Below are 72,089 nucleotides of genomic sequence, written 5' to 3'. Positions count from 1 at the left end.
CTTAGCAAACATGCATGTGTGCTCATTGAGGCTTGCCTAAATCCTGCATTTAGAGTATCTGTAATATTAGAACAATTGCCATTTTATAAACATGTACAACAAATGATTTGTACAACAGATAATGTACCAATTGGTAAGCATTTATTTACCGTTTATATGTTTACATGTGGTGCTAGGCTACAGTATTTAAATGTACTTTATATAGACAATTTGTTAAGTCCTTTAAGCAAGTGGTTTATTGTTTTTTTCAAAGAAAAAAGCCTTTTTGTAAGAACTAATTTTTACATACAGTAATTATTTTGTAACAAGTAATATAGTAAATAGTTACAAACAGTACAGTATATCCTAGATCAGGCATTCGCAACGTTGGTCCTCAAGGCACACCAACAGTCCAGATTTTGTTGGCAGTTTTAGTTTGGCAAACACCTTTTGTGCTCTCCCATCAGAGTTAGTGTGTACTGTATACAGCTCCCATACCTAACGCTTTGATACTTTTATATAGATGTCTTCAGAAAAGATGGATTTCTTTTTTCCATAAACTCTTTCAAAAATAATTTTTTTAAGACATTTGTCTCTTTCTGCCACATGGCTTTAAATGTTATGAATTAGGGAAAATTGTTATGGATTTAATATAATGATGATTGGTGGCATTGTCTCACCTGTGTTAGTTGTTGTAGTTGTGCCTTTTTCTAACTGACCATATGTTGCATATAACTAATTAAGAATTCAATGGTATTCTTCATTCACTGTCCTAAAATATAGAGGGATAGTGTTTAATAAGTACAGAACTGGTCCAAAATAGATATGCAATTTTTGTTTAAAGAACATTTTGACTAAGGGCCTATAGAAATACATTTTTCTATACTTGTGCAGTCTAGAAAAATCCTGTATTGGTGTTCAAGACATCCAACATAACTGAACCAACTGAAGCTACAGATCAAAATAGCAGATAAAAGGGCCCTTGTTCAGTAAAAGGCTTGGAGAAGCACTACTCATTGAAAAGCCCCATTGTCTCTCCCATAGATAAGAGGAGGAGTGGTGCCGGTGTCTGGAGATGGAGGGCAGCAGCGGTCGGGAATAAGGAGCTGGGATGGGGAGTATTAATTTATTTTTATTTTTGTAAGTGGCACAAAACTACTGGGGGCACAAATGGGGGCACAACTCTACTGGGGTCATAACTGACCACATTCCTTTATGAAGCCACGCCCCTATTTTCGCCCGGGGCACCACAAGGGCTAAAACCAGCCTTGAGTATAGCCCCCAGTGAAACTATTAGCAATGGGAAAGTACCACTGCTAATAGGAACTGCCCATTTATTTCTAGTACTGTGACATTAATATTTTTTTATATTTGAAACTATTATTATTACTATTATTATTCATGCTTGGTCCTCCCTATTAAGATTTTTTAATTCTTGAAGGACAAGCTTTTTAATATTTAGATAAAAGTGTTTTAACATAAAACTAGAGATAAGCGGGTTCTGTTTTCAGAGAACCGAACCCTACCGGACTTCATCATTCGAGCCTGGATCCGAGTCAGGCTTAGGTTTTCCCGCCTGACTCGGAAACCAGAACGAGACAAAACGTCATTATCCCACTGTCGGATTCTTGCGGGGTTTGGATTCCATATAAGGAGTCACGCATCGCCACCATTTTCACTCCGGCATTGGAGAGTGTAGAGAGAGGATGTGTCTCTGTTCTCTCAGTGTCCGTGTCTTGTGCTGCATCTGTCCAGTCACAGTGGTTGTGTCCTCTTGCTGCCATATGTCCAGTGCAGCTGTATAAGTCCGGTGGTGCTGTGTTGTGCTGCATCAGTACAGTGGTGGAGTAGTGTGCTGCATCATTCCAGTGGTAGTGTCCTGTGCATCAGCCATCAGTCATTCCAGTGACCAGGCAGTCACAGTGGTATACTCTGCTGCCATATGTCCAGTGCTGCTGTATAATAATTAATAACAAGTCCCTTACAATGTTGCCGTGTTGTGCTGCATCAGACCAGTCATAGTGTCCTGTGCATCAGCCATTCTAGTAACCAGGCAATCACAGTGGTATACTCTGCTGCTATATGTCCAGTGCTGCTGTATAGTAATTAATTACAAGTCCCTTACAGTGTTGCTGTGTTGTCCTGCATCAGACCAGTGGTAGTGTCCTGTGCATCAGCCATTCCAATGACCAGTCACAGTGGTATACTGTGATGCTATATGTCCAGTGCTGTTGTATAATAATTAATAACAAGTCCCTTACAGTGTTGCTGTGTTGTCCTGCATCAGACCAGTGGTAGTGTCCTGTGCATCAGCCATCAGTCATTCCAGTGACCAGGCTGTCACAGTGGTATACTCTGCTGCCATATGTCCATTGCTGCTGTGTTGTGCTGCATCAGTTCAGTGGTGGTGTATTGTGCTTCCTCAGTCCAGTGGTAGTGTCCTGTGCATCAGTCATCAGTCATTCCAGTGACCAGGCAGTCACAGTGGTATACTCTGCTGCCATATGTCCAGTGCTGCCGTATAATAATAATAATAACAATAACAACAACAACAACAAGTCCCTTACAGTGTTTCTGTGTTGTCCTGCATTAGACCAGTGGTAGTGTACTGTGCATCAGCCATCAGTCATTCCAGTGACCAGACAGTCACAGTGGTATACTCTGCTGCCATATGTCCAGTGCTGCCGTATAACAACAACAAGTCCCTTACAGTGTTGCTGTGTTGTCCTGCCTCAGACCAGTGGTAGTGTCCTGTGCATCAGCCATCAATCATTCCTGTGCCGCATATTGTGTTATATAACTCCAGAAAAATAATGGAGAACAAAAATTTGGAGGATAAAATAGGGAAAGATCAAGAACCACTTCCTACTAGTGCTGAAGCTGCTGCCACTAGCCATGACATAGACGATGAAAGGCCGATGCCCAATGTGATAGTAGAAGGCATGTAAAATCCAAAAAGACAAAGTTCAGCAAAAAGACCCCCAACATTTTTTAAATGGTCTGAGGAGAAACGTAAAACTTGCCAATATGCCATTTACGACATGGAGTGGCAAGGAACGGCTAAGGCCCTGGCCTATGTTCGTGACTAGTGGTTCAGCTTCACATGACGATGGAAGCCCTCAACCTAATTGGCTGTCTAGCTGAACTACAGGAGTGGATGAGCGCCAGTTGGCTGCGACTGAACCCGGATAAAACAGAGGTCCTTATGATACGACCGCAACATCAAAGGACAAGACTGCAGCATAGCCAACCAACTGGACTTACACTCGGGGATTCAGAATTACAGACCAGTGATCGTGTGCGGAATCTTGGCGTTGTCCTGGATGGTGGCTTGACACTTAAATATCAGATATCAGCCACAATCAAATCCTCATTCTTTCACCTGAGGAACATAGCCAGAATCAAGCACTTAATTCCCTCAGATGATATGCCAAAAGTCATACATGCATTTGTATCATCTCGTTTAGACTACTGTAATGCCCTCTACCTTGGTCTACCAGCAAAAGAATTGCAACGCTTACAGCTGGTGCAAAACACAGCTGCCAGGCTATTAACCAACCAGCCCCGTTCTAGCCTCATAACACCCATCCTCTACTCCCTTCACTGGCTGCCTGTAAGATGGCGAATCATCTTCAAGATCGGCTTACTGAGTTTCAAAGCATAACATGACCAAGGCCCAAGGTACCTGAAACAGCTTCTGACCCCATACTGCCCCACTCGATTACTGCGATCTGTAGATGAAGGACTTTTAGCAGTACCTAGAATCTACCGTAATTCATCTGGGGGTCGAGCTTTTAGTCATGCGGCTCTGACTCTATGGAACTCACTTCCCCGCACAGTGCGAGTTGCCCCAACTATAGAATTCTTCAAAAGTAGACTCAAGACTTTTCTGTTTACTCAAGCATTTCCATAATGTCCCTTTTAGTATCTTCATGCTTCTGTATTTTATGAAAATGTACTTCATTATTTTCTGTACTATATTATGCTATGTATCTGTTAAGCGCCTTGAGTCCTATTGGAGAAAGAGCGCTATATAAATAAAATTATTATTATTATTATTATTAACCTCCATTTTACCATTTAATTCCAGTGATTTGGACGTATAATTCCAGTGAGTTGGACGTATAATTCCAGTGAGTTGGACGTATAATTCCAGTGAGTTGGACGTATAATTCCAGTGAGTTGGACGTATAATTCCAGTGATTTTGTAGTATAATTCCAGTGATTTTGCAGTATAATTCCAGTGATTTGGATGTATAATTCCAGTGATTTTGACGTATTAGTCCAGTGATTTTGACGTATTAGTCCAGTGATTTTGCAGTATAATTCCAGTGATTTGGATGTATAATTCCAGTGATTTTGCAGTATAATTCCAGTGATTTTGCAGTATAATTCCAGTAATTTGGACGTATAATTCCAGTGATTTTGCAGTATAATTCCAGTGATTTGGGCGTATAATTCCAGTGATTTGGACGTATAATTCCATTGATTTGGACGTATAATTCCAGTGGGAATTGTTTGTGTCGCTTGGCTTAGTGATACAGCTACCTCATTGCACCTCTTCAACATCTTTGCATCAGGTGCTGTTTGGGGCCTAGTTTTTGAAAAGTTCCATCCTGTCTGACACTGCAGTACCTCTCCTAGATGGGTCAGGTGTTTGTGCCGCAAACTTGTGTCGCTTGGCTTAGTCATACAGCAGCCTTGGTGCACCTCTTTTTCTTCTTTGCATCATGTGCTATTTGGGGCCATTTTTTTATATCTGCCCTCCTGGATGACACTGCATGGCCACTCCTAGATGGGCCAGGCGTTTGTGCTGAACACTTGTGTCATTTAGCTTAGTCAAACAGCCACCTCGGTGCAACCTTTTGACCTAAAAACAATTTTGTGAGGAGTTCAGAAATGAGTGGAAATGAATGTTATTGAGGTTAATAATGCTGTAGGATCAAAATTACCCCAAAATTCTGTGATTTTAGCCATTTTTATGTTTTTTTCCCCAAAAATAATCCAGATCGAAAACTAAAAAAACGAAAGAGTGTTTTTTGCAAAACCAAGCCAAAACCAAAACACAAGAGTGGAATTAGGAACCAAAACACAAAAAGTGCCAGCCGCACATCTCTACATAACTTTAATCTGCTGGCTGTAACAGAAACATGGTTCACACAATCAGAGACGGCCTCCCCTGCAGCACTATCACACGGTGGTTTCCACTTCACACACACGTCTAGGCCTAATAATAGTAAAGGTGGTGGGGTTGGAATCTTACTGTCACAGTTTTTCACATACACTCTTCTACCTCAGGTTCCATCACTCGCATTCACATCATTTGAAGTTCACTCTATCAGGATTTTCACCCTTTTCTCTCTGCGTGTTGCAGCTATCTATTGCCCTCCTGGGCAACCTAAACAACAATTTCTAGAAGATTTTTCTGCCTGGCTCCCACACTTCGTATCCTCTGACATCTCCACCATCATTATGGGCAATTTCAATATAGCTCTTGACAGTCCACAATCTGTTCATGCATCCAAACTCCTCTCTCTAACATCCTCTCTTGGCCTAACCCAATGGTCCAACTCCTCTACTCACCAGGAGGGCCACTGCTTTGATCTTGTGTTCACCAGGCTCTGCTCAGTTTCCCAATTCATTAACACTCCTTTCCCTCTCTCTGATCACAACCTGATCACCTTCACAATCTCTTCTATTACTTTAAATTCTAGGACACTAAAACCAAACAAGCCTCCTCTAACACGCAGAGATACTAACAATATAAATTTTCAACAACTTTCCACTTCTCTGCAACAACTTCTCTCACCAATCTATACATTCACCACATCTGACACTGCTGTATCCCACCTGCACCAGACCCTAGAGAGTGCCCTTGATAAAGTTACTCCAGCTACCCATCACACTCCACGTAGGCTTAGATGCCAACCATGGCACTCTAAATCAGCAAGACACCTACAAAAATTGTCACGTAAAGTAGAACGTCAGTGGCGGAAATCTCAGAATCCAAGTGACTTTCTCACATATAAGACTACCTACCACTCCTATCGTCAGGCCATGGACACTGCCAAACAAACATATTTCCAATCTCTCATCTCTTATCATGCCACCAACCCCAAGCGACTTTTTAATACATTTAAATCACTTATTTACCCTCCCTCACCTTCCCCACTAGCTACTATCAGTGCACAAGAACTTGCTTCCTACTTCAAGGATAAGATTGATAAAATCCGAGATGAAATGGTATGCTCTAACTCAGCCAGTGACCAGCTCAATTCCCTATCTGTACCCTCTGACACTTTCTCTTCTTTTGATCCCACAAGTGAAGATGAAGTATTAACACTCTTTTCATACTCATACTCCACTACTTCTCCTCTTGATCCTATACCCTCACAGGTCAGTAAAAGTTTGTCTCCTGTGCTTATCCCAACCTTAACTAAAATCTGTAATCTCTCTCTCTCTACTGGCATCTTTCCATCTCTGTTTAAACATGCAGTGATTACTACTATTCTAAAAAAACACAACTCTGACCCAAACACACTCTCTAACTACCGTCCCGTTTCTCAGCTACCCAGTCCCTCCAGGCTACTTGAGAGACTTGCCTACACACTTTCTTAACTCCCACAACTTACTGGACCCACTTCAGTCAGGCTTTTGTGCCCAACACTCCACAGAGACGGCACTGACCAAAGTAGTGAATGATCTAGTCATTACTAGATCAAAAGGCCATTACACACTACTTATTCTTCTAGATCTCTCTGCTGTTTTTGACACTGTTGACCACTGTCTTCTCATACAAACACTAGAGTACCTAGGTCTTCAGGACACAGCCCTTACTTGGTTCTCATCCTACCTATCTAATCGATCTTTCAGTGTTCACTTCTCTGATTCTACCTCCTCTTATCTACCTCTATCAGTTGGAGTACCGCAAGGCTCAGTCTTAGGTCCTCTACTTTTCTCAATCTATACCTCCTCTCTTGGTAAACTAATCAGCTCCTTCGGATTTCAGTATCATTTGTACGCTGATGATACTCAAATCTACCTATCCTCCCCAGATTTATCACCATCTGTATTGGCTCGTGTCACTGGATGCCTGTCTGCCATTTCATCTTGGATGTCATCTCGCCACCTCAAACTCAACATTTCCAAAACAGAATTAATTATTTTCCCACCAGTTAAGAGTAGTTACCAACCTGATATCGCCATAACTGTTGACAATGCAACTATCCACCCTACCCCACAAGCTCGCTGCCTAGGTGTCATCCTTGACTCTGAACTGTCGTTTGTTCCATACATTCAATCTGTCTCTAAATCATGTAACATGCACCTTAAAAACATATCCAAAATACGCCCTTATCTTACACAAGACACTGCAAAAACTCTAATCCATGCACTCATCATCTCCCGCATTGATTATTGTAATAGTCTCCTTACTGGTCTTCCCAAACATAGGCTCTCAACACTTCAATCCATTTTAAATGCAGCTGCGAGGCTAATCTTCCTCGCCAGACGTTCTTCATCTGCTGATCCACTCTGTCAGTCCCTCCATTGGTTACTGGTATTCTACCGTGTCAAATATAAAATACTTTTACTTACATACAAGGTTTTTAACCAAACTGCACCATCATACATCTCCTCACTCATCTCAAAATATCTCCCTACCAGAACCCTCCGCTCTGCACAAGATCTGCGTCTCTCATCCACATGTATTACCTGTTCCCACTCAAAATTACAGGACTTTGCCCGGGCTTCACCCACTCTGTGGAATGCCCTCCCACGCACAATAAGATTTTCCTCTAGTCTCCAAACCTTTAAACGTTCCCTGAAAACTCATCTCTTCAGACAAGCCTACCAAATTCCTGACCCACACACATAACCTTCAATGTGTCCCTATCCAGTTACATCCCCTCTGTAGAGTCCACATAACCTCACATTTTGTCTTCCAACATTGCTGGGTGATCATATCATACAACCCGCTAAGAACCTAGAAATCTGGGGAACCATTATGTAACAGGTAGCATCTATCCTCATGTATCAATGCCTATTTCCCTATAGATTGTAAGCTTGTGAGCAGGGCCTTCCTACCTCTACATCTGTCTATCTTTGCCCAGTTTTGTTCTATAATTGTTGTTCTAATTGTAAAGCGCAACGGAATATGCTGCGCTATATAAGAAACTGCTAATAAAGAAATAATAAATAAATAAAACAGTAAATGTAGTTCTAAAGCATAATGTTTTAAAATTGAAGAAATACAATGTTGCTAATATAACGCGGTTTATAAACTTTGAAAAATGAATGTTTTGTGTCTTGTCCTTGTTAATTTTGTGCCAGTTGGTCTTTTTGCTGTATTTTCCATCTCCATATTGCTAAAGAACATTATGGTGCCATATAAATAAATTGAAAAAATGTGTGAGAACTGATTGTTCCATTTATGTTGATTGGTTTGAATATTAAACCTATTGAAAGGATGCTAAGTAACTAGTGGTATCTAGCCCAGTGGTCCAGGTTTTAAGTATATCCATGCTTGGCCACAGGTGACTTAATTAGCACTACAGTCAATTTGATTTAACCACCTGTGGTGAGCCTTGTATATAATTAAAACCTGGACAGTTGGAGTGCCTTGAGGACCGCAATTGAGAACCTCTGGCCTATAGTCTAGCTAGTCAGTAAAGTTTAAGTCTCTAGCAACAACGACATGTACTCTAACATATGTATTGTTTACTTATATATCACCATTATGTGGTACTGTGCGGAACAGAACATATATAATCACTCTCATCAATCACTGCCTTATTGGAGCTCATAATCAAAATGAAGTTAAAGAAATAGGGGTAAATTTACAAAGCATTGGGTTTGGAGTCTATTTCAGTCCAAAGGGCAACAAATAAAAGGCAAAAAATAATTTTAACTAATATTTTTTTTATTATTACAGGTGTTTGAAAGGGGCTTCCATAGATTAAGGCAGTTTCTAGCTAATTTGGCCCAGGGCGAACATCAAAAAAATGTAACCCCCCTCCTACACACACACAAACACAGTCACGGTGGAAGGGCATGGCCTAGAAGCAAATGGGTGTGGTCTTGCTGAAATGGGCATGATCATGCAGGAAAATACTACCTTACATCAGATTATGCCACAAACAGTAATGCCAATAGAACCATATTATGCCCCACACAGTAGTGCCCCTTAAAATTTACAATGTACCTGGTTCTGCTCATTGTCAGGGGTTGCTTCATGCTGCTGCTGCTAGCCTGCTCCCTCCGCTGATGCTACATTCCTGGCACTGCTGTGCCATTGTTAGGGACGAAACTAGGAGTTTTGTCACCCGGGGCGAGCCATTAACTTAGCGGCCCCCCTCCTTCGCTGCATTATACGGATGAAGAAGAAATAAAATGATAACCCATACATTGATACAGTATATACATAAAATCACACACCTATACAAATACATACTGTCACGCACACATACATTCACTCACATACATACATATAATCACACACCTGTATAAATAAGAGATGAGCGGGTTCAGTTCGTCAAGATCCGAACCCCCCCCCCCCCCCAAACTTCACGTGTTTTACACTGGTCCGAGGCAGCCTCGGATCTTCCCGCCTTGCTCGGTTAACCCAAACAAGGCCGAACGTCATCATCCCGCTGTCGGATTCTCGCGAGATTCGTATTCCATATAAAGAACTGCGCATCGCCGCCATTTTCACTCGTGCATTGTAGATTGAGCGGAGAGGACGTGGCTATGTTCTTTGCCTAAAATGCTCAATATCTGTGCTCAGTGTGCTGCATTGTGGTGACCACCAGTATATTATAGTAGTACAGTACAGTAGGCCATTGCTGTATCTTACAGCTCCGTGTCAGACTCAGTTCTAGTATCCTGATTAGTGCTCAATATCTGCTGCATTGTTGTGTGACCAGTATATAGTAGTACAGTGCAGCATTGTGGTGACCACCAGTATATAGTAGTACAGTACGCCATTGCTGTATCTTCCAGCTCTGTGTCACTTCTAGTATCCATATCTGTGCTGCATTGTTGTGAGCAGTATATAGTAGTAAAGTGCAGCATTGTGGTGACCACCAGTATATAGTAGTACAGTATAGTAAGCCATTGCTGTATCTTGCAGCTCTGTGTCACTTCTCTAGAATTGATATCTGTGCTGCATTGTTGTGAGCAGTATATTGTAGTACAGTGCAGCATTTTGGTGACCACCAGTATATAGTAGTACAGTACAGTACAGTAGGCCATTGCTATTGATATATTACTGACATATAATTCCACACATTAAAAAATGGAGAACAAAAATGTGGAGGGTAAAATAGGGAAAGATCAAGATCCACTTCCATCTAGTGCTGAAGCTGCTGCCACTAGTCATGGCAGAGATGATTCAATGCCATCAACGTCGTCTGCCAAGGCCGATGCCCAATGTCATAGTAGAGAGCATGTAAAATAAAAAAAACAAAAGTTCAGTAAAATGACCCAAAAATTTAAATTAAAAGCGTCTGAGGAGAAGCGTAAACTTGCCAATATGCCATTTACAACACAGAGTGGCAAGGAACGGCTGAATCCCTGGCCTATGTTCATGGCTAGTGGTTCAGCTTCACATGAGGATGGAAGCACTCATCCTCCCGCTAGAAAAATGAAAAGACTTAAGCTGGCAAAAGCACAGCAAAGAACTGTGCGTTCTTCTAAATCACAAATTCCCAAGGAGAGTCCAATTGTGTTGGTTGCAATGCCTGACCTTCACAACACTGGACGGGAAGAGGTGGCTCCATCCACCATTTGCACACCCCCTGCAAGTGCTGGAAGGAGCACCCACAGTCCAGTTCCTGATAGTCAAATTGAAGATGTCACTGTTGAAGTACACCAGGATGAGGATATGGGTGTTGCTGGCGCTGAGGAGGAAATTTACAAGGATGAATCTGATGGAGAGGTAATAATAATAATAATAATAATTTTATTTATATAGCGCTCTTTCTCCCATAGGACTCAAGGCGCTTAACAGATACATAGCATAATATAGTACAGAAAATAATGAAGTACATTTTCATAAAATACAGAAGCAAGAAGATACTAAAAGGGACAATTATGGGAATGCTTGAGTAAACAGAAAAGTCTTGAGTCTACTTTTGAAGGATTCTATAGTTGGGGCCTCTCGCACTGTGCGGGGAAGTGAGTTCCATAGAGTCGGAGCCGCATGACTAAAAGCTCGACCCCCAGATGAATTACGGGAGATTCTAGGTACTGCTAAAAGTCCTTCATCTACAGATCGCAGTAATCGAGTGGGGCAGTATGGGGTCAGAAGCTGTTTGAGGTACCTTGGGCCTTGGTCATGTAATGCTTTGAAACTCAGTAAGCCAATCTTGAAGATGATTCGCCATCGTACAGGCAGCCAGTGAAGGGAGTAGAGGATGGGTGTTATGTGGCTAGAACGGGGCTGGTTGGTTAATAGCCTGGCAGCTGTGTTTTGCACCAGCTGTAAGCGTTGCAATTCTTTTGCTGGTAGACCAAGGTAGAGGGCATTACAGTAGTCTAAACGAGATGATACAAATGCATGTATGACTTTTGGCATATCATCTGAGGGAATTAAGTGCTTGATTCTGGCTATGTTCCTCAGGTGAAAGAATGAGGATTTGATTGTGGCTGATATCTGATGTTTAAGTGTCAAGCCACCATCCAGGACAATGCCAAGATTCCGCACACGATCACTGGTCTGTAATTCTGAATCCCCGAGTGTAAGTCCAGTTGGTTGGCTATGCTGCAGTCTTGTCCTTTGATGTTGCGGTCGTATCATAAGGACCTCTGTTTTATCCGGGTTCAGTCGCAGCCAGCTGTCGCTCATCCACTCCTGTAGTTCAGCTAGACAGCCATTAAGGGTTGCTATTGGGTTATCAGTGCCCGGAGCAAAGGACAAGTACAGTTGTGTATCATCTGCATAGCAGTGGTAGACCAGGCCATGGCGCCTGATTATTTCGCCCAATGGGAGCATGTATACTGCAAAAAGCATGGGGGATAGTATAGAACCTTGTGGGACACCACATGGCAATGACACTGGTGGTGATGAGTATAATCCAGATGATACTCTCTGTGACCTGCCTGTGAGAAATGATTTGAACCATTTTAGGACTGTGCCATCCAGACCACAGAAATGTATCAGTCGCTCAATCAGAAGCCCATGGTCCACGGTATCAAATGCTGCCGAGAGATCCAGAAGGATTAATATTGAACAGTCACCTCTGTCTTTTGCCATCAGAAGATCATTTAACACACACACCAGTGCTGTTTCAGTGCTATGTCTTCTCCTGAATCCTGATTGAAATGGATCATAAATATCATGGGTTGTCAGGCGGGTTTCCAGTTGATTTGCAACGACTTTCTCAATAACCTTTCCTAGGAAAGGAAGGTTTGATACCGGTCTGTAGTTGGTCATGCAGTCGGGATCTAAATTAGGTTTTTTAAGAAGCGGTCTAACAATTGCTTCCTTTAGGGGTCCAGGAAAAATGCCTGTCTGCAAAGAGCATTGAACAATTTTTGTAAAGACAGGACCAATTATATCCATACAACCTATTAGAAGCTTGGTTGAGGCTGGGTCCAGATCACAGGTGGTGGGACGCAAAATCCGAGCAATTTCAGCAGTGTCCTTTACATCCACTGGATCAAAGCTGGTCCATGAAGGCAGGTAGCTTATATTGGCGGGCTTTGTAGTTTGGCACTCCTTTGATGGCACTGTGGAGATTCCAGCCCGGATGGTGGATATTTTATCTGCAAAGAAGTTTGCAAACTCGTTGCATCTTGCCTGGGAGAGGGTCTCATCAGTCTGCAGGCATGCTGGCTTGCAAAGCATCTCCACTGTGCGGAAAAGTTGAGCTGGCCTATTGTTTGCTGCTGTGATCTCATTTGACAGGAACTGTGCTTTCTTACGAGTGATTGTCGATTGATATTCTTCGTTATGCTTTATTAGTTTTATTTTGTCATCCACTAGGTTAGTCTTCCTCCATCGTCTTTCCAGTCTACGCCCCCTTTTCTTGAGCTCACTAACACTGTTGTCGAACCATGGAGCTTGACGTTGTGGTTTACGAGGTCTTAAACGCACAGGGGCGATAATATCAATTGCAGCCATAACATCCCTATTATAATAACGGACTAGGGAACAGGGATCTTCACAGGCACCCTGTATAGCAGAGAGATCCAGATTTGCTGCAAGAGCCTGGGGAGTCATACCCCTCCTTGGACGATACCTGGTCAACTCCACGGGCAGAGATCTTATTTGAGGGGTTGCAACTGAGAACCAGAGGGAGTAGTGGTCTGACCAGATGACTGGGTTTATTTTTAGGTCAGTGACCTCTAATCCAATCTGAAAGACGAGGTCGAGAGTGTGACCACTTTTATGTGTGGCAGAGGGAATGACCTGTGTGAAGCCCAGACCATTCATTGTGCACAGGAGGTCTTGGCCAAGGCGTGAGAGCTCATCATCCACCCATGCATTGAAATCCCCGAGGATGAGCCATCTTTGATGTTCCAGAACCAGGCCAGCAACAGTGTCTGCAATTTCATGTAGAAATATCTTTCCATCTCCAGGTTGCCGGTAAATAAGAAGTAGTCTGAAACCTAATCCTGTCGAACTCCGGGCAGCAATGCACTCAAATGAGCGAGTAGTTTCAATAGGGTGGACCCTAAGTTTAAGTTCTTTTTTGAAGCAGATAGCCACCCCGCCACCCCTGCGGTCCAGTCTTGGGTTGTGGATGACAGAGTAGTTTGTTGGTACTGCAGCCTCCAATATAGGTGCTGCATTTTCATCTAGCCAGGTCTCTGTAATACAGGCTAGATCTGCAGATTCAATAAGGTCAGCAATTGTTGCAGTCTTGTTTCTTATAGATCTGGCATTACAAAGGACTGACCTGATTGGGCATACCAGAGGGCCTTCAGTTTTCTTTATGTTAAGTGCAGGGGCTCTGGGTATGGGGGTCACAAAGTGAGAGTAGACAGTTCTGTCCTTCCAAACACAGGGCCGTCTTTTGGGTATCACTTCTATTTGATTGTTCTTTGAGTATGGGGGTGAGCAGGTGGTCAAAGGACTTAGATGGTTACCGGGGGAAATACATTTCCGGCCTGCTCGCTTCCCACGAATGCGCCTGTGTTTTCTTTTTAAAATGCCAAGGGATTGGAGAATAGAAGCCTGTGATGGTGTGATAGGAACTGCAGAGCGTGGTGGGCGGAGTGAAAGAATGAAGCTGGAGCAATACGTATACATTTGGTCATCAATGACAGATTACTATAAATTTGAACTGCATATGATGATGAGAGAGGGAGAGAAAGCAGTGTTTGTTTTTTGTTTTTTTGTTTTTCCTTTTTGTGTTTTGTTTTCCCCCAATTCGGTATGTGATCCAAAATTATAATGGGATTATGAACAAAGTTATTGCTATAACCTATTGTGTATATTTGAAGCAAGTAATAAATAAAATAACTGCTGAATTAGTCAATTATCCTAGGATAGGCAGCCTTTTGAAAAGGTGTTAGAAGCCAATTCCTACTGTGTAGGTGTGAAAAGTCTCAGTGTGAGAGGCCTTTGAAGTAGATTTTTTTTTTTGTGGAGGTAGAAGTGATAACATGTCCTGGAAATGGATCCTGATTTTAAACAGTGAGCCTTCAGCAATTCAGAGCCTGAATATACTGATATTAGTAGATTAATGCAATAAGTCAGTTATTTGTAGCTCTGAGAACAGAGGTGGATGATGTCTAAGTGAGGGTCTGGGTGTAGCCAAAGTTAGGTTGTAATCCACAGTACCTTATCTGGGTAATGTCCAATGCAGAGTACAGCAGCTGCTAAACTGAAGGATTTCTCAGTGGAGATATGCAGAGGATTCAGTCCAGGATTCAATCCAGTGTGTATCTCAGCGCAGGAATGCAATCCGTTGGTTTTGATGAAATGTCCGTGTAGAGTAGTACAAGTTCAAGATAAGTCCTTGGATATTTATGATGATTCATAGGTCAGTTGTGGTGAATTTAAGCTGTTTTATGGAGATGATCAGGAGCATACAAAAGGTGAGGCAGCCATCTTGGGCACCAGTACTCGTCAGGCACCCTGGGAGACACCTGTTGTCCGTGGGATGAATAAGGCCATTGACATGCCTGGTCAAAATACAAAAAAAAAAAAAAAAAAAAAATCACCTCTTCGGTGTGGAATTATTTCAACAGAAATACGGACAACTGGTGTCAAGCCGTGTGTTGCCTTTGTCAAGCTGTAATAAGTAGGGGTAAGGCCGTTAACCACCTAGGAACATCCACCCTTATATGTCACCTGGAGCGAATTGATCAGAAGTCATTGACAAGTTCAAAAACTTTGGGTGACAGCGGAAGCAGTCCACTGACAAATAAATCCCTTCTTCCTCTTGTACCCAAGCTCCCAGTGCAAACCACACCACCAACTCCGTCAGTGTCAATTTCCACCTTAGACAGGAACACCAATAGTCCTGCAGGCCATGTCACTGGCAAGTCTGATGAGTCCTCTCCTGACTGGGATTACTCCGATGGATCCTTAAGTATAACGCCTACTGCTGCTGGCGCTGCTGGTGTTGCTGCTGGGAGTCGATCGTCATCCCATAGGGGAAGTCGGAAGACCACTTGTACTACTTCCAGTAAGCAATTGACTGTCCAACAGTTCTTTGCGAGGAAGATAAAATATCACAGCAGTCATCATGTTGCAAAGCAGATAACTCAGGCCTTGGCAGCTGTGTTGGTGTTAGACGTGCGTCCGGTATCCGCCGTTAGTTCACAGGGACTTAGAGATTTTTTTGAGGAAGTGTGTCCCCGGTACCAAATGCCATCTAGGTTCCACTTCTCTAGGCAGGCGATACCGAGAATGTACACAGACTTCAGAAAAAGAGAGTCACCAGTGTCCTAAAAAATGCAGTTGTACCCAATGTCCACTTAACCACGGACATGTGGACAAGTGGAGCAGGGCAGACTAAAGACTATATGACTGTGACAGCCCACTGGGTAGATGTATTGCCTGCAGCAACTACAGCAGCAGCGGCACCAGTAGCAGCATCTTGTTCCTAGGCAGGCTACGCTTTGTATCACCGCTTTCCATAAGAGGCACACAGCTGACAACCTCTTACGGAAACTGAGGAACATCATTGCAGATTGGCTTACCCCAATTGGACTCTCCTGGGCATTTGTGACATCGGACAACGCCACCAATATTGTGCGTGCATTACATGTGGGCAAATTCCAGCACATCCCATATTTTGCACATACAATGAATTCGGTGGTGCAGAATTTTTTTAAAAACGGCAGGGGCGTTCAAGAGATGCTGTCGGTAGCCCGAAGAATTGCCGGCCACTTTTGGCATTCAGCCACCGCGTGCCGAAGACTGGAGCACTAGCAAACACTCCTGAACCTGCCCCGCCATCAGCTGAAGCAAGAGGTGGTAACGAGGTGGAATTCAACCCTCTATATGCTTCAGAGGATGGAGGAGCAGTAAAAGGCCATTCAAGCCTATACATCTGCCTACGATATAGGCAAAGGAGGGGGAATGAACAAGACTCAAGCACAGTGGAGAATGATTTCAACGTTGTACAAGGTTCTGCAACCATTTGAACTTGCCACATGTGAAGTCAGTTCAGACACTGCCAGCCTGAGTCAGGTCATTCCCCTCATCAGGCTTTTGCAGAAGCAGCTGGAGAGATTGAAGGAGGAGCTAAAACAGAGCGATTCCGCTAGGCATGTGGGACTTGTGGATGGAACCCTTCATTCGCTTAACCAGGATTCACAGGTGGTCAATCTGTTAAAATCAGAGCACTACATTTTGGCCACCATGCTTGATCCTAGGTTTAAAGCCTACGTTGTATCTCTCTTTCCGGCAGACACAAGTCTCCTTGCCCCCCCTCCAGTGTGTACTCCGTAAGAGTGTCTAGTGCAGCCGGTCACCTTGTCAACGATCGGCGTACGAAGTTACTTCCACAAAATGTGGAGAAGATGATGTTCATCAAAATGAATTATAATCAATTCCTCCATGGAGACATTCACCAGCAATTGCCTCCAGAAAGTACACAGGGACCTGTGATGGTGGATTCCAGTGGGACGAATTAATACTCTGTGAGGAGGGGGATATACACAGTGAAAGGGGTGAGGAATCGGAGGATGAGGAGGAGGTCGACATCTTGCCTCTGTAGAGCCAGTTTGAGCAAGGAGAGATTGATTGCTTCTTTTTTTGGTGGAGGCTCAAACCAACCAGTCATTTCAACCAGTCATGTGGCAGACCCTGTCGCTGAAATGATGGGTTTGTTAAAGTGTGCATGTCCTGTTTACACAACATAAGGGTCGGTGGGAGTGCCCAAGGACAATTCCATCTTGCAACTCATTTTTTATTTTTTTTATTTATCTTTGCATCATGTGATGTTTGGGGCCAATTTTTTTAAGTGCCATCCTGTCTGACACTGCAGTGCCACTCCTAGATGGGCCAGGTGTTTGTGCCGCTCACTTGGGTCACTTATGTCACGATCCGGGTATCTGGACGCCATTTCTTACCCATCAGATGCCTCCTAAGGCTGGCTCAGCGCTCCAGGACCGGATCCCATCTGTTATCCTGATGTGTACATTCCTGTATCCTCTCCTGTCACTCTGGGACGCTGTCACAGTAAACGCCATATTACACCTGGCATGGCGTCTCCCGCGGCCTCCGCCGCCGTCCCTGAACTTCTGCGTGCAGAGTGTCTGAGTGGCGATTACGTCAGCCGCGGCCTCCGCTGTGTCCGCGTGGTTGGATGTGCATCTGTCAGCCTGGCGCCTCCTATCTCCGGTGGTCGGCGCCGCCATAACTGTTTTCATTACCACATGGATTACAAACCAAACTTCCCTCCAAGTGTCTGCATGGGCGCAGCCATCTTGGATTCTGTCAGCTGATCATTTCCACCACTCTGTTCTCAGTATTGATAATCTGCATAATTGCCTAGCCAATCCCTTCCTTGCTGCAGGTATAAATACACTGTGCCTGAGCAAGGAAGGCGCCAGTGCTTTGGTTGTCAAACCTAGTTCCTGTTTGTCTCTCTCCTGTGATTGTCTTCCAGGTTCCAGCTCCTGTCTCAAGACTTCCACCATAGAGACCCGCACCAGCATTCCACCTGCGGTGTAGCCTGACTCTCCAATCCATTGTGGATTCATCTGTTTCCAGCTACAACATTACCTGCTTCCAGCTCAGCTTCCAGCAGAGTACAGCTTCCCTTAAAGGGCCGGTGTCCTTTCTACACTTTACCACTCTCCACCGGTATTATTATTTCTCCGCTCTCAAGTTCTACATTTCAGTTCATATTTCATCGCTCCCAAGTTCATTTATTATTTAACTGGTTCCAGCCAGTATCCACTCCGTGCTAACAACAGTCTGGTTCCAGCCAGTATCCACAGCAGCTGTTTTATCTTCAGCAACCCAGCTTTTCCTGGAACACCAGCTGGCACAATCCTGGGTTATCTCCATTGCTACAGTCGGGCCTGGTAAGGACTTTCGATCTAGAAGATCATAAGAACTATCTCACACTACCAGTGCCCTGTGGCTCCTGCCATCCTGTAGTACCCAGGAACTGTATTTATTCTTTGCTGACTTTTACGTTTTCTTTTACTGCTGCTGTGTTGCGGAGTTGTCATAATAAACATCATTTGACTTTTATCCAAGTTGTCGTGGTCACGCCTTTGGGCAGTTATTATTCATGTTACTTACATGTCCAGGGGTCTGATACAACCTCCCAGGTTCCGGTACATCTCAGCCCCTACAACTGAGGCTGCCTCCCGTCAGCTCAGGCCCTCAGTTGTGACAACTTAGTTTAGTCATCCAGCGACCTCGGTGCAAATTTTAGGACTAAAAATAATATTGTGAGGTGTGAGGTGTTCAGAATAGACAGGAAATGAGTGGAAATTATGGTTATTGAGGTTAATAATACTATAGGATCAAAATTACCCACAAATTCTATGATTTAAGCTGTTTTTGAGGGGTTCTTGGAAAAAAACACCCAAATCCAAAACACACCCGAATCCGACAAAAATTTTTAAGGGAGGTTTTGCCAAAACGCGTCCGAATCCAAAACACGGCCGTGGAACCAAATCCAAAACCAAAACCCCTAATATTTCCGGTGCACATCTCTAGTATAAATACATATATAGTGACACATATACATTCAGTGACACACAAGCACACATATAGATGGGATGTAGTTATGTTACAACTGGTCACAATACCTCCCCCTACTGTATATCCCGCACCCTCACAATCCCAATGGCCGGCATGCTGACCAACAGGGATTATACCCCCTCGTGAGTGTCCACGACACCCATAGAGTGTTCGCAGTGGAGAGCGCAGTGAGCCTGCAAGGGGCTTGTTCCACTCGCCCCCCCCCCCCCCGACAGCATTCCACTGCTGGGATATTGGCGTGGTATGCTGTTATGCATACCACACCCATACGGATATGTAGATATTCACATACAGTCACACGCTTGCACACATTCATACACACATATAGAAGTCACAAACACGTACCCCTTCCCTGAGTCATACTCACTATTTAGGCTGTGCTTCTGCTTTCCTCCCCTTCTCTCTCCAATGCTGCTGCTGATTGCTGGCATGGCACTGTGTGTACATTGCCGTTTAGCCCTGCACCATTTTTGGACCTCAGTTGTTTTTTTCCAGTGCAGCAGTGGCTGCAATGATTAAAGGCACTTGCAGTGTGGTGGGAGGGGAAGGGGCAGTAACTTGTCTCCTGCGCCCCCTGGGTGCTGCTGGGAGATTTAGTTTATTTTCAGTTTCATCTCAGCGATACGCACGGCAACTTCATAGGCGGAAGCTAGCATCTACAGCAAGAGCTCCGCCGGCTCTAAGCGACCACTGCCGCATATGGAGGGGGCGTTAGGGGGATTAAAGTGACAGTCTCGGCACACGCTCCAGTCCGGCGCCCAGGTCACATGCCCACCTTGCCCCCCACCCCTACTTTCGGCCATGCTATTGCTTGCCTTCTCCCTCCATACTCCGTCTATTAAATGTCCCTCCCAAAATGGCTGTTGCCTCCTCTAGTATCTTTAAAAACTGTCCTCTCTCAGGTGGCGGCAATTTTGGGGAGTAGGTTTTCACAGTGTTCTATGCGGCCAGGGAGGGGGGGAATTAAGTTTATTACCATTACACAAAGATAGAAGCCGGACATTAAAAAGGAATACTCACCTTGTCATTCCAACTTGTGTTAAGTAGGCCCTGCAAGAGTTCACAGCCACAGGTAACATTCCATTTTCCAGAAAGGCAGCACCTCCATACAAGTGATGGCCTTAGCAGATTCTCAGCATTCCGAAAGTGACACTTTTTAGAGTAGTACAGACAAGGTAGGGATTCCTCTGCAAGATGATCTGTGGAGAAACAAGGCAGAGGTACAGAAAATATTTTTTTAAGCGCAAATGATGTAGACTCTCTATAGTATTTGACACCAGTGTGGCCTTAGTTTGCTATGTCGCTGCTTAACCCAAGCAGAAACACACAACTATAATGAAATTATTTCTGCCCCACACTCGGGGAAAATTTATCAATACTTGGAGACATAGAAAGTGGAGAGAGATAAAATACCAATCAATTATCTCCTAGCTGTCATTTTTCAAACAGCCTGTAAAATGACAGTTAAAAGCTGATTGCTTGGTACTTTAACTCTCTCCAAGGTTTGATACGTATACCACACAATGTCATACCATCTGTGACAGTGCCCTTATTTTACCTTCAGATCTTAGCCATTTGTTGCTGTTTGTGCAGCATGTTGTCACAAGAAACCATGACTAAGAGGTGTTTTTAAAACCAATATTAGTGAGTAGATGTAAGATTGATATTAAAAATATTGATTAATATAGACACACAATATAACACGTTACTCTAAGATGGTAATTAAGAGCCTGAGGTCCACATTATGTACAAGAAAAGAAATGATATAATTCTGACTATAAGGTGGATGTGTATTAAAGGGTGTTACAAACATTGATGGGCTATCAAACCATGCAAGTTATTTTTAAATCAAACTGCATATCTGGAACATTTCTTGAAAATGGTAGATCACAAACTGAAAAACCATTTTTAGACATGGGATACATATAAATGGAGTGATCTATCAAGCAAAATACAGCACAGTTACTTTTTAAAATGAGTCTCAATTAGAGATGAGCGGGTTCGGTTTCTCTGAATCCGAACCCGCCCGAACTTCATGGTTTTTTTCACGGGTCCGAGCAGACTCTGATCCTCCCGCCTTGCTCGGTTAACCCGAGCGCGCCCGAACGTCATCATGACGCTGTCGGATTCTCGCGAGACTCGGATTCTATATAAGGAGCCGCGCGTCGCCGCCATTTTCACACGTGCATTGAGATTGATAGGGAGAGGACGTGGCTGGCGTCCTCTCCATTTAGATTATAAGAGAGAGAGATTTACTGGAGCTTAGGACTAGGAGGAGTACTGTAGAAGTGTAGGAGTGCAGAGAGTTTACTAGTGAGTGACCACCAGACAGTGCAGTTTATTTAATATATCCGTTCTCTGCCTGAAAAAAGCGATACACACAGTGACTCAGTCACATACCATATCTGTGTGCACTGCTCAGGCTCAGCCCAGTGTGCTGCATCATCTATATATATTATATATCTGTCTGACTGCTTAGCTCACACAGCTTATAATTGTGGGGGAGACTGGGGAGCACTGCAGTGCCAGTTATAGGTTATAGCAGGAGCCAGGAGTACATAATATTATATAGTGAGTGACCACCAGACAGTGCAGTTTATTTAATATATCCGTTCTCTGCCTGAAAAAAGCGATACACACAGTGGCTCAGTCACATACCATATCTGTGTGCACTGCTCAGGCTCAGCCCAGTGTGCTGCATCATCTATATATATTATATATCTGTCTGACTGCTCAGCTCACACAGCTTATAATTGTGGGGGAGACTGGGGAGCACTGCAGTGCCAGTTATAGGTTATAGCAGGAGCCAGGAGTACATAATATTATATTAAAATTAAACAGTGCACACTTTTGCTGCAGGAGTGCCACTGCCAGTGTGACTGACCAGTGACCTGACCACACTGACCACCAGTATAGTTAGTAGTATACTTATATTGTGATTGCCTGAAAAAGTTAAACACTCGTCGTGTGACTTCACTTGTGTGTTGTTTTTTTTTTTATTCTATAAAAATAAAACTCATTCTGCTGACAGACAGTGTCCAGCAGGTCCGTCATTATATAATATATAATATATACCTGTCCGGCTGCAGTAGTGATATATATATATTTTTTATATCATTTATCATCCAGTCGCAGCAGACACAGTACGGTAGTTCACGGCTGTGGCTACCTCTGTGTCTGCACTCGGCAGGCAGTCCGTCCATAATTGTATACCACCTAACCGTGGTTTTTTTTTCTTCTTTATACATACATACTACTACGACATCTCTTTATCAACCAGTCTATATTAGCAGCAGACACAGTACAGTACGGTAGTTCACGGCTGTGGCTACCTCTGTGTCTGCACTCGGCAGGCAGTCCGTCCGTAATTGTATACCACCTAACCGTGGTTTTTTTTTCTTTCTTCTTTTTTTTACATACATAGTTACATAGACATCTCTTTATCAACCAGTCTATATTAGCAGCAGACACAGTACAGTACGGTAGTTCATGGCTGTGGCTACCTCTGTGTCTGCACTCGGCAGGCAGTCCGTCCATAATTGTATACCACCTAACCGTGGTTTTTTTTTCTTTCTTCTTTATAAATACATAGTTACATAGACATCTCTTTATCAACCAGTCTATATTAGCAGCAGACACAGTACAGTACGGTAGTTCATGGCTGTGGCTACCTCTGTGTCTGCACTCGGCAGGCAGTCCGTCCATAATTGTATACCACCTAACCGTGGTTTTTTTTTCTTTCTTCTTTATACATACATAGTTACATAGACATCTCTTTATCAACCAGTCTATATTAGCAGCAGACACAGTACAGTACGGTAGTTCACGGCTGTGGCTACCTCTGTGTCTGCACTCGGCAGGCAGTCCGTCCATAATTGTATACCACCTAACCGTGGTTTTTTTTTCTTTCTTCTTTATACATACATAGTTACATAGACATCTCTTTATCAACCAGTCTATATTAGCAGCAGACACAGTACAGTACGGTAGTTCACAGCTGTGGCTACCTCTGTGTCTGCACTCGGCAGGCAGTCCATAATTGTATACTAGTATCCATCTCCATTGTTTACCTGAGGTGCCTTTTAGTTGTGCCTATTAAAATATGGAGAACAAAAATGTTGAGGTTCCAAAATTAGGGAAAGATCAAGATCCACTTCCACCTCGTGCTGAAGCTGCTGCCACTAGTCATGGCCGAGACGATGAAATGCCAGCAACGTCGTCTGCCAAGGCCGATGCCCAATGTCATAGTACAGAGCATGTCAAATCCAAAACACCAAATATCAGAAAAAAAAGGACTCCAAAACCTAAAATAAAATTGTCGGAGGAGAAGCGTAAACTTGCCAATATGCCATTTACCACACGGAGTGGCAAGGAACGGCTGAGGCCCTGGCCTATGTTCATGGCTAGTGGTTCAGCTTCACATGAGGATGGAAGCACTCAGCCTCTCGCTAGAAAAATGAAAAGACTCAAGCTGGCAAAAGCAGCACAGCAAAGAACTGTGCATTCTTCGAAATCCCAAATCCACAAGGAGAGTCCAATTGTGTCGGTTGCGATGCCTGACCTTCCCAACACTGGACGTGAAGAGCATGCGCCTTCCACCATTTGCACGCCCCCTGCAAGTGCTGGAAGGAGCACCCGCAGTCCAGTTCCTGATAGTCAGATTGAAGATGTCAGTGTTGAAGTATACCAGGATGAGGAGGATATGGGTGTTGCTGGCGCTTGGGAGGAAATTGACCAGGAGGATTCTGATGGTGAGGTGGTTTGTTTAAGTCAGGCACCCGGGGAGACACCTGTTGTCCGTGGGAGGAATATGGCCGTTGACATGCCAGGTGAAAATACCAAAAAAATCAGCTCTTCGGTGTGGAGGTATTTCAACAGAAATGCGGACAACAGGTGTCAAGCCATGTGTTCCCTTTGTCAAGCTGTAATAAGTAGGGGTAAGGACGTTAACCACCTCGGAACATCCTCCCTTATACGTCACCTGCAGCGCATTCATAATAAGTCAGTGACAAGTTCAAAAACTTTGGGTGACAGCGGAAGCAGTCCACTGACCAGTAAATCCCTTCCTCTTGTAACCAAGCTCACGCAAACCACCCCACCAACTCCCTCAGTGTCAATTTCCTCCTTCCCCAGGAATGCCAATAGTCCTGCAGGCCATGTCACTGGCAATTCTGACGATTCCTCTCCTGCCTGGGATTCCTCCGATGCATCCTTGCGTGTAACGCCTACTGCTGCTGGCGCTGCTGTTGTTGCTGCTGGGAGTCGATGGTCATCCCAGAGGGGAAGTCGTAAGCCCACTTGTACTACTTCCAGTAAGCAATTGACTGTTCAACAGTCCTTTGCGAGGAAGATGAAATATCACAGCAGTCATCCTGCTGCAAAGCGGATAACTGAGGCCTTGACAACTATGTTGGTGTTAGACGTGCGTCCGGTATCCGCCGTTAGTTCACAGGGAACTAGACAATTTATTGAGGCAGTGTGCCCCCGTTACCAAATACCATCTAGGTTCCACTTCTCTAGGCAGGCGATACCGAGAATGTACACGGACGTCAGAAAAAGACTCACCAGTGTCCTAAAAAATGCAGTTGTACCCAATGTCCACTTAACCACGGACATGTGGACAAGTGGAGCAGGGCAGGGTCAGGACTATATGACTGTGACAGCCCACTGGGTAGATGTATGGACTCCCGCCGCAAGAACAGCAGCGGCGGCACCAGTAGCAGCATCTCGCAAACGCCAACTCTTTCCTAGGCAGGCTACGCTTTGTATCACCGCTTTCCAGAATACGCACACAGCTGAAAACCTCTTACGGCAACTGAGGAAGATCATCGCGGAATGGCTTACCCCAATTGGACTCTCCTGTGGATTTGTGGCATCGGACAACGCCAGCAATATTGTGTGTGCATTAAATATGGGCAAATTCCAGCACGTCCCATGTTTTGCACATACCTTGAATTTGGTGGTGCAGAATTTTTTAAAAAACGACAGGGGCGTGCAAGAGATGCTGTCGGTGGCCAGAAGAATTGCGGGACACTTTCGGCGTACAGGCACCACGTACAGAAGACTGGAGCACCACCAAAAACTACTGAACCTGCCCTGCCATCATCTGAAGCAAGAAGTGGTAACGAGGTGGAATTCAACCCTCTATATGCTTCAGAGGTTGGAGGAGCAGCAAAAGGCCATTCAAGCCTATACAATTGAGCACGATATAGTAGGTGGAATGCACCTGTCTCAAGCGCAGTGGAGAATGATTTCAACGTTGTGCAAGGTTCTGATGCCCTTTGAACTTGCCACACGTGAAGTCAGTTCAGACACTGCCAGCCTGAGTCAGGTCATTCCCCTCATCAGGCTTTTGCAGAAGAAGCTGGAGACATTGAAGGAGGAGCTAACACGGAGCGATTCCGCTAGGCATGTGGGACTTGTGGATGGAGCCCTTAATTCGCTTAACAAGGATTCACGGGTGGTCAATCTGTTGAAATCAGAGCACTACATTTTGGCCACCGTGCTTGATCCTAGATTTAAAGCCTACCTTGGATCTCTCTTTCCGGCAGACACAAGTCTGCTGGGGTTCAAAGACCTGCTGGTGACAAAATTGTCAAGTCAAGCGGAACGCGACCTGTCAACATCTCCTCCTTCACATTCTCCCGCAACTGGGGGTGCGAGGAAAAGGCTCAGAATTCCGAGCCCACCCGCTGGCGGTGATGCAGGGCAGTCTGGAGCGACTGCTGATGCTGACATCTGGTCCGGACTGAAGGACCTGACAACGATTACGGACATGTCGTCTACTGTCACTGCATATGATTCTCTCAACATTGATAGAATGGTGGAGGATTATATGAGTGACCGCATCCAAGTAGGCACGTCACACAGTCCGTACTTATACTGGCAGGAAAAAGAGGCAATTTGGAGGCCCTTGCACAAACTGGCTTTATTCTACCTAAGTTGCCCTCCCACAAGTGTGTACTCCGAAAGAGTGTTTAGTGCCGCCGCTCACCTTGTCAGCAATCGGCGTACGAGGTTACATCCAGAAAATGTGGAGAAGATGATGTTCATTAAAATGAATTATAATCAATTCCTCCGCGGAGACATTGACCAGCAGCAATTGCCTCCACAAAGTACACAGGGAGCTGAGATGGTGGATTCCAGTGGGGACGAATTGATAATCTGTGAGGAGGGGGATGTACACGGTGATATATCGGAGGGTGATGATGAGGTGGACATCTTGCCTCTGTAGAGCCAGTTTGTGCAAGGAGAGATTAATTGCTTCTTTTTTGGGGGGGGTCCAAACCAACCCGTCATATCAGTCACAGTCGTGTGGCAGACCCTGTCACTGAAATGATGGGTTGGTTAAAGTGTGCATGTCCTGTTTTGTTTATACAACATAAGGGTGGGTGGGAGGGCCCAAGGACAATTCCATCTTGCACCTCTTTTTTCTTTTCTTTTTCTTTGCATCATGTGCTGATTGGGGAGGGTTTTTTGGAAGGGACATCCTGCGTGACACTGCAGTGCCACTCCTAAATGGGCCCGGTGTTTGTGTCGGCCACTAGGGTCGCTAATCTTACTCACACAGTCAGCTACCTCATTGCGCCTCTTTTTTTCTTTGCGTCATGTGCTGTTTGGGGAGGGTTTTTTGGAAGGGACATCCTGCGTGACACTGCAGTGCCACTCCTAGATGGGCCCGGTGTTTGTGTCGGCCACTAGGGTCGCTAATCTTACTCACACAGTCAGCTACCTCATTGCGCCTCTTTTTTTCTTTGCGTCATGTGCTGTTTGGGGAGGGTTTTTTGGAAGGGACATCCTGCGTGACACTGCAGTGCCACTCCTAGATGGGCCCGGTGTTTGTGTCGGCCACTAGGGTCGCTAATCTTACTCACACAGCTACCTCATTGCGCCTCTTTTTTTCTTTGCGTCATGTGCTGTTTGGGGAGGGTTTTTAGGAAGGGCCATCCTGCGTGACACTGCAGTGCCACTCCTAGATGGGCCCGGTGTTTGTGTCGGCCACTAGGGTCGCTAATCTTACTCACACAGCTACCTCATTGCGCCTCTTTTTTTCTTTGCGTCATGTGCTGTTTGGAGAGGGTTTTTTGGAAGGGACATCCTGCGTGACACTGCAGTGCCACTCCTAGATGGGCCCGGTGTTTGTGTCGGCCACTAGGGTCGCTTATCTTACTCACACAGCGACCTCGGTGCAAATTTTAGGACTAAAAATAATATTGTGAGGTGTGAGGTATTCAGAATAGACTGAAAATGAGTGTAAATTATGGTTTTTGAGGTTAATAATACTTTGGGATCAACATGACCCCCAAATTCTATGATTTAAGCTGTTTTTTAGTGTTTTTTGAAAAAAACACCCGAATCCAAAACACACCCGAATCCGACAAAAAAAATTCGGTGAGGTTTTGCCAAAACGCGTTCGAACCCAAAACACAGCCGCGGAACCGAACCCAAAACCAAAACACAAAACCCGAAAAATTTCAGGCGCTCATCTCTAGTCTCAATGAGACTGGTCAAAATGGACTGAAATGGGACTACAACTAGGCGGTAACATGCAAGAGTTCTGTCACATGAGAGTATCATGGGAGAGTCATGTTCATGTATCTAAAGGTCAGTGCAATTCCAGTTTTTTGTGTATGGAGAATGGAAATCTGTTTCTGTTGGATCTCTTACACCCAGAATGGGGCTGGCCAAGTACCAGCACCAATAATGACGGCTGTTGCTGCTGCCATAAGAGCAGTGGACACACGAATTATAGAACAGGGCTTAGCAAAGTCTGACACTTCAGCTGTTCTGGAACTGAACATCCCAGCATGCTTTGCCACAGTTACAGTACAGTATGTTCTATCAGCAAAGATATGGCAGGGCATGCCTGGATGTGTGTCATGAACCGGTCACTCACCGTTGCGGGTTACGGGGTCCATCCATTGCTGGCGCAGTTGCTTGTGGTGCTGTGCGGCCATGTGGGGACATGGCATGGTCGGCGGCAGAGGTAATGCAGGTTCTGGGAGCCGGGAGTGCGGCGACCGAATGGCCAGAGGTGCCTCTGTGTGTCTGCAGTATAGGAGGCTGCCATGTTGGAGACCAAATGCAGCACCTGTGAGCACCTGTGTGCTTGTGATGCTCATAAGTAGGCTGGGATTATTTCATACTTGGCCAGTGCTTTGTTGTAGCTGCTCTGTACCCTAGCTCTGTCCTCTCCATACTTTTCTGTGTGATTCCAGTAGTCCAGATATCACCTCCGCTCCCAGAGGTCTGCCTGCAGCCTTCATCACAAAAGATCCAACAGCTCCCTGCTGTGCTGTCAGTCAATCGCTCTCCAAGTGGCAACAAGTAGATTTCCAGAGTCCTATGAGAGATTTCCCTGTCTGCTTGCTTCAATCACACAGCCTTTGGAAGTTTCTACTTAATCCAGGTGCTCGTTTTATCAGCTCTCAGCTTAACCTATTCTTCACTATTGTCATCTGCTGCAGCTCTGCACACCCTGCAAGTATTCCTTTCCATTTTGCATCATTCAAAGACCACTCTACACAGTTCTTCATTTCAGCCTTTAAGCATCGGTAACAAGTCTTCAGTTATTCATCTATGTATACAATTTCCAGTTAACACTTCTACAGTTTGGCACCAATCATTGCTTTATACTGGACAATTCTTCATTAATCTACAGGCACGTTTTATCTTATTCATATGGACATTTCTTCAATGCATCTTCAATGCTGATCCTGCTTATCTTTATGCCATTCATTACAATACGTCAGTGTATTTATGGTGACTAATGATTGTCATTTAACTCCTTATTGGAACTGTTGTCTATTAATAAATATATGAAATGGAACTATCTTAGTCCTCCCTGTTTTCATCATACTACAGCACCTACACCTTCGGTTGGTCCAGGGGTAACAGATCCACAAAGTCAGTCGGTCCTGACAATGTGTTCCTCTACAGCAGCTAGAGTGCCACATGTTAGATATCCCTCCTATAGAATATTAGATTGTAGCACTAGCTCTAACTTGATTAAGTGTGGCTATAAGAATAGTTAAATGAGGACACAGTAGTCACTTAAACGGTTCCTTTTGACATGAATACTTAATAAAGAATCACAATGATTATTGTAAATATTTCTAAGAACGTTTTTCCAGTGTCCTAACTTCTTATCTCTACAATCACGAATTTTATGCTCTGCATCAAAAATATTTGTCATACTGTATATTTTAATAAAATATAGAGATGTGCGCCGACCCCTGTGTTTTGGTTGTAGATTTCGATCTGTATCTCCTTCGTTTTTTAGATCTGTATTTGGTTTTGCTAAAACTACCCTTGTGTGTTTTGGTTTTGGTGTTTAATTTTTTGGAAAAAATAATAAAAACAATTAAAATCACATAATTTGGGCCTATTTTTGATCCTACAGTTTTATTAACCTCAATAACATTCATTTACAGTAATTTTTGACCTCCTCACAGCTCACAATAATGTTTTCATCTGGTTTAGGCCAAAGGCTGCAGTGGGCAGACAGAGCTGTGGCACAAACATGCAGCAGTACCCTCCCCATGATGGATATTAAAAAGGACATACACAGTTTAACAAACCAAGCACTTCAGTGATGGGGACTGTCACTTTGTGACTGAAGTGCTTGGCACCCACAACATTTCTTGGAAGTTTTACCACCAATAACTAATGAGGAGGTTGATAATAAGGGTGTTAATAGCATTATGATCTTGTAAAATACATTTCATGAACTCGCCGCAAATGACGTAACATGGAGGAGGTGTCTAGATGGCCAACATCCCTACCTCTACTAACTTGGCCTCACAAATGGAGCAGATGCCTTAACAGTGTGAGGATTTGGGTAAAAATAATCCCACACCCAAGGTGTGGCTTTTTTGGTCTTATGCCCAGGCATCACAATGGCTTTCTTTTTATCACAGGCAAGAATTTCAGCCAGTGGTGGCTGGCTTACGCCATCAAAATCATTAACATCCTCATCATCAGTGTCAGATAGTAGTAGTACACACATATCCCCCTCATCCTGTTCCACAAGCATCTTCAATTTTTACTATGTCCTCATCATTATCTTTACTTATACTACTCACCACATGTGCAGATAGGGCAGAAATGGTGGAAAGTAGTGAAAGAGGCTTCCCTATGAGGACAGTGAGAGAAATGTCAGACTCACATATAGCTAATGTGGACACCCCTAAAATGTTCCTCAGGAATGTGTGACAGTTCTGAATTCAAAGTTTGTTCTACTGCCTTAGTGGTTTTCATTTTTTTGATACCTGTTCTAGACTCTGAGTGAAAAGTTCTTGCATCGTCATGAGATGCAGAAGAAGATTCCTCACTGACAGTTGCAAAACCACCACTTACAAATAAAAGCCAAGGCCTGAGTCTTTCCTGCCACTTCGTGTTAGGAATGGCATATTAACTATTTCATGTTCTCTGCAGCTTTCTTTCCTTTTGATTTTTTTTACCACTGTAAAATTAAATTGCTTCTTTTATTTTACATTCCCTGACTTAAGCCCTCTATGCCCTTGGGCGTGAGCTTTAGTAGATGACGTTGACAGACATGTATCATCATGACTGGTGGTTGCACCTGCAGTACTAGTTGTGCTTTATTCTCTCCTCTCAATTGATCATCCTCCATACCTATCAACAAACACAAAGTGGGGTACAGCACACACCACGATTTGTACAAAAACTATACCAACTACAGTGTCACAATAAGTGTATGATTCTGAAATAATAATCTAACACTGCAGTTTACTTTCATCTACAGTGTCACACAATGTGTTTAAGTCAGAAATAATAGTCTAAACATTGCAGTTTTATTTTCACCTACAGTGTCACACAATATGTGTATGGGTCAGAAATAATAATTTGACACCAAGGTTTACTTTCACCTACAGTGCCACACAATACATTTATGAGTCAAAAATAGTAATCTAACACTGTGGTTTACTGTACTTTCACATATAGTGTCACACAATACGTGTTTGATTCACTGAATAGTATTGTACAATAGGGTATATCATCCTCCCACTCCACAATCAAAAATAAATGATATATTTAGCTTTTATTTTGTTTAAATTGGGGCAGAGCACCACAAGAATGACAGAGCACCCCCAGAAGACACAGAAGACCCTGGATGGATGTACAGAGCACCCCTTTATGTACAACAAATCACAGACTACCTACAGTTTCTCAATACGTGTATGATTATACACTGCAATCTGACCGGCAGTGTCACAGAAAAATAATAGTATAGTACTGTACAAAAGCTCTACCAGAAAACACAAAGCTCATCTACAGCCACACAACACTGGACATGCCTAATCTCATCTGATCTTGGAAATTAAGCAGTGTTGGGCCTGGTTAGTACTTGGATGAGAGACCACCTGGGAATACCAGGTGCTGTAGGTATTTTTATAATAACAACAACCAGTGCCGTAACTAGACATTTTAGTGCTGTGTGCAAGAAACAGCATCGCACCCCTCCAATATTTAAAACAGGTCCAGTGCCAAAAATATAGGGGAGTGGCTTCTTGGGTAAGGGGCATGGCAACAAAATAATACCAATTCATATTACACTGCACAGTAGTCTCCATTATTCAAATTACGATGCACAGTAACTCCAATTATACACAGTACATCAGGTAGAGCCCCTTTTACATATTACAATAGGTATGGCCCATGTCACACATTACGCCAGGTAAAGCCCCATTTTACACATTACGACACAAGTACTGCCATAATACAGTACTTGTGCATTTCATATGGGAAGCATCACTGGCAAATTGTACTGCCACCAGGGATATCTCCAGCGATAGCAGCATTATAGGGAAAGACATTGTTTAAAACAGATTGTGCTTACCTGCCATCATGTGGTTCATCCACTTCGCCTCTGACCGATGGCCAGTAGGACTGAATCACCTTCAGTGGAAGAGGTGGGGTATTGTAAAGGATGAAGAAGGGAGAAGTGAAAGAAGAAAGGGGACAGTAGTGGTGGAAGGAGAAGCATGGTAAGAGGAAAAGGGGATTGTGAAGGGGCACAATTTTAAGGTGGGTTTTGGAGGCACAAGAAAAAGATGGGCCATGGATGATACATTATTGAATTAGGTGGGGGCACAGATATAATAGCAGGAGTATTAGAAGACACAAGTAAAGGAAGGAGGAAAAACATAGGTCAGACACACACAAAGATGATACAGAGACACACTGGGACCTGGAGGGACATGGAGATATAGTGTATACACCAGTGGTTGGGAGGAGGGGTAATATACACAATGGTGACTGGTGGTGGTGGTTGGCAGGGGGACATTAAGAAATACACCTGGTGACTGGGGGGATATTAAGAAATACATACTGGTGATTGCAGTGGGGGGAGAGAGGGGTTATGAAGAAATACACAATACACTCTGGTGACGGGGGGGCATGCAGACGTACACTATGTTGACTGGGGGTGGAGGGGACATGCAGACTTACACACTTGTGACTGGGGCAGGTGGAAGGGGACATGGAGATGCAGAAAGCGGTGACTGTGGAGGGCATAGAGACATACACATTGATTACTGGGGGGACATGGATATGTACATATCGGTGACTGGGGGTGGGGGATGGGGGACAGAGATGTACACATGTGATTGGGGGTGGGGGTGAAATATACATGGGTGACTTGGGTTGAGGAGGAAGACATGTTGACATTCTGTATATATGTAATATATACACTAGTAACTGGGGGGAGGGGGACATGGAGATGTACATACTGGTGACTGGAGGGGGACATGGAGACGTACACTGTGTTGACTGGGGGTGGGGGACATAGAGATGTACACATTAATGATTGGTGGGTGAGGACATGAAGATATACACACTGGTGACTTGGGGTGAGTAGAGGGGGACATGGGGATGTACACACTGGTGAAAGGGGTGGTAGCAGGGGAGCATGGATGCATACACACTGGTGATTGGGGTGGGGGAAAGGGGAATATTTACAGAGGGCAGACAGCAGATGCTGTTCTTCCCTCCGTAAATATACTATTTGTGGAGGGCCCCAGGATAACCATCCCTGATGCCCTCCCTATAATCTGCTCCCTGTTACCTATTATGTTGTTAGCGGAAGCACTGCCGCTGGAGAGGGGGAACTGTAGCTATCTGCGGTGGTCGGCATGGCATGCCTGTGGGTTCTGCCAGTGTGCCTGCGCTCACAATGCTTTTGCACTGTGTGCCAGGCACCACTGGCCCATAGCTAGTTTCGGACCTGCCAACAATATTCTCTTGATACATTCCATTTTGAAACAAATTTATTTATGTACCAGTGGTTAGAAGTAGAAGAGCTCTAACAGAAACCACATAGCTCATCTACAGCCATAACACACTGGACATGCCCAATGTCATCTGATCTTGGAAGCTAAGCAGTGTTGGGCCTAGTTAGTACTTGGATTGGAGACCACCAGGGAATATCAGGAGCTGTAAAAAATTTTATACTACCAACACCGTTCTCTTGATGCATTCCATTTTGAAATTTATTAATTTATGTACCAGTAGTTAGAAGTAGAAGAGCTCTAACAGAAACCACAAACCGCACCTACAGCCACACCATACTGGACATGCCCAATCTCATGTGATCTTGGAAGCTAAGCAGAGTTTGGCCTGTTTAATACATGTATGGGAGTCCACCTGGGTGTCACTGACCTAGGATGGGGGTGTTGTGAACTCGGGGGTTCTCCCGATGGTAGGGGAGAGGAACCACAGATACTCGTAATGCCCATCCCTGGTATTGAAGGCCGTCTTCCATTCGTCCACCTGTCGGATACGTATCAAATTATAAGCTCCCCTTAAATCAAGCTTAGTGAAAACTCGGGCTCCGCGAACTCTATCGAAAAGCTCCGTAATGAGCGGCAAAGGATACTTATTCTTAATGGTGACATCATTTAGACCACGATAGTCAATACATGGTCTCAGCCCTCCGTCCTTCTTCTTCACAAAAAAGAAACCCGCCCCTGCCGGGGAGGTAGAGGGGCGGTGGAATCCTTTCTGCAGATTAGACTTGATATAGTCCGACATAGCTTGGGTCTCGGGCAGTGATAAGGGATAAGTGCGACCCCGAGGTGGCATTTTCCCCGGAATGAGCTCAATGGGGCAGTCCCAGGGTCTATGCGGTGGTAGCTGATCGGCCGCTTGCTCCGAGAACACGTCAGAAAACTCCCGATAGGCCTCCGGAATGAGCCCTTCATCTGACTTGGAAGATACACGAAGTGGATAGACAGGGGTGAGACAATTTGAATGACAAAAAGAACTCCAAGATGTTATTTGTGTCGAACTCCAGTCGACGTGAGTGTTGTGAAGTTTAAGCCAAGGAAGGCCAAGAACCAGATCGTGGGGCATCTCACGAATCACTAGAAACTTCAGGTGTTCTTGATGCAGAGCTCCCACTTGCAGTTTGATTGGTACTGTGCAACTTGAAATCAGACCGTTAGAAATTTGGGTACCATTGATAGCAGTCAACGTAATAGGTCGTTCGACCGACCGTAGCTGAAAACCCAGATCCTGGGCACAGGAAAGGGAAATAAAATTCCCTGGAGCCCCTGAGTCCAGCAGAGCCTTAACGGGTTTGGCTATTGACTCGGAGAACAGAGACACGGAGAGTAAACAGTCCACTGGCGGAGAAGGTTTAGAAGAAACCCCTAGCTCGACTCCTCCGGAACAAAACCTTACACGATGGAGTCTGATTTGTTCTCATAGGTGGTAAGGTTCATATGATGCATATAGGTTTCTAAAATGCAAAAGAACACACAACCATAGTGCAACTCTGTTTAAACACCAAACACGCTTCCATTTATATGGTCCCACTCACATAAGGCGGTTTTGATATTGCATGTAGATAATCAAAGGTGTTGAGATTGCCGCTATCACTCAATGGAACAAGACTCCTTACTGGATGGCTTAAAAAGAAACAAGGCAATAGTGCACTAACGTCTTAAAAGACAAACAGATTTAATAAAAAATGCACTCACAAACATTGAAGCATGCTTCTGATAAAGGACGATGTCCGAAAGCGCTAAAGCAGGGAGTTGGTGAGGACGAGGACGTACGGACGGGAGCTGTGGTGTGTGTGCGGCTGGAGACGGCATCTCACTGGGACTTTGCGGTGATTATTCTCGGCAACAGCTCTCCTGTTCAAGAGTCTATCTGATCCTCTACATGTTGATTTTTATTCAATGTTTGTGAGTGCATTTTTTATTAAATCTGTTTGTCTTTTAAGACGTTAGTGCACTATTGCCTTGTTTCTTTTTAAGCCGTCCAGTAAGGAGTCTTGTTCCATTGAGTGATAGCGGCAATCTCAACACCTTTGATTATCTACATGCAATATCAAAACCGCCTTATGTGAGTGGGACCATTTAAATGGAAGCGTGTTTGGTGTTTAAACAGAGTTGCACTATAGTTGTGTGTTCTTTTGCATTTTAGAAACCTGTATGCATCATATGAACCTTACCACCTATGAGAATAAATCAGACTCCATCGTGTAAGGTTTTATTCGAGGGTATAAATTAGCGCCACGTGGTGCCACATCCATTTGTTTCCATTACATTGTTGTGAATCACGGTGAAAGGTTCCTTTGGTATCCAAGGGCTGCTAGTAGTATTTAAGCGCACTAAGGGTCTATTTTTCTTTATTCCTCTGGAACAAGCTAGGACTGCCCGGTTCCCGGGCGAGACTTGCAAAACTTGAGAAAGTGATCCGCGGCTCCGCAGTAGAGGCAGAGTCTACCCTCACGATGACGCTGACGTTCTTCTGGGGACAGCCGAGATCGATTAATCTGCATAGGTTCATCAGGACTTGGAATAACCGTTTGCTTAGACGGAAGAGATCGGACCCTTGATTGATCTGACCGACTACTTTCACCACCTTGTTCCTGCATGCGAAGATCCACTTTTACACAGAGCGAGATCAAGTGTTCTAAAGAATCCGGCAAATCTCTAGTGACCAACTCGTCCTTTAGACGATCGGAGAGCCCGTTCCAAAAGGCAGCCCGAAGGGCATCATTATTCCAGCGCAGATCTGAGGCTATGGTCTGAAAATTAATCACATACTGTCCCACTGAACGAGAGCCTTGTCGGACACGAAGCAAGTCTGCAGAGGCAGCGGTCGTCCTGCCAGGCTCATCAAAGACCCTCCGGAATGACGAATTGAAATTGGTGTAACTAGAAACCAATGGATCAAATCGCTCCCATAACAGAGACACCCAATCCAACGCTGAACCCTCGAGCAAAGAAATAATGTATGCCACCTTGGACCGATCAGTAGGGAAGTTATGTGAAAGAAGTTCAAAATGTACCTCGTACTGATTGAGAAAACCACGGCAATTCTTTGGATTCCCATTATAGCGAGAAGGAGTAGGGAGCTGAAGGCGTGACCTGGTTCCAGAGGAGGATGGAATATTACTAGAGACAACCACTGGAGCAGGTACTGGAGCTGGGACCGGTACTACTGAAGACAGAGAAGTCTGAATTTGATCCAGCCGGCCAGATAATTCCTGGAGATAATGCATCACCTGGCCCTGTGCTGCTTCCTGACTTTGTACTCGAGAAATCAAGTCCTGGATGGTACTTGCCTCTGGGCTCCGATCCCCCGGGTCCATGAGGCCTGAGTATACTGTCACTGACCTAGGTTGGGGGTGTTGTGAACTCGGGGGTTCTCCCGATGGTAGGGGAGAGGAACCACAGTTGGGTCGGAACAGGGATGGCTTGATATAGGTCTTCCTCATACAGGACTCTGACAGTAAGGCTTGGTGAAAACATTAAAGAACTTTATTGCAGGAAGGGAGCAACACAATGTCACATAGCAGAGAAGGAATGTATGGAGGGAATGTCCAGGCCTATAGGAGGACTTGTAAGTAATGTTAAAGATTCCAGGAAAAAAAGTACTTGGGAGTGTTGGTACAAGACAATAGTGACTGAAGAACTTGTGAGTGAGGTTTTTAAAGATACTGCTGATTTGAAGAACTGGTGAACGGTGATTAAAGACTCTGATAATTTGAAACACTTGTGAGCGGTGGTTAAAGACACTGATGATTTGTATGACTTGAGAGCGTTGATTGAATACACTGTAGAACTTGAGAACGGTGGTTAAAGACACTGATGATTTGTATGACTTGAGAGCGGTGATTAAAGACACTGTAGAACTTGAGAACGGTGGTTAAAGACACTGATGATTTGTATGACTTGAGAGCGATGATTAAAGACACTGTAGAACTTGGGAGCGGTGGTTAAAGACACTGGTAATTTGCAAAAATTGAGAGCGGTGGTTAAAGACACAGAAGACTTGTAGAACTTGAGAGCGGTGTTTAAAGACACAGAAGACTTGTAGAACTTGAGAGCGGTGTTTTAAGACACAGAAGACTTGTAGAACTTGAGAGCGGTGTTTAGCCCGCAGCCCACGCTGACTCCAAGAAGCACTGGTGACTGGATTGCAGAGGAACACACCAGCCGCTGTATACGCTGGAACTGTGCAGCAACTGACACCTGGAAGCGCCGGAGACACTAGGGTACGACTGCAGAGAGACTCGCCGGGAACAAGAGCACTGGCATCCACTTAAGGGGAAAAGACGATACTCAGGCGCTGCCCGGCGTCTGCCTTTTAATCTCCCGTCTCCGCTGGATTGGCGGAACAGTCTGATGACGTCACCTGCTCCCCGCCCACATGATGCCGGGTGTCATGGCGGCGCCTCCGCCGCGGTGAACCGCCGGGAGCTGCGCCAGCCAGGCGCCGGAGCCCGTGGATCATCGAAGGCAGAGGCCGCAACACAGACCAGCAGGCACGCAGGGGTAAGCGCGGTGAACGCCGCCTATGGCGTGTGACACTGGGAATACCAAGTGCTGAAGGTATTTTTATACTATCAACAAAGTTCTCCTGATGCATTCCATTTTGAAACTTTAATTTATGTACCAGTAGTTAGAATTAGTAGAACTCTAAAAGAAACAGCAAAGCTCACCTACAGCCACACCACACTGGACATGCCCAATCTCATGTGATCTTGGAAGCTAAGCAGTGTTGAGTCTGGTTAATACTTGTATGGGAGATAACCTGAGAATACCAATTGTTGTAGGTATTTTTATAATACCAACAACAATCTCTTGATGAAAGAAACTAAAAGGTTTGTAGGCTCTGTGCAGGGTGGTGTAGATTGACACCTGTGGATCAGCAGCCACTTGGTGAGGGGGTAGCCAACCTCCTCAAAAAAACAACACTAGTGAATTAATAAATACCAGGTAGGCGCTCAGAACCAAAGAGACAACCTTGATAAAAACACAGATTTCTAATAGCATATAATATCATATAATATAGTACAACAATTAAAAAAGGTTAAAATGAATTTCATATGAGCTGATTGACAGAAGTGTATGATAGCTCTATAAATAAACAGATTGCATAAAACTAGGGATTCCCTTAAAGTCCTAAATGGCTAAGCAATAAGTACATATATTTATTATAGTTACCACAATTGCTGGTATTTGGTGGAGACTCTCAGAATAGTTCAGTCAGTCTCTGACACCTTAATCCATATTGTGTAGCCCGTAATGGAGGGATAAATGTGTGTCCTCTTGCTGTATAATCACAGTAGCAGGGTTCCAATGTTGTTAATGTGGCTTACTGTAGTGGATAAACTGTTGAACACCAAAAGCAGTTTCAAGCAGCTCACCAGACTTTGTTGCTATACTGTCAGCAATACGAGCTGCAAGTGCACGAGCTGTGTGGTTTGTCCGTTCACTTGACCAGCCATAAATGGAGTGGTACAGACAGTAGCTGAACACGGCTTCCATGAACCAGACTCCAGCTGTATGGGGTTCCTGCACACCGCCACTGGTGGCTACGCAGTGGATATGTCAGTGCAGAGAACTGCTATGCAGTGCTGTCAGTCTGGATCTGGTGTTACACGCAGTGTGATGATAATCTAAGGAGCCAAGTGTATGACTAGTTGGCACCAAGCAATAGGCTTCTCCTGTGCACAGTGGTAATTCCAGGGGTCCCGTTCTCTGTTTCCTTAACGCTTTTCTCTGCACTCAGGGTGGCTTCGTCAAGAGGCAGAGTGTCAATCTCTTGATGCATTATATTTTGAATCTTATTCATGTATGTACAACTAGTTAGAAGTAGAAAAGCTCTAACAGAACCCCCAAAGCTCAATATAGCCACACCACACTGGACATGCCCAATCTCATGTGATCTTGGAAGCTAAGCAGTGTTGGGTCTGGTTAATACTTGTATGAGAGACCACCTGAAAATATAAATTGTTGTAGGTATTTTTATAATACCAGCAACAATCTCTTGATGCATTATATTTTGAATCTTATTTATGTACAGTATGTACAAGTAGTTAGACGTAGAAGAGCTCCAACAGAAACCCCAAAGCTCAACTACAACCGCACCACACTGGACATGTCCAATCTCATGTGATCTTGGAAGCTAAGCAGTGTTGGGCCTGGTTAGTCCTTGGATGGGAGACCACCTAGGAAAACCAGGCATTGCAGGTATTTTTATACTACCAACAATATTCTCTTGATGCTTTACTTTTTAAAATGTATTCATTTATGTACCAGTAGTTAGAAGTAGTAGAGCACTAACAGAACCCACAAAGCTCATCAACAGCCAGCCATCAGTGGACATGCCCAATCTCTTTTGATCTTGGAAGCTAAGTAGTGTTGGGCCTGGTTAGTATTTGTATAGTTAAGCACCTGGGAATACCAGGTCCTCTAGGTATTTTTATGCTACTAAAAACGTTCTCTTGATGCATTACATTTTGAAATGTATTCATTTATGTACCAGTAGTTAGAAGTAGAAGAGCTCTAACAGAAACAACAATCCTCACCTACAGCAGCACCACACTGGACATACCCAATCTCATCTGATCTTGGAAGCTAAGCAGTGTTGGGCATGGTTAGTACTTGGATGGAAAACCACCTGGAAATACCAGATGCTGTATATATTTTATACTACCAACAACATTCTCTTGATGCATTCCATTTTAAAAATTATACATTTATGTACCAATAGTTAGAATTAGAAGCGCTCTAATAGAAACCATAAAACGCACCTACAGCCACACTGCACTGAACATGTCCAATTTCACCTGATCTTGGAAACTAAGCAGTGTTGAGCCTGGTTAATACTTGGATGGGAGACCACCTGAGAATATCAATTGCTGTAGGTATTTTTATACTACCAACAGCAATCTCTTGATGCATTATATTTTGAATCTTATTCATGTATGTACCAGTAGTTAGGAGTAGAAGAGCTCTAACAGAAACACCAAAATTCAAATACAGCCTCACCATACTGGATATGCCCAATCTCATGTGATCTTGAAAGCTTATCAGTGTTGGTACTGGTTAGTACTTGGATGGGAGACAAAATAGTAATACCAGATTTTGCAGGTATTTTTATGCATCAACATTCTCTTGATGCATTACATTTTGAAACTTATTAATTTATATACCAGTAGTTAGAAGTAGCAGAGCTCTAATAGTAACCACAAAGCTCATCTACAGCCAGACCTCACTGGACATGCCCAATCTTATCTGATATTGGAATATAAGCAGTGTTGGTCCTGGTTAGTACTTGTATGGATAACCGCCTGGGAATACCAGGTGCTGTAGATATTTTTATACTGCCAACAACGTTCTCTTGATGCATTCCATTTTGAAATGTATTTATTTATTTACCAGTAGTTAGAAGTACAAGAGCTATAACAGAAACCACAAAGCTCACCTACAGCCACACCACACTGGACATGCCCAATTTCATCTGATCTTGGAGCTAGGCCAGTGGTTCTCAAACTGTGTACCTAGGCACCCTGGGGTGCCTCAGGGCACATGCAGGGGTGCCTTGGATTGACAGTGCAGGACCAATTAAAATGATTTATGGTAAGTGTAATATGCAAAACTAGTGCTGGTGGGTGTCAGTCATAAAATATGTGGATAAACAGAAGCAAATCCTGTCCCTCACCACATAATTGAATCTATGGTTTACATATAAACAGTTTACTTAATTTAATATTTATATCTAAATTTCTCAATAAGAAACTTGTGGCCTATGGGTGCCGTGAAAAATATTCTGATACTCTAGGGATCCGTGACTCAAAAAAGTTTGGGAACCACTGAGCTAGGCAGTGTTGGTCCTGGTTAGTTCTTTGATGGGAGAACACCTGTGAATATCAGGTGCTGTAGATATTTTTATACTACCAGCAATTTTCTCTATGCATTTCATTTTGAAACGTATTCATTTATGTACCAGTCGTTAGAAGTAAAATAAATCTAACAAAAACGTTAAGCTTATCTACAGCCACACCACACTGAACAAGGCCAGTCTCACCTGATTTTTGAAACTTAGCAGTGTTGGGCCTGGTTTGTACCTGGGTGAGAGACCACCTTGGAATACCAGGTGCTACAGGTATTTTTATATTGCCAACAAAGTTCTCTTGATGCATTTAATTTTTACTGTATGTACCAGTAGTTAGAAATAGAAAAACTCTAACAACTACCACAAAGCTCACGTTAAACCACACCACACTGTACATGCCCAATCTCATCTGCTTTTGGAAGCTAAGCAGCGTTGGGCCTGGTTAGTACTTGGATGGAAGACCTCCTGGGTAATACAAGGTCCTGTAGGCATTTTTATTTCCCCAGGAACATTCTCTTGATGCATTCCACTTTAATACGTATTCATTTATGTACCAGTGGTTAGAAGTAGAAGAGCTCTAACAAAAACTTTAAGCTCATCTACAGCTACACCACAATGAACAAGACCAGTGTCATCTGATGTTTGAAGCTAAGCATTGTTGGGCCTGGTTTTTATCTGGGTGGGAGACCACCGTGGCATACCAAGTGATGTAAGTATGTTTATTCTACTAACAAAGTTTTCTTGTTGCATTCCATTTTGAAACATAGTAATTTATGTACCAGTAGATAGAAGTAGAAGAGCTCTAACAGAAACCACAAAGCTTACCTACAGCCACACCACACTGTACATGCCCAATCTCTTCTGATCTTGGAAACTAAGCAGTGTGGTGTCTGGTTAATATTTATATGGGAGACCACCTGGGAATACTTAGTTCTTTAGGTATTTTTATGCTACCAACAATGATCTCTTGATGCATTCAATATTGAAACGTATTCATTTATGTACCAGTAGTTAGAAGTAGAAGAGCTCTAACAGAAACCTCAAAGCCGGTATACACTCACACCACTCTGGACATGCCCAATCTCATCTGATCTTGGACGCTAAGCAGTGTTGGGCAGGTTTAGAATGTGGATGGGAGACCACATAGGAATACGAGGTGCTTAAGGTATTTTATACTTCCAACAATATACTCTTAAAGCATTACATTTTGGAACTCATTTATTTATGTAACAGTAGCTAGAAGTAAAAGAGCTCTAACAGAAACAACAAAGCTTACCTACAGCCACACCACACTTGACATGCCCAATCATATCTGATATTGAAAACTAAGCAGTGTTGGGCCTGGTAAGTACTTGGATGGGAGACCACCTGGGAATACCAGGTGCTGTAGGTATTTTTATACTACAGTACCAACAGTGTTCTCTTGATGCATTCCATTTGGAAACTTATTCATTTAGGTACCAGTAGTTTGAAGTAGAAGAGCTCTAAAAGAATCCACAAAGTTCATCTACAGCCATACCACACTGGACATGCCCAATCTCCTCTGATCATGCAAGCTAAGCAGTGTTGGGTCTAGCTAGTATTTGGATGGGATACCACCTGGAAATACCAGGTGCTGTAGTTATTTTTATGCTACCAAAAACGTTCTCTTGATGCATTCAATTTTGAAACTTATTAATTTACATACCAGTTGTTAGAAGTAGAAGAGTCATCTACAGACACACCACACTGGACATACCAGTTGGGAATGTCTGTGTGTTTGTGTTGCCTTGCATTGTCTCATTCCTGCCTCTAGGGGTCTCACTTACTGCCTTAGGTCTGAATGGCAGTTGTACACTCTGTCCCTGCAGGTTGATTACCTGATTGTGAGCAGCTGTGGCCAACACCTTGTGCTGCTATTTAGCTCCAGCACACCAGCATTCATGTGCAGATCATTGTGGTTCCGTCTGGAGTGTGACTAGGCTCTCTCCAGTTATCCTGTCCTGCTTCTGCCATACCTACATCTTGGAGACATTTCCTGCTGGATCAACATCTGCATTCCTGTATTATTATTTGTAGTCTGTTTCCACCCCTGCCCGATTACTACATTTTGGTATGTTATTTTCCCCCTGCTTTGTTTAAACCCGGATTTCTTCATGTTTATTTCACCTCTGTAATTAACCTGGACTATACCTATATTCGAGCATAATCATCCTCCCTGTTTCTATAACAAGCCATTACAATTATCTGAGAATATTGTGTTCTGTTCCATGTTAATCAAGGATCCAGTTTCTGTATGCTGATATTTTACTGGTTCTTTTCTACAATAAACCTTGTTTTAATTTTCACCTGGCTTCAGCTGACCTCATTTCAGGTATGCACACACAGAGAAACCTAGTAATCCTAACAATACCCATCTCATCTGATCTCAGAAGCTAAGCAGTGTTGGGTCTGGTTAGCACTTGGTTGGAAGACCACCTTGGAGTACTGGGTGCTGCAGGTATTTGTATACTACTAAACATGTTCTCTTGATGCATTCAATTTTGGAATTGATTAATTTATGTACCTGTAGTTAGAAGTAGAAGCGCTCTAACAGACACCAGAAAGCTAACCTACAGACACACCACACTGTACATGCCCAATCTCAGCTGATCTTGGAAGCTAAGCAGTGTTGGGCCTGGTTAAAATTTGTGTGGAAGACCACCTGGGAATACCAGGTTCTGTAGGTATTTTTATACTACCAACAACGTTGTCTTGATGCATTCAAAATTGAAACTTATTTATTTATGTACCAGTAGTTAGCATTAGAAGAGCTCTAATAGAAACCCCAACGCTAGTATACACCCACACCACACTGAACATGCCCAATCTCATCTGATCTTGGAGTTAAGCAGTGTTGTGCCTGGTTAGTACTTGGATGGGAGACCACCTGGTAATACCAGGTACTGCAGGTATTTTTATACTACCATCAACAATCTCTTGATGCATTACATTTTGATATGTATTCATTTATGTACCAGTATTTAGAAGTAGAATAGCCCTAAGTGAATCTCCAAAGCTCTTCTACAGCCACACCACACTGTTACATGCCCAATCTCATCTACTCTTGGATGCTAAGCAGTGCTGGGCCTGGTTAGAACTTGGATTGGAGACCTCCTAGGAATACAAGATGATGTAGGTATTTATATACTACCAACAATATACTCTTGATGCATTTTAATTTGAAACTTATTCATTTATGTACCAGTAGTTAGAAATAGAAGAGCTCTAACAGAAACCACAAAGCTCTCCTACAGACCTACCACACTGTGCATGCCCAATCATATTTACTCTTGGACGCTAAGCAGTGTTGGGACTGGTTAGAACTTGGATTGGAGACCACCTAGGAATACGAGATGCTGTAGGTATTTTTATACTACCAACAATATACTCTTGATGCATTGAATATTGAAACATATTCATTAATGTACCAGTAATTAGAAGAAGAGCTCTAACAGAAATCCCAAAGCTGGTATACACCCACACCTCACTGGACATGCCCAATCTCATTTGATCTTAGAAGCTAAGCAGTGTTTGGCAGGGTTAGAACTTGGATGGGAAACCACGTAGGAATACCAGGTGATGAAGGTATTTTTATACTACCAACAATATACTCTTGATGCATTACATTTTGAAACTCAATCATTTATGTAACAGTAGCTAGAAGTAGAAGAGCTCTAACAGAAACAACAAAGCTTACCTACAGCCACACCACACTGGACATGCCCAATCTTGTCTGATATTGGAAACCAAGCAGTGTTGGGCCTGGTTAGTACTTGGATGGAAGACTACCTGGGAATACCAGGTGCTGTAGGTATTTTTATACTATCAACAATGTTCTCTTCATGCATTCCATTTTGAAATTTATTCATTTATGTACCAGTAGTTAGAAGTAGAAGAGCTCTAACAGAAACTGCAAAACTCATCTGCAGCTACACCACACTGGACATACCAAATCTCATCTGTTCTTGGAAGCTAAGCAGTGTTGGGCCTGCTTACTGTTTGGTTAGGAGACCACCTGGGAATGCAAGGTGAAGCAGGTATTTTTTATACTACCAAAAACATTATTTTGTTGCATTCGATTTTAAAACGTATTCATTAATGTACCAGTAGTTAGAAGTAGTAGCTCTCTAACAGAAACCACAAAGCTAAACCACACTGGACATGCCCAATCTCATCTGATCATGGAAGCTAAGCAGTGTTGGGCCTGGTTAATATTTGGATGAGACACACCACCTGGGAATACCAGGTGCTGTAAATATTTTTATACTACCAACAACATTCTCCTGATGCATTCCATTTTGAGACTTATTCATTTATGTACCAGTAGTTCAATGTAGAAGAGCTCTAACAGAAACTGCAGAGCTCATCTACAGCCACACCACACTGGACATTCCCGATATCATCTGATCTTGGAAGCTAAGCAGTGTTGTGCCTAGTTAGTACTTGGATGGGAGACCATCTAGGAATACCATGTGCTGCAGGTAATTTTAAATTACCAACAACATATTTTCTTGTAAGTTTCCATTTTGAAACTTATTCATTTAGGTACCTGTAGTTAGATGTAGAAGAGCTCTAACAGAAACTGCTGAGGTCATCTGCAGACACACTACACTGCACATGCCCCATATCATCTGATTTTGGACACTAAGTAAGCAGTGTTGGACCTTTTTAGTACTCGAATGGGAGGCCAACTGGGAATCTCAGGTGCTTTAGGTATTTTTATACTACCAACAACGTTCTCTTGATGCATTCTATTTTGAAACTTATTCATTTATGTACCAGTAATTAGAAGTAGAAGAGCTCTAACAGAAACCACAAAGCTTACCTACAGCCACACCACATCTGACATGCCAAATCTTATCTGATCTTGAAAGTGTTACTTCTGGTTAGTACTTGGATGGGAAACCACCTGGAAAATCAGGTTCTGTATTTATTTTTATACTACCAACACCGTTCTCGGGTGATACATTTCATTTTGAAACTTATTCATTTATGTACCAGTAGTTAGATGTAGAAGAGCTCTAACAGAAACAACAAAGCTCCCCTATAGCCACACCACACTGGACATGCCCAATCTCATCTGATCTTAGAAGCTAAGCAGTGTTGGGCCTGGTTAGTACTTGGATGGGAGACCTTGGAATACCATGTACTGCAGGTATTTTTATACTACCAACAACATTTTCTTCTTGCTTTCCATTTGGAAACTTATTAATCTATGTACTAGTAGTTAAAAGTACATACATTGTTGTATATCACTAAATAATAATATTTTTTTACTACTTATATATTAGCTTTACTTTTGTTTAAACTGGGGCAGAACACCCCTAGATTGATAGAGCACCCCTGGAGGACACAGCAGCCCATTGCCAGATGGACACAGCACTTCTTTATGTACAACATAGCATGGACTACCTACAGTGTCACAATACATGTATGATTATACACTGCACTGTGACCGGCACTGTCATAGAAAAATACTAGTATAGTACACTGGGGTATATCACCCCCAAAAAAATAAAAAATAAAATAATACAAAAATAAGATATATTATACACACACACACATATATATATATATATATATATATATATATATATATATATATTATTATATATATATATTATTATATATATATATTATTATTATATATTTAGCTTGTATTTTGTTTAAACTGGGGCTTGGCACCCCTGGAGGAAACAGCAGCCCTTTGACAGATGGACATAGTCTGTGCTTTGTTGCACGTAAAGAGGTGCTAACTACAGTGTCATAATATGTGTATGATTATACACTGCGGTATGACTGGCAGTGTCACAGAAAAACAATAGTATAGTACACTGGGGTATATCACCAAAAAATGTTTTATATAACTTTTGTTTGAACTGGGGCAGAGCACCCCTAGATTTACAGAGCACCCCTGGAGGACACAGCAGACCCTTGACATATTGACACAGCACCCCTTTATGTACAATAAAGCATGGACCACCTACAGTGTCGCAATATGTGTATGATTATACACTGCGGCTTGACCAGCAGTGTCACAGAAAAATAATAATATAGTACAATAATAATATAGTACAGTGGAGTATATCACAAAAATTATACCTATTTTTAATTATATATTTAGCTTGTATTTTATTTAAACTGGGGCAGAGCACCCCTAGATTGACAGAGCACCCTTTGGTGGAGAACACAACAGCCACTTTATGGATGGATAGAGTACCCTTAAAAGTTACAGAAGCCCCATCCCCTTAATGGAAACACAGCAGCAATCCTGGATGGACAACGCAGCACCCCTGGACACCTCACGGACACGTTCGTTCAATACAAGCTCCACAGCCAGAGTGAAGATGGCGCAATTGCCGGGGACCTTTATAAAATCCAAAACCCTCGAGAATCCGACAGCGAGAGGATGACATTTTGCCACATTTTAGGATCCAAGTCAGGTGGGAAAACCTAAGACGAACTCGGATCCCGGTTTGGATTGCAAAGCTCGGGAGGGCCTGTTTTCCTGGAGAACAAGACCTGAGCATCTCTAATAAAATAGCACTGATATTGAATTTCATGATAATTACATACAAGTACAGACCCCTACTGAAAGTAAAATAAAGATAAATAAATCCTCATCTCATGTAATGGTGCAGTGACCCCAAAACATTCATAGGGATCATTCCTGTTGCAATGATTTGTAGTATGCAAGTCTGATATACTAATATGGGCAGAGGCTAACTCATGCAAAAGGATGCCCACTGTGATCACATCTTTTGCGTACGGCACTGCATGATTGCAGAAATATCCGTAACATCATTGCACATTGACTCACCATGCAGAGCCTGAGTACCTTTGGAGTCATGCAGGCTGATCTGCTCTACCGGGATGCATAGGCCTCTTCAGTAGAAAGTGACTTCCTGTTTGCGACTAAAATCTTGCTGTGACAGCACTCGCTGCACGCGCACACTGTAGCTCATAATCATGCACAGTGCAAAAACATTGCTCGATATGCTTACAACCAGCTTTGCGTTCACACCTGAATGACACCCATACACAGGAAATAATAACATTACTAATTAGATCCAGGCTCTTAAGTAAGTTACAGTTTAGAAATGAGAAAATAAACCAATTTAGTTATAAGAAATATCCATGTCCTAAGCTTTACTGAATGAGAATTATTTATTGTGTTATGGGAAATTCAGAACAATAGTGATACTGACATATTTAACATAGCAAAAATGCATATGCTTTGACTTCTAGAAACCAAAAGCCTTGATTGTGTGACAGTTAAGACAGTTAAAATGGATAGTAAGTGCTGCAATGTCATTTTCCTGTCTTTGAAGTCAAGGCTAAAGCCTGTCTTTTTGTGTTTAGTTTTAAGTCTTTTGCAAAAGTCAAATAACCCTAAATATATAAAAAAATATTTAAAGATGTCAAAAGTAATGAAAGAATGTTTTTCTAAAATGGTTGACATGACGTTTTATCCTGTGAGCACTATTACAAAATCATAGTTCTTTAAAATGACATACAAAGGACATATTCAACTTTTCTTTAACTTCCAATTTATTTTAAAGAAAAAAAAGTTTACCCACAAGAGTGTAGGTTTGCGTTATGTCAGGAACAAAGTAAAACAGAAACTTTGAATTCAAAGAAAAAAAAATATTTACTTTATTTTTAAAAAATATTCAGTACAATGCCATGTCTTTCCAATTAAAAGCAATATGATTGAGGTTGTCAGGTCTATTAGTAAAACAGGAAGAATGGTATGGGATAAGGACAAAATGGGCCTGATTCAGGTGTAGTTGGAGGGGCTATTGCTGCTGCTTTACATGGAATATGTTAACGCAGCAGGATGCGCTTGATGGCCCTCATTCCGAGTTGTTCGCTCGCTAGCTGCTTTTAGCAGTATTGCACACGCTAAGCCGCCGCCCTCTGGGAGTGTATCTTAGCATAGCAGAATTGCGAACGAAAGATTAGCAGAATTGCGAATAGAAAATTCTAAGCAGTTTCTGAGTAGCTCCAGACTTACTCAGCCATTGCGATCAGTTCAGTCAGTTTCGTTCCTGGTTTGACGTCACAAACACACCCAGCGTTCGCCCAGACACTCCCCCATTTCTTCAGACACTCTTGCGTTTTTCCCAGAAACGCCAGCGTTTTTTCGCACACGCCCAGAAAACAGCCAGTTTCCGCCCAGAAACACCCACTTCCTGTCAATCACAGTACGATCACCAGTACAATGAAAAATCCTCGTTATGCCGTGAGTAAAATACCTAACTTTTGAGTAACATAACTAAGCGCATGCGTCTGCGAACCTTGCGCAAGCGCAGTAAGCGACTAATCGCAATATAGCGAAAATCGGCAACGAGCGAACAACTCGGAATGACCCCCAATATACCTAGACGCTTCCTGCTTGCATTAGTGATCCTATGACGCAACAACGGATCACCAGCGACACTATCAGATGACTATCAGATGGCTACATAGCCCATGGGTTCAAGTAAGCAAGCTGCAACAGATCCAAAAAGAAGCCACAAATTCTCCATCTTCTGATAAAGATTTTGGCCTTGTCATTCCCCCAAAATGGATCAGACACTTCTACATTTTTGGGAAACAGCGACCGTCTCTGAGGTCAGGTCAGTCTATATGGAGGTGGCAGTTAGGGCAATTTAATGTATGTTTTTATTTTTTGTGGGGGATAATCCTTTTGTTTTTTTGTGAAGGTCAATGTTTTTTTTTTTTGGGGGGGGAGGAATGACTATTTGTATGTTTGTCTGTTTTTTACCCTGTGTGGGCCAATCTGTTTTACTGTGAGGTCCATTGTGTTTAACTGTGGAAGCTAATGTACTGTGGGGGTCATTCAGAGTCGATCACACGTAGCAACTTTTTGCTGCCCGTGCTATCAACTAGACGCCACCTATGGGGGGAGTGTATTTCTGCATAGCAGGGCTGCGAACGCTTCTGCAGACCTGCTATGCAAAAAAAAAGTTTCCTGTAAAAGAATACCAGCGTAAGAGTTACTTACCCTGTGTGATCGATCCAGCGATGCAGGTCCCGGAATTGATGTCAGACATCTGCCCTCCAAACGCCTGGACATGCCTGTGCTAGACTCAGCATTCGCCAAAAACGGTGAGTTGCCGCCCCGTTCCGCCTTCCTCCTGTCAATCTTCTTGCGGTCACCTCTGCAACTGCTTTCTTTGCTAGCAGCATCGCTGCCTGGCAACGCCCATCGCAGGACAATGATGTGCCTGCGCAATGCGACGGCTGCACATGGACAGTTCCAACCAGATCACATGGCTGCAAGGAAGCGCAGCGTGCGATCGGGTCGGAATGACCCCCTGTATGTACCGTGTGTAGCGAGGCCATACCTTATTTATGGTATGCCATCGTCCTTTTTTGGCACAGACCACTTTAGTAGATCGTGAAAGCTTTTAAGCTTTTGGAGTAGATCTCTAGCTATATACGTCTGACCACTCCTAGCATAGTCTATTACAGTATATATCCCACTGAGTGATGAAAATATTATCTCACTCTGTAGACAAAATCACCAGTCTCAGTAGACAAGATGCAAAACTACTAATCAGAGCATACATAGTATCAAACATGGTTGTGAGTTTGATGAAGACAGTTACCATTCTGGTTACCTAAAGATCTATCTGCAGATTGCTTGATCTGCAGATGGTGGTTTTTCATACACACTGGCCAACCACCACTGCCACCTGCAGATATATCTTTTGTTGAGGACATTAGCCAAATCATCCATCAGTAAACACTGATAGATCGTTGTCATGAAATGTGCCAAATCTTACTGAAATTTGCACAATGGATTGGCCTTCTAAAGAGCACACAGGTGAAGGAATTAGGCTTTTTTGTGTTCTTTCCCACTGTCTCTCTTACTCCCTCTGTCTTCCACTGTCTCTTTCAATCCTTCCATCTCCAACTGTCTCTTCCTCACTCCTTCTGTTTCCCACTGTCTCACTTTCACTACCTCCATCTCCCGTTGTCTCACTTTCACTACCTCCATCTCCCGTTGTCTCTCTTTCCCTCCCTCCATCTACCACTGTCTCAATCCCTTCGTCTCCCACTGTCTCACTCCCTCCATTTCCTGCAATCCTTCATGTTACTGAGTAGACAATATATAACTAATATATAACTATATGTAACTAGCACACAGAACTGACTTACCTCCACAAAACCCCTCAGGGCACATGCTGGCCAAGGCACCCACAGGTGTTGACTCTCAGTGGTCAGACTCCCTCTGTACATGGCTCCATCTGGTAGGAGCTCTCAATGTCTAGGTCTCACACTAGCCTGGGCTCCCGTAGCCATGCTCTTTCTGAATGCTCCATTAGATAACTGTTCACGCAGGCCAGGTCAGGGTTCCTGCTGAACAGGGCTCCCAATGCTTACAGCATCTGCACCAGACACCCACCAACCCACCCTAGGGGTCAGATACACCCGCTCTTCACCCAATGGTCACAGCACCAGCACCTCTCCTCTGCGATGCTCACAGCACCCGGTAGATCCAACTGCCCTGCCTCAGTGGGTAGACAAATTTGAATCAGCCTGTCTTAGTTGATTAGTGTGGTCAGCTGGCTTTTCAGCATACTGCACGATCATATCTAACATGGGTTATTAGTGAATATTTTTTGGAATTTGTTTGGGATTGCTATAAATAAAAAAATATGTGCAGTATGTACTGTATGTGCACAGTGGGTATGTATGCACTTTGTATGTATACATGCCCATCTGTGCTGCATGTACCATATGTATACAGTGGGCATATGTGCAGCATGTATGTGTGCTGTGGGCATCAGTGCTGTGGCTATGCATGCTGCATGTATGTATGCATTGGGCATGTATACAGTATGGGGGTCATTCCGAGTTGTTCGCTCGCAAGCTGCTATTAGCAGCTTTGCACACGCTAAGCCGCCGCCTACTGGGAGTGAATCTTAGCATATTAAAATTGCGAACGAAAGATTAGCAGAATTGCGAATAGACACTTCTTAGCAGTTTCTGAGTAGCTCCAGACTTACTCGGCATCTGCGATCAGTTCAGTGCTTGTCGTTCCTGGTTTGACGTCACAAACACACCCAGCGTTCGCCCAGACACTCCTCCGTTTCTCCAGCCACTCCCGCGTTTTTCCCAGAAACGGTAGCGTTTTTTCACACACTCCCATAAAACGGCCTGTCTCCGCCCAGAAACACCCACTTCCTGTCAATCACATTACGATCACCAGAACGAAGAAAAAACCTCGTAATGCCGTGAGAAAAATTCCTAACTGCATAGCAAATTTACTTGGCGCAGTCGCACTGCGGACATTGCGCATGCGCATTAGCGACTATTCGCTCCGTTGCGACAAAAAAATAATGAGCGAACAACTCGGAATGACCCCCTATGCACAGTATGTTGAGAATCTCGGCCGGCTCTGGCAGTAAGGGAGTTAGTACTTCAGCAGAGAGCACTTTGCATCTGTCAAAGTATCACAAGGGAAGAGATATGGCACAGATGCAGTCCAGACACCAGCACATAGGGTTTTTAATGTCAGGACAGAATCACAGTGTCTTTAGACCAAGCTGCCTCATGGGGTCACCCATCAGAGCAGCCCTTACAGTATGAGTCACAGCAGCACATGAGTATTATCATTGCTTCAACTCACCAGCAGTGTTTACAGCAGTTCCAATCCCATGCTGACACCCCCACAATGTCTGCAATACAGGTTAGCATAATTATGCCCCCCCCCCCCCCTTCCCGGATCTTCTAGGGAATCCAGCCCATCTAATGACAGGTATAATGGCCGACATATCATGGGCTTAGCAGGTCAGCCATACTGCATACTTTCCTACCTGACCCTCTCCATGAGGGAGAAAATACTCTGTTCCTGGACTTTCCTGGTAATGTATGATTGCCATCACCTGTGGTGAAACACCTTTCTTATCAATTAACTAGCTCACCACAGGTGATGCCAATCATACATTACCAGGAAAGTCCAGGAACAGAGCATTTTCTCCCTCATGGAGAGGGTCAGGTAGGCAAGTATGCCATACTGACAGCTAGATGCACCAATACATCTGCATATACTGTATATTTTGCAACAGCTATACTTCAGGGCTAATGCTATATGTCTGTGAATGATGTCATTCATAGACATATCATTTGTACACACCTGCCAATCATTAAACAATAAATCAGCCATTCGATTGAACAGCCAATATATAGTATTCTCCAGTTTGAACCCAGCTTAAGAGTTACCAGTGCCAGCTGGAACTACACATCCCAGCATGCCCTGCCACAGTTTTGCTATTCAGGCATGCTAAAATTGAGGCAGGGCATGCTTGGATCTTAGGGGGTAATTCAGACCTGATCCTAGCAGCAAATTAGTTAGCAGTTGGCCAAAACCATAGGGGTCATTCTGACCCATTCGCTCCCTGCTTTTTGTCGTAGCCGAACTAACGGGTCCCTACTGCGCATGCGCCGCGCCGTAGTGCACCGGTGCATGCCAGATGGGCGAAGGCCATAGCAGGGCAGCGATTGCCTCTGCCTGATTGACAGGCAGAGGCAATCGCTGGGTGGGAGGGGGCGGAACGGCGGCGTTTGGCTGCCGTTGTGTGGGAGCGGTCCGGCCAACGCAGGCGTGTCCAGACCGAATGGGAGGTGGGCCGCAGCGGCTGCGTGGCATCACACGCAGCCGCTGCCGGCCAGGTAGCGATGAGTTGTTTCATGGCCAGCACGCTAAAGCTGCGCTGGCCGGGAGCTACTCTTGAAGTGCAAAGGCATCGCCGCTGTGCTATGCCTTTGCACCCCGCATGTCATTGTGAATGATCGTAGCTGTGCTAAATTTAGCACAGCTCTGATCAACTTTGAATGACCCCCCATGTGCACTGCAGGTGTGGCAGATGTAACATGTGCAGAGAGAGTTAGATTTGGGTGGGTTATTTTGTTTCTGTGCAGGGTATATACTGGCTGCTTTATTTTTACACTGCAATTTAGATTTCAGTTTGTACACACTCCACCCAAATCTAACTCTCTCTGCACCTGATATATCTGCCCCCCCTGCAGTGCACATGGTTTTGCCCAACTGCTAACAAATTTGCTGCTATGATCAGGTCTAAATTACCCCCTTAGTTGTGTAGTTCCACAGGTTAAAGACCCATGCCATAGAAGATTCTGTCATAGGGGTGATTCAGAGTTGATCGTAGCGGTGCTAAATTTAGCACAGCTACGATCAGGCACACTGACATGCGGGGGGACATCCCGCATGTCAGGCCCTACCCCATCTCAGAAGTACAAAAGCACTTTTATACTGTAGGAGTAACTCCCAGCCAGTGCAGCTACTGCGCGCTGGCAGGAGTTACTCGTCGCTGCATGGGTCGCAGCAGCTGAGTGTGACATTACGCAGCCGCTGTGGCCCACCCCTCAATGGTCAGCGACCATCTCTGACTGTCAATCAGGAAGAGGCGATCGCTAGCCTAAGACAGCTGTCAGCTGCCTGACATGCGCCGGTGCACTGCGGCACAGGCACATGCGCAGTTCAGACACAATCGCTGCTGTGCGAAAACGCACAGTAGTGATCGGATCTGAATGACCCCCATAGTCCATGCATATCATGCAAGGAGGCCTCTACAAACTGCATTACAGAAAAAGGGATTTCAAGTGTTGTATAAAAAGAAAGCGTGATCTTGATAACATGGCCGTTGGGGGGGGCTAAGGGGTCACGTGCCCCGGGCGAAGGAGTTCAGGGGGGCGCGGCAAACGCTGCCTGGCTCCTACAAATGCTGCTCCTTAACGCCCATCCCCTGCAATTGCTCTCTCACCCAGTTGCTCCTCCCCACCTCCCTGCCGCGATCACCTCCTGCAGCGGCAGCCGCGTATGACACTGTTCCCGCCGCTGCTGTACCATATCCCTCTGCATGTGTGGCCGTCGGACTCCGGAGCCTCTCTCTGCCCTCCTGCTTGTCAGCACCTCCGCACATTCTCCTGCCCGGCTGCCTGACTCCTCCGGAGGGAAGCTGGAGAGCAAAGAGCAAGGAACAAGTGAATCGCTTCCCCCACTTTGTGCTGAGGCAAGTGGGCATTGTGAGGGGGGGGTGGGCAGGAAGTGCAGTAGGCTTTACAATATATGTATATATAGTATATGTGTGTGTATATATATATATATATATATATATATATATATATATATATACACAGCTGCTCGGCTCCGGCACTCCTGCTATGCACAGCTTGCTCAGGTGCCTTCCCTGTGGGGCATGCCCACATGTATGTAGAGATTGTTATGGAGGCGGCACTCAAAGACTTGCACTATTTGTGCAAGTCTTTGAGTGCCGCCTCCATAACAATCTCTATATATATATACACATACATACATACATATAACGTCCTCCAACAAGCAGCAGCACTCTGAGACTTGATTTGTCAAACTATGAATCACAATAAAGAGCATTTAATAGGGATGAGCGGGTTCGGTTCCTCGGAATCCGAACCCGCCCGAACTTCATGTTTTTTTTACACGGGGCCGAGCGACTCGGATCTTCCCGCCTTGCTCGGTTAACCCGAGCGCGCCCGAACGTCATCATCCCGCTGTCGGATTCTCGCGAGGCTTGGATTCAATAGCGAGACTCGGATTCTATATAAGGAGCCGCGCGTCGCCGCCATTTTCACACGTGCATTGAGATTCATAGGGAGAGGACGTGGCTGGCGTCCTCTCCGTTTATAGAGAAGAGAGTGAGACAGTAGAGAGAGACACAGTAGTAATTTTGGGGAGCATTAGGAGGAGTACTAGTTAGTTACTTGCTGTAGTGATAGATAGTGTGACTGTATATTATCTGACTTGTGGGGGAGACACTGACAGTGGGGAGCAGTTAGAGTCTGAGAGCAGGACTCAGGAGTACATATAACGTACAGTGCACACTTTTGCTGCCAGAGTGCCACACTGCCATTGTGACCACACTGACCACCAGTATAATATATATTGTGATTGTCTGCTTAGGAGTACTACTTGCAAGTTGCTGATAGTGTGACCAGTGACCTGACCACCAGTTTAATATATATATATATATATATATATATTATATAATTGTATATAATATATATATAAATATTGTATACCACCTACCCGTGGTTTTTTTTTTTCCTTTCTTCTTCTTTATACATACTACTATAGTAGCTTACTGTAGCAGTCTGCGGTGCTGCTGAGCTGACAGTGTCCAGCAGGTCCGTCATCAGTCATTACATAATAAATATATATACCTGTCCGGCTGCAGTACTAGTGATATTATATATATATATATTGATTTCATCTCATTATCATCCAGTCTATATTAGCAGCAGACACAGTACGGTAGTCCACGGCTGTAGCTACCTCTGTGTCGGCAGTCGCTGGTCCATCCATAATTGTATACCACCTACCCGTGGTTTTTTTTTTTTTCTTTCTTCTTTATACATACTACTATAGTAGCTTACTGTAGCAGTCTGCGGTGCTGCTGAGCTGACTGTGTCCAGCAGGTCCGTCATCAGTCATTACATAATAAATATATATACCTGTCCGGCTGCAGTACTAGTGATATTATATATATATATATATATATATATATATATATATATATTGATTTCATCTCATTATCATCCAGTCTATATTAGCAGCAGACACAGTACGGTAGTCCACGGCTGTAGCTACCTCTGTGTCGGCAGTCGCTGGTCCATCCATAATTGTATACCACCTACCCGTGGTTTTTTTTTTTCTTTCTTCTTCTTTATACATACTACTATAGTAGCTTACTGCAGCAGTCTGCGGTGCTGCTGAGCTGACAGTGTCCAGCAGGTCCGTCATCAGTCATTACATAATAAATATATATACCTGTCCGGCTGCAGTACTAGTGATATTATATATATATATATTGATTTCATCTCATTATCATCCAGTCTATATTAGCAGCAGACACAGTACGGTAGTCCACGGCTGTAGCTACCTCTGTGTCGGCAGTCGCTGGTCCATCCATAATTGTATACCACCTACCCGTGGTTTTTTTTTTCTTTCTTCTTCTTTATACATACTACTATAGTAGCTTACTGTAGCAGTCTGTGGTGCTGCTGAGCTGACAGTGTCCAGCAGGTCCGTCATCAGTCATTACATAATAAATATATATACCTGTCCGGCTGCAGTACTAGTGATATTATATATATATATATATATATATATATATATATATATTGATTTCATCTCATTATCATCCAGTCTATATTAGCAGCAGACACAGTACGGTAGTCCACGGCTGTAGCTACCTCTGTGTCGGCAGTCGCTGGTCCATCCATAATTGTATACCACCTACCCGTGGTTTTTTTTTTCTTTCTTCTTCTTTATACATACTACTATAGTAGCTTACTGTAGCAGTCTGCGGTGCTGCTGAGCTGACAGTGTCCAGCAGGTCCGTCATCAGTCATTACATAATAAATATATATACCTGTCCGGCTGCAGTACTAGTAATATTATATATATATATATATATATATTGATTTCATCTCATTATCATCCAGTCTATATTAGCAGCAGACACAGTACGGTAGTCCACGGCTGTAGCTACCTCTGTGTCGACAGTCGCTGGTCCATCCATAATTGTATACCACCTACCCGTGGTTTTTTTTTTTCTTTCTTCTTCTTTATACATACTACTATAGTAGCTTACTGTAGCAGTCTGCGGTGCTGCTGAGCTGACAGTGTCCAGCAGGTCCGTCATCAGTCATTACATAATAAATATATATACCTGTCCGGCTGCAGTACTAGTGATATTATATATATATATATTGATTTCATCTCATTATCATCCAGTCTATATTAGCAGCAGACACAGTACGGTAGTCCACGGCTGTAGCTACCTCTGTGTCGGCAGTCGCTGGTCCATCCATAATTGTATACCACCTACCCGTGGTTTTTTTTTTTTCTTTCTTCTTCTTTATACATACTACTATAGTAGCTTACTGTAGCAGTCTGCGGTGCTGCTGAGCTGACAGTGTCCAGCAGGTCCGTCATCAGTCATTACATAATAAATATATATACCTGTCCGGCTGCAGTACTAGTGATATTATATATATATATATATATATATATATATATATATATATATATATATTGATTTCATCTCATTATCATCCAGTCTATATTAGCAGCAGACACAGTACGGTAGTCCACGGCTGTAGCTACCTCTGTGTCGGCAGTCGCTGGTCCATCCATAATTGTATACCACCTACCCGTGGTTTTTTTTTTATTTCTTCTTCTTTATACATACTACTATAGTAGCTTACTGTAGCAGTCTGCGGTGCTGCTGAGCTGACAGTGTCCAGCAGGTCCGTCATCAGTCATTACATAATAAATATATATACCTGTCCGGCTGCAGTACTAGTAATATTATATATATATATATATATATATATATATATATATATTGATTTCATCTCATTATCATCCAGTCTATATTAGCAGCAGACACAGTACGGTAGTCCACGGCTGTAGCTACCTCTGTGTCGACAGTCGCTGGTCCATCCATAATTGTATACCACCTACCCGTGGTTTTTTTTTTTCTTTCTTCTTCTTTATACATACTACTATAGTAGCTTACTGTAGCAGTCTGCGGTGCTGCTGAGCTGACAGTGTCCAGCAGGTCCGTCATCAGTCATTACATAATAAATATATATACCTGTCCGGCTGCAGTACTAGTGATATTATATATATATATATTGATTTCATCTCATTATCATCCAGTCTATATTAGCAGCAGACACAGTACGGTAGTCCACGGCTGTAGCTACCTCTGTGTCGGCAGTCGCTGGTCCATCCATAATTGTATACCACCTACCCGTGGTTTTTTTTTTCTTTCTTCTTCTTTATACATACTACTATAGTATCCTGATGAAAATGCTTGATTAAATGGCATTGAAACGTTGCACTTTATAAAGTTTTACGTCTGCTTCTTTGGAGTGCCGCACCCACCTGCTGTATATATATATATATATATATTGATTTCATCTCATTATCATCCAGTCTATATTAGCAGCAGACACAGTACGGTAGTCCACGGCTGTAGCTACCTCTGTGTCGGCAGTCGCTCGTCCATCCATAAGTATACTAGTATCCATCCATCTCCATTGTTTACCTGAGGTGCCTTTTAGTTGTGCCTATTAAAATATGGAGAACAAAAATGTTGAGGTTCCAAAATTAGGGAAAGATCAAGATCCACTTCCACCTCGTGCTGAAGCTGCTGCCACTAGTCATGGCCGAGACGATGAAATGCCAGCAACGTCGTCTGCCAAGGCCGATGCCCAATGTCATAGTACAGAGCATGTCAAATCCAAAACACCAAATATCAGTAAAAAAAGGCTTCAAAATCTAAAATAAAATTGTCGGAGGAGAAGCGTAAACTTGCCAATATGCCATTTACCACACGGAGAGGCAAGGAACGGCTGAGGCCCTGGCCTATGTTCATGGCTAGTGGTTCAGCTTCACATGAGGATGGAAGCACTCAGCCTCTCGCTAGAAAACTGAAAAGACTCAAGCTGGCAAAAGCACCGCAAAGAACTGTGCGTTCTTCGAAATCCCAAATCCACAAGGAGAGTCCAATTGTGTCGGTTGCGATGCCTGACCTTCCCAACACTGGACGTGAAGAGCATGCGCCTTCCACCATTTGCACGCCCCCTGCAAGTGCTGGAAGGAGCACCCGCAGACCAGTTCCTGATAGTCAGATTGAAGATGTCAGTGTTGAAGTACACCAGGATGAGGAGGATATGGGTGTTGCTGGCGCTGGGGAGGAAATTGACAAGGAGGATTCTGATGGTGAGGTGGTTTGTTTAAGTCAGGCACCCGGGGAGACACCTGTTGTCCGTGGGAGGAATAGGGCCGTTGACATGCCTGGTGAAAATACCAAAAAAATCAGCTCTTCGGTGTGGAAGTATTTCAACAGAAATGCGGACAACATTTGTCAAGACGTGTGTTGCCTTTGTCAAGCTGTAATAAGTAGGGGTAAGGACGTTAATCACCTCGGAACATCCACCCTTATACGTCACCTGCAGCGCATTCATAATAAGTCAGTGACAAGTTCAAAAACTTTGGGCGACAGCGGAAGCAGTCCACTGACCAGTAAATCCCTTCCTCTTGTAACCAAGCTCACGCAAACCACCCCACCAACTCCCTCAGTGTCAATTTCCTCCTTCCCCAGGAATGCCAATAGTCCTGCATGCCATGTCACTGGCAATTCTGACGAGTCCTCTCCTGCCTGGGATTCCTCCGATGCATCCTTGCGTGTAACGCCTACTGCTGCTGGCGCTGCTGTTGTTGCTGCTGGGAGTCGATGGTCATCCCAGAGGGGAAGTCGTAAGCCCACTTTTACTACTTCCACCAAGCAATTGACTGTCCAACAGTCCTTTGCGATGAAGATGAAATATCACAGCAGTCATCCTGTTGCAAAGCGGATAACTGAGGCCTTGACAACTATGTTGGTGTTAGACATGCGTCCGGTATCCGCCGTTAGTTCACAGGGAACTAGACAATTTATCGAGGCAGTGTGCCCCCGTTACCAAATACCATCTAGGTTCCACTTCTCTAGGCAGGCGATACCGAGAATGTACACGGACGTCAGAAAAAGACTCACCAGTGTCCTAAAAAATGCAGTTGTACCCAATGTCCACTTAACCACGGACATGTGGACAAGTGGAGCAGGGCAGGGTCAGGACTATATGACTGTGACAGCCCACTGGGTAGATGTATGGACTCCCGCCGCAAGAACAGCAGCGGCGGCACCAGTAGCAGCATCTCGCAAACGCCAACTCTTTCCTAGGCAGGCTACGCTTTGTATCACCGGTTTCCAGAATATGCACACAGCTGAAAACCTCTTACGGCAACTGAGGAAGATCATCGCGGAATGGCTTACCCCAATTGGACTCTCCTGTGGATTTGTGGCATCGGACAACGCCAGCAATATTGTGTGTGCATTAAATATGGGCAAATTCCAGCACGTCCCATGTTTTGCACATACCTTGAATTTGGTGGTGCAGAATTTTTTAAAAAATGACAGGGGCGTGCAAGAGATGCTGTCGGTGGCCAGAAGAATTGCGGGACACTTTCGGCGTACAGGCACCACGTACAGAAGACTGGAGCACCACCAAAAACGCCTGAACCTGCCCTGCCATCATCTGAAGCAAGAAGTGGTAACGAGGTGGAATTCAACCCTCTATATGCTTCAGAGGTTGGAGGAGCAGCAAAAGGCCATTCAAGCCTATACAATTGAGCACGATATAGGAGGTGGAATGTACCTGTCTCAAGCGCAGTGGAGAATGATTTCAACGTTGTGCAAGGTTCTGCAACCTTTTGAACTTGCCACACGTGAAGTCAGTTCAGACACTGCCAGCCTGAGTCAGGTCATTCCCCTCATCAGGCTTTTGCAGAAGAAGCTGGAGGCATTGAAGGAGGAGCTAAAAGGGAGCGATTCCGCTAGGCATGTGGGACTTGTGGATGGAGCCCTTAATTCGCTTAACAAGGATTCACGGGTGGTCAATCTGTTGAAATCAGAGCACTACATTTTGGCCACCGTGCTCGATCCTAGATTTAAAACCTACCTTGGATCTCTCTTTCCGGCAGACACAAGTCTGCTGGGGTTCAAAGACCTGCTGGTGACAAAATTGTCAAGTCAAGCGGAACGCGACCTGTCAACATCTCCTCCTTCACATTCTCCCGCAACTGGGGGTGCGAGGAAAAGGCTCAGAATTCCGAGCCCACCCGCTGGCGGTGATGCAGGGCAGTCTGGAGCGACTGCTGATGCTGACATCTGGTCCGGACTGAAGGACCTGACAACGATTACGGACATGTCGTCTACTGTCACTGCATATGATTCTGTCACCATTGAAAGAATGGTGGAGGATTATATGAGTGACCGCATCCAAGTAGGCACGTCAGACAGTCCGTACTTATACTGGCAGGAAAAAGAGGCAATTTGGAGGCCCTTGCACAAACTGGCTTTATTCTACCTAAGTTGCCCTCCCACAAGTGTGTACTCCGAAAGAGTGTTTAGTGCCGCCGCTCACCTTGTCAGCAATCTGCGTACGAGGTTACTTCCAGAAAATGTGGAGAAGATGATGTTCATTAAAATGAATTATAATCAATTCCTCCGTGGAGACATTGACCAGCAGCAATTGCCTCCACAAAGTACACAGGGAGCTGAGATGGTGGATTTCAGTGGGGACGAATGGATAATCTGTGAGGAGCGGGATGTACACGGTGATATATCTGAGGATGATGATGAGGTGGACATCTTGCCTCTGTAGAGCCAGTTTGTGCAAGGAGAGATTAATTGCTTCTTTTTCGGTGGGGGTCCAAACCAACCCGTCATTTCAGTCACAGTCGTGTGGCAGACCCTGTCACTGAAATGATGGGTTGGTTAAAGTGTGCATGTCCTGTTTATACAACATAAGGGTGGGTGGGAGGGCCCAAGGACAATTCCATCTTGCACCTCTTTTTTCTTTCATTTTTATTTGCGTCATGTGCTGTTTGGGGAGTGTTTTTTGGAAGGGCCATCCTGCGTGACACTGCAGTGCCACTCCTAGATGGGCCAGGTGTTTGTGTCGGCCACTAGGGTCGCTTATCTTACTCACACAGCTACCTCATTGCGCCTCTTTTTTTCTTCTTTGCGTCATGTGCTGTTTGGGGAGTATTTTTTGGAAGGGCCATCCTGCGTGACACTGCAGTGCCACTCCTAGATGGGCCAGGTGTTTGTGTCGGCCACTAGGGTCGCTTAGCTTACTCACACAGCTACCTCATTGCGCCTCTTTTTTTCTTCTTTGCGTCATGTGCTGTTTGGGGAGTGTTTTTTGGAAGGGCCATCCTGCGTGACACTGCAGTGACACTCCTAGATGGGCCAGGTGTTTGTGTCGGCCACTAGGGTCGCTTAGCTTAGTCATCCAGCGACCTCGGTGCAAATTTTAGGACTAAAAATAATATTGTGAGGTGTGAGGTATTCAGAATAGACTGAAAATGAGTGGAAATTATGGTTTTTGAGGTTAATAATACTTTGGGATCAAAATGACCCCCAAATTCTATGATTTAAGCTGTTTTTTAGGGTTTTTTGAAAAAAACACCCGAATCCAAAACACACCCGAATCCGACAAAAAAAATTCGGTGAGGTTTTGCCAAAACACGGTCGAACCCAAAACACGGCCGCGGAACCGAACCCAAAACCAAAACACAAAACCCGAAAAATTGCAAGTGCACATCCCTAGCATTTAATAAATCATCACCTTGACAAAGGGGCGTTATTGGCCCCGAAACGTTGGCTCACAGGATGATTTATTAAATGCACTTTATTGTGATTGATTGACAAATCAAGTCTCAGAGTGCTGCTGTTTGTTGGAGGACTTTTGTTTACAACTACATTTTCCAGATGGTACCTGAGCATTGCCGACTGATATAGGAGGGGTGCCGTTGCTTCCACCTCGTGTGTATATACTGTATATATATATATGCACAAAAGATTGCCGGCACTCATAGATACTTTTAAACAAGACAAAGATGCAGTATCTTAAGATACTGCATCTTTGTCTTGTTTAAAAGTCTCTATGAGTGCCGGCCTTCTTTTGTGCATATTCTTCAGCTGCGACTGACGCAGGGCACCGGAGCAAGCTGCATCTCTGGTTATATGGGAGTGCCATTCCGTGCTGTGTAATTATATATATCTATATATATATATATATATATACACATATAGACACACATATATATATATATATATATATATATATATATATATATATAAAAACAAAAAGGTAACCCTTCTTTTTGCGCTGTACCACTTGTCTCTAACCAACAAGAAATACCCTCTGTCAGTTAAGGTATCTAGAATAGGTATGGAATAGGAAAAGGATCTTGTGGGAGCCAATCAGCCTTCAAGATAACAATATTAAAAAATAATTTTTTATTTATACACAAACAAAAGGTCTTTATAACCTAAAAGTTTGTCCTAGGTACAAATATCTAAAAGTTCACTATTGAGCTAACAAAGCTATAATACAAGCACCTGATTGGATGCACGTCTCCTACAAGTTCTGACTGATCACCTGACTGTAAATTCCTCACAACTATGTATAAGATTGTTTAATTGTTTTATTGAACTTTTAGATATTTGTACCTAGGACAAACTTTTAGGTTATAAAGACCTTTTGTTTGTGTATAAATAAAAAATTATTTTTTAATATTGTTATCTTGAAGGCTGATTGGCTCCCACAAGATCTTTTTCCTATTCCATATATATATATATATATATATATATATATAATTTTTAATTTTTACATATATATGTATTTCAATTTTATTTTAATATTTTTATTTAATTTTTTTAAATTTCTATAGTATAATTATGTATATATATATATATATATATATATATATATATATATATATATATATATATATATATATATATATATATATTTATTTATTTATTTATTTTTGGGGGGGGGGGGGGGGCGCTACATTATTGCCTTGCCCCGGGTGCCGAAAATCCTAGTTTCGGCCCTGTTGATAACAGTTCCAATAAAAAAGGCTCAAGCACAGAGGGAAAAAGTCACCCAAAATAGACTAATAGATTTAAGAACTTTTTTTATGAAATTAATGTGTAAAAGGGTGTTTTCACACCCATTCACACTATTTTAGTATCACTTGAATGTATTAAAGGGCTTTTGGAGCATTTTTTTTTGAGGGGGGGTTGGGGGGGGGGGGGTTAGCAACAAGAACACAGTTCCCATACTTACAGTATAATGGGAAATGTGATCTGTCCAAATGTACTTAAAAAAATAGGATTTTAATACCTACCGGTAAATCCTTTTCTCCTAGTCCGTAGAGGATGCTGGGGACTCCAAAAGGACCATGGGGTATAGACGGGATCCGCAGGAGACATGGGCACACTAAAAAGACTTTGACTGGGTGTGAAATAGCTCCTCCCTCTATGCCCCTCCTCCAGACCTCAGTTATAGGAACTGTGCCCAGGGGAGACGGACATTTCAAGGAAAGGATTTTTGTTAAACTAAGGGCAAGAGACATGCCAGCTCACACCACAAACACACTGTACAACTGGATCAGCAGGAATACCAGTTAACAGTATGAACTAGCAACAGCAACAAGCTGAATATAACTGATACACAAACCTTGTGTAACCGAAAATAACCAGTATCAATACAACTGCAAGGAACAGTCCGCACTGGGATGGGCGCCCAGCATCCTCTACGGACTAGGAGAAAAGGATTTACCGGTAGGTATTAAAATGCTATTTTCTCTTATGTCCCAGAGGATGCTGGGGACTCCAAAAGGACCATGGGGTCTATACCAAAGCTCCAGACCGGGCGGGAGAGTGCGGACGACTCTGCAGCACCGATTGAGCAAACATGAGGTCCTCCTCAGCCAGGGTATCAAACTTATAGAACTTAGCAAAAGTGTTTGAACCCAACCACGTAGCTGCTCGGCAAAGTTGAAGTGCCGAGACCCCTCGGGCAGCCGCCCAAGAAGATCCCACCTTCCTGGTAGAATGGGCCTTTACTGACTTCGGCAAAGGCAGGCCAGCCGAAGAATGAGAGTGCTAAATCGTATTACAAATCCATCGTGCAATAGTCTGCTTGGAAGCAGGATTTCCAATCTTGTTGGAAGCATACAGGACAAACAGAGCCTCCGTTTTCCTAACAAGAGCCGTTCTGGCGACATAAATTTTCAAAGCTTTTACGACATCAAGAGATTTTGGGACTGCCACAGCATCCGTAGCCACAGGTACCACAACTGGTTGATTTATGTGAAACGAAGAAACCACCTTTGGCAGAAATTGTTGACGAGTCCTCAATTCCGCTCTATCCACATGAAAAATCAAATATGGGCTCTTGTGAGACAAAGCCGCCAATTCGGACACTCGTCTGGCAGACGCCAAAGCCAAAAGCATGACCACTTTCCAAGTGAGAAACTTTAACTCAACCTTACGCAAAGGTTCAAACCAGTGAGACATAAGAAACTGTAACACCACTACAAGATCCCACAGTGCCATGGGTGGCACAAATGGAGGATGGATATGCAGCACTCCCTTCACGAAAGTCTGAACCTCAGGGAGGACGGACAATTCTTTCTGAAAGAAAATAGATAAAGCTGAAATCTGCACTTTGATGGAACCCAATTTCAGGCCTGCATCCACGCCTGCCTGCAAAAAGTGGAGGAAACGACCCAAGTGAAACTCCTCCGCAGGAGCTGCTTTGGTTTCACACCACGACACATACTTTCTTCAAATATGGTGATAATGTTTTGCCGTGACCTCCTTCCTAGCCTTAAGGAGAGTGGGGATCACCTCCCCGGGAATACCTTTCCAAGCTAGGATTTGGCGTTCAACCTCCACGCCATCAAACGCAGCCGCGGTAAGTCTGGAAACACGCAGGGCCCCTGCAGTAAAAGGTCCTCCCTTAGAGGAAGCGGCCAAGGATCTTCTACTAGTAATTCCTGAAGATCCGGACATCAGGCCCTCCGTGGCCAATCTGGAATGACGATTATTACCTGAACCCTTGTTCGTCTTATGATCCTCAACACCTATGGAATGAGAGGAAGCGGAGGGAACACATACACCGACTGAAACACCCACGGAGTTACCAGGGCGTTCACTGCACTGGCTTGGGGGTCCCTCGACCTGGAACAATACTTTGGAAGCTTCTTGTTGAGGCGAGACGCCATCATGTCTATTTGAGGAATTCCCCAATGCCTTGTCACTTCTGTAAATACCTCTTGATGAAGAGCCCACTCTCCTGGATGGAGATCGTGTCTGCTGAGGAAGTCTGCTTCCCAGTTGTCCACGTCCGTGAGGAAGACTGCTGACAGAGAACTCACGTGCTTTTCCGCCGAGCGCAGAATTCTTGTGGCCTCCGCCATTGCCGCCCTGCTCCTTGTTCCGCCCGTTTATGTACGCCACCGCTGTTATGTTGTCCGACTGGATCAGGACAGGGAGACCCTGAAGAAGGTTCTTCGCTAGCAGGAGGCCATTGTAAATGGCTCTTAACTCGAGAACATTTATGTGGAGACAAGATTCCTGGCTTGACCATTTTCCCTGGAAACTTTTTCTTTGTGTGACTGCGCCCCAGCCTCGAAGACTTGCATCTGTGGTCAGCAGGACCCAGTCCTGGATTCCGAATCGGCGTCCCTCTAGAAGGTGAGAACCGTGGAGCCACCACAGGAGAGAAATTTTGGCCCTGGAAGATAGACTTATTTTCCGGTGCATGTGCAGGTGAGACCCGGACCATTTGTTCAGCAGATCCCACTGAAACACCCGGGCATGAAACCTGCAAAATGGAATGGCTTTGTAAGCCACAACCATCTTCCCTAGCACTCGAGTGCATTGATGAATAGACACTCTTGTCGGTCTCAGAAGCACCTTGACCATGGTCTGTATTTCCAGAGCTTTGTCCACCGGAAGAAACACTCTGTTGTTTCGTGTCTAGGATCATGCCCAGGAAGGGCAGCCGAGTTGTCGGGATCAACTGAGACTTTGGCAAATTTAGAATCCAACCGTGATGTCGCAGAACCGACAGGGAGAGTTCCACATTTATTAACAACTGTTCCTTTGATCTCACCTATATCAGGAGATCATCCAAGTACGGGATAATTGTGACCCCTTGCTTGCGAAGGAGTACCATCATTTCCTCCATTACCTTGGTGAAAACCCTCGGGGCCGTGGAAAGCCCAAACGGCAACGTCTGAAATTGGTAATGACAATCCTGCACCGCAAATCTTAGGAAGGCCTGATGAGGAGGATATATCAGGACGTGTAAGTAGGCATCCTTTATGTTGACTGACGCCATAAAATCCCCCCTTCTAGGCTGGAGATCACAGCTCGAAGAGATTCCATCTTGAACGTGAAAGTTTTCAAGTATGGATTGAGGGATTTTAGGTTCAGAATCGGTCTGACCGAGCCGTCCGGCTTCGGCATGACAAAGAGGCTCAAATAGAACCCTTCCCCCCGTTGGGACGGGGGAAACAGCACAATGGCCCTCTGTTGACACAGCTTTTGTATCGCAGCATTTACTACTACCCTTTCTGGAAGAAAAACTGGCAAGGCCGACTTGAAAAAGTGGCGGGGGGGGGGGGGCATCTCCTGAAACTCCAGTTTGTACCCTTGGACACTATGTCTAAGACCCAAGGATCCAGGGCCGATTGAAACCAGACCTGACTGAAGAATCGGAGATGGCCCCCCACCGGCACAGACTCCTGCAGGGGAGCCCCAGCGTCATGCGGTGGACTTGGTAGAGGCGGGGGAGGACTTTTGGTCCTGGGTGCCAGACACGGCAGGTGACCTCTTTCCCCTTCCTCTATCCTTTGAAGCGAGGAAGGACGAGCCCTTTCCTTTCTTGTATTTATTAGGACGAAAGGACTGCATCTGATAATGGGGCGCCTTTTTCTGTTGTGTGGTAACATAAGGAAGAAAAGTCGACTTACCCGCAGTAGCGGTAGACACCAGGTCAGCAAGGCCATCACCAAACAAGACACTACCTTTAAAAGGAAGAGCTTTCATAGCTTTCTTGGAGTCGACATCAGCATTCCATTGATGAATCCACAGCGCCTTTCTGGCCGAGACCGCCATGGCATTGGCTCTTGATCCCAAGAGGCCAATATCCCTCGCCGCATCCTTTAGGTAACCTGCAGCGTCCTTGATATATCCAAGAGTCAAAAGAGTGTTATCCTTATCAAGAGTATCCATATAGGAAGCTAAATTATCAGCCCACTTAGCAATAGCACTACTCACCCACGCCGAGGCCACAGCAGGTCTGAGTAATGCACCAGTAGTAACGAAAATGGCCTTCAATGTCGTCTCCTGCTTGCGATCCGCTGGATCTTTGAGGGCAGCCGTGTCAGGAAACGGAAGCGCCACCTTCTTGGACAATCGGGATAGAGCCTTGTCCACATTGGGAGATGACTCCCATTTTTCCCTGTCGTCAGAGGGGAAAGGATATGCCATAAAAATTCTCTTGGGAATCTGCCACCTTTTGTCAGGTGACTCCCAAGCCTTTTCACAAAGAGCGTTCAGTTCATGAGAGGGGGAAAACTTCACCTCAGGTTTTTTCCCTTTAAATAAACAAAACCGTGTCTCTGGAACAGGGGCCTCTTCAGAAATATGCAAAACATCTTTAATAACCACAATCATGTACTGAATACTCTTAACTACCTTTGGATGTAAAGTAGCCTCATTGAAATCGACACTGGAATCAGAGTCTGTGTCGGTATCTGTATCTGCCATCTGGGTAAATGAACGTTTTTGTGACCCTGAGGTGGTCTGTACCTGAGACAAAGTGTCCTCTATGGATTTCCTCCATGTTTTTGTCTGAGAATCAGATTTATCCAACCTCTTAGACAATAATGCCACATTTGTATTCTGTGTACTCAACATAGTAGGTTACCCAAGGGTGCTCGGGTGCTTTAGGTACGAGATGTTTCACCGAGCAGCAGCCTCTAAAGAAAGGGAAGTCACTCCCGATTATATTACAAGTGTAGTGTACTCAACATATTCACCCAATCAGCAGTCGGCTGTGCCGATGGAGTCATTCCCAAATATTTTTCTGCGCCCCCTGTAACTTCCTCCGGGGAGGAACACTCAGCCTCAGACATGTCGACACACAGTACCGACACACCCACACTTACACCAGCCAAAGAAAAGGGGACAGACCCACAGGGAAGCCAGTAGAGAGAACACAGAGGGAGTATGCCAGCTCACACCCCAGCGCCCATATACTACAAAACAAATAATATATGTTGCTGGCGCTGTAAATATAACATATAAAGCACCAAATTGCCTGTGCTCCCTTGTTACTTGTAAGGCGCTAGGAGGTCCGGGCCAGTGTCTCTGCAGCAGCTGTGGGGAGATAAAATGGCGCTGGTGACCTGTGCAGCTAAGCCCCGCCCCTTCCTGGTGCGCTGTAGTCCCGCTCAAATTTGAAAATATTTATACTGGCGGGGGTATCGTATACGGTGCCCGGGCACCGAATATGCCTCTTGCCAGTGAAAAAGACCCTCAGTAACTTCTGCCCAGGGTGCTCCCCCCCAGCGCCCTGCGAGTGCTCTTGGTGTGTGTGTGGGAGTATGGGGCGCAGCGCGACTGTTGCGCTGTACCTCCATTAGTGAAGTCTTCTGCCATCACTGAAGTCTTCTGTTCTTCTAATACTCACCCAGCTTCTTTCTTCTGGCTTCTGTGAGGAGGGTGACGGCGCGGCTCCGGGAACAAGCAGCTAGGCGCACCAAGTGATCGAACCCTCTGGAGCTAATGGTGTCCAGTAGCCTAAGAGACAGAGCCCATGAACTAAGAATAAGTAGGTCTGACTTCTCTCCCCTCAGTCCCACGATGCAGGGAGCCTGTAGCCAGCAGGTCTGCCTGAAAATAAAAAAACCTAACAAAAGTCTTTCCAGAGAAACTCTGCAGATCTCCCCTAGTGTGTGTCCAGTCACTCCTGGGCACAGAATCTAACTGAGGTCTGGAGGAGGGGCATAGAGGGAGGAACCAGTTCACACCCAGTCAAAGTCTTTTTAGTGTGCCCATGTCTCCTGTGGATCCCGTCTATACCCCATGGTCCTTTTGGAGTCCCCAGCATCCTCTAGGACGTAAGAGAAAATAAATAAATACAATTAAATACCGCAGTGAGCCCTGTGATAATAATACTGTCCTGATGCAGCATTGTCACAGGGCTTACTGCAGATCCTGTACTCATTCACAGCTTTCTCTGCCCATAGGCAGGTAGAGAAAGCTGTGCAGGGACCCAACAGTGTGATCAGCTATGTGGGTCCGATGGACAAACAAGCTGATCACTGTGTCCAAAGAAAAGTAAAAAAAAAAAAATCAAACTCAGCTACCCAGGGAGTTATCGGTGCTCCAGTGAGGGCTGCAGGTCATCGAGGGTCTATGCTGCTCCTATGACCCCCAGTGCAGTATAGTGATCCATGAGTAGGTGAGTGTATAATCAGCGGTGGGATGGGGTCATGGCTCAGTGGGGGTTGTTTCAACAGGGTGCTTGGCATCGCTGGTAGCGGTGATGTTGTTGGCACATGCGCAGCACATACTCCGGAAATTTTTAATGAAAAATAACCCGATCATGCTGTGGAGTGGCACTGCAGTGACAGAGCTGTCTTGCAAGCTCTATCCCTGCATCCAGTTATTGATACATCCATGCAATGTAATCAATTATTGCATTACAGATTGGTTCGATTTTATTACAACCCAACCGCATCCTCAGATGCAAATGGTGATAAATCAGCAGTGATTATTTCTTATTCTTTTATGAATATTAGCACTGGAATTAGTGATTGCCTATCATTGTGTGCAGGTGATTAATTGACCCCTAAAAGAGAGTCCTGGGATATTCCATGTGCCTGCTGTTTTGTCTAGATTTTGTCATTTTTTCTAGTAATCTGTTACTGATTTATTTGCCACATACTGTACTGCAGTGAGTAGGGTTGGTGGAGAAAAATCCAGGTCTTTTACCTATATTCAGAATATGCTCCTAATACTCATAGTTGAACTGTGCCCATTATGACGTTGCATTCAATGACAATTTTTAAGGAGTTGAATGAATTGTTACTGCTGTGCATGCATGAAAATCCCTAAAAACTCACATGGCACATGCATCACACATTTGCACGGAGGAGCAGTTGCGCGGTATCAGAAATGTTTTGGAAATGGGTTAGGAGGTGGTGACTGGGAGGTAGCTTTTCAAAAAGATGGTC

At 44.2% G+C, this 72,089-nt stretch overlaps 14 pseudogenes; all 14 read left to right on the top strand.

The window, feature by feature from the left end:
- Positions 1-31,454: 31,454 nt before the first annotated feature.
- On the top strand, positions 31,455-31,573 carry LOC134939005 (5S ribosomal RNA; annotated as a pseudogene).
- A 1,936-nt stretch (positions 31,574-33,509) lies between these two features.
- Positions 33,510-33,628, top strand: LOC134937642 (5S ribosomal RNA; annotated as a pseudogene).
- A 4,514-nt stretch (positions 33,629-38,142) lies between these two features.
- LOC134937801 (5S ribosomal RNA) lies at positions 38,143-38,261 on the top strand (annotated as a pseudogene).
- A 1,301-nt stretch (positions 38,262-39,562) lies between these two features.
- Positions 39,563-39,681, top strand: LOC134937145 (5S ribosomal RNA; annotated as a pseudogene).
- A 333-nt stretch (positions 39,682-40,014) lies between these two features.
- On the top strand, positions 40,015-40,133 carry LOC134937095 (5S ribosomal RNA; annotated as a pseudogene).
- A 106-nt stretch (positions 40,134-40,239) lies between these two features.
- LOC134937659 (5S ribosomal RNA) lies at positions 40,240-40,358 on the top strand (annotated as a pseudogene).
- A 329-nt stretch (positions 40,359-40,687) lies between these two features.
- Positions 40,688-40,806, top strand: LOC134939099 (5S ribosomal RNA; annotated as a pseudogene).
- Positions 40,807-42,600: 1,794 nt separating this feature from the next.
- On the top strand, positions 42,601-42,719 carry LOC134936966 (5S ribosomal RNA; annotated as a pseudogene).
- Positions 42,720-42,831: 112 nt separating this feature from the next.
- Positions 42,832-42,950, top strand: LOC134936884 (5S ribosomal RNA; annotated as a pseudogene).
- Positions 42,951-43,915: 965 nt separating this feature from the next.
- On the top strand, positions 43,916-44,034 carry LOC134937007 (5S ribosomal RNA; annotated as a pseudogene).
- Positions 44,035-44,141: 107 nt separating this feature from the next.
- Positions 44,142-44,259, top strand: LOC134937772 (5S ribosomal RNA; annotated as a pseudogene).
- Positions 44,260-45,042: 783 nt separating this feature from the next.
- Positions 45,043-45,161, top strand: LOC134937654 (5S ribosomal RNA; annotated as a pseudogene).
- Positions 45,162-45,712: 551 nt separating this feature from the next.
- LOC134937390 (5S ribosomal RNA) lies at positions 45,713-45,831 on the top strand (annotated as a pseudogene).
- A 558-nt stretch (positions 45,832-46,389) lies between these two features.
- LOC134937465 (5S ribosomal RNA) lies at positions 46,390-46,505 on the top strand (annotated as a pseudogene).
- The last annotated feature ends 25,584 nt before the right edge of the window (positions 46,506-72,089 follow it).

The sequence above is a fragment of the Pseudophryne corroboree genome, chromosome 6, assembly GCF_028390025.1.
Source record: "Pseudophryne corroboree isolate aPseCor3 chromosome 6, aPseCor3.hap2, whole genome shotgun sequence".
NCBI classification, from domain to species: domain Eukaryota; kingdom Metazoa; phylum Chordata; class Amphibia; order Anura; family Myobatrachidae; genus Pseudophryne; species Pseudophryne corroboree.
Note: the sequence above shows the minus strand (reverse complement) of the source record. Positions and strands in the feature narration are given on the sequence as shown.